General features: G+C 34.8%; 4 protein-coding genes and 1 long non-coding RNA gene across 27 annotated transcripts in view; 2 read left to right on the plus strand and 3 right to left on the minus strand.

Annotated features, from left to right (window-relative positions):
* Nucleotides 1–15,129: 15,129 nt before the first annotated feature.
* LOC136229881 (terpene synthase 10-like) lies at nucleotides 15,130–21,066 on the minus strand. Its single transcript, XM_066018753.1, has 11 exons — nucleotides 21,013–21,066; nucleotides 20,396–20,552; nucleotides 19,658–19,731; nucleotides 19,284–19,548; nucleotides 18,779–19,160; nucleotides 18,438–18,656; nucleotides 18,294–18,353; nucleotides 17,707–17,785; nucleotides 17,575–17,626; nucleotides 15,520–15,716; nucleotides 15,130–15,426 (listed from the first exon to the last, which is right to left on the minus strand). Exons 1-11 carry the CDS (start codon nucleotides 21,064–21,066, stop codon nucleotides 15,130–15,132), a joined length of 1,836 nt encoding a protein of 611 aa, XP_065874825.1.
* Nucleotides 21,067–22,138: 1,072 nt separating this feature from the next.
* On the minus strand, nucleotides 22,139–26,048 carry LOC136230257 (uncharacterized). 2 transcript variants are annotated; one of them, XR_010689328.1, is made up of 9 exons: nucleotides 25,751–26,048; nucleotides 25,507–25,665; nucleotides 25,276–25,403; nucleotides 24,616–24,662; nucleotides 24,462–24,529; nucleotides 24,208–24,379; nucleotides 23,969–24,034; nucleotides 23,194–23,312; nucleotides 22,139–22,517 (listed from the first exon to the last, which is right to left on the minus strand). It is a non-coding gene; the product is annotated as an uncharacterized lncRNA (long non-coding RNA). The 2 variants fall into 2 exon arrangements; XR_010689327.1 differs by having other exon boundaries at nucleotides 25,276–25,388; nucleotides 25,751–26,046.
* Nucleotides 26,049–26,055: 7 nt separating this feature from the next.
* LOC136230255 (uncharacterized) lies at nucleotides 26,056–33,868 on the plus strand. Of its 13 annotated transcripts, none has more exons than XM_066019272.1 (18): nucleotides 26,056–26,484; nucleotides 26,610–26,689; nucleotides 26,895–26,974; nucleotides 28,223–28,373; nucleotides 28,454–28,546; nucleotides 28,638–28,727; nucleotides 28,831–28,995; nucleotides 29,097–29,339; nucleotides 29,436–29,711; nucleotides 29,798–29,890; nucleotides 29,973–30,089; nucleotides 30,234–30,605; nucleotides 30,692–31,432; nucleotides 31,588–31,651; nucleotides 31,964–32,124; nucleotides 32,667–32,768; nucleotides 32,871–32,904; nucleotides 33,440–33,868. In XM_066019272.1, the coding sequence occupies exons 8-13, from the start codon at nucleotides 29,331–29,333 to the stop codon at nucleotides 30,698–30,700; spliced, it is 876 nt and encodes a 291-aa protein (XP_065875344.1). In that variant the 5' UTR covers nucleotides 26,056–26,484; nucleotides 26,610–26,689; nucleotides 26,895–26,974; nucleotides 28,223–28,373; nucleotides 28,454–28,546; nucleotides 28,638–28,727; nucleotides 28,831–28,995; nucleotides 29,097–29,330; the 3' UTR covers nucleotides 30,701–31,432; nucleotides 31,588–31,651; nucleotides 31,964–32,124; nucleotides 32,667–32,768; nucleotides 32,871–32,904; nucleotides 33,440–33,868. The 13 variants fall into 13 exon arrangements, with proteins under 13 accessions (XP_065875344.1, XP_065875345.1, XP_065875343.1 ...); XM_066019273.1 differs by having other exon boundaries at nucleotides 30,692–31,142; nucleotides 31,365–31,441; nucleotides 32,871–33,868; XM_066019271.1 differs by having other exon boundaries at nucleotides 30,692–31,142; nucleotides 31,365–31,432; nucleotides 32,871–33,868.
* Nucleotides 33,869–36,013: 2,145 nt separating this feature from the next.
* Nucleotides 36,014–49,003, plus strand: LOC136230654 (uncharacterized). 8 transcript variants are annotated; one of them, XM_066019795.1, is made up of 13 exons: nucleotides 36,014–36,210; nucleotides 37,228–39,799; nucleotides 39,888–39,975; nucleotides 40,063–40,823; nucleotides 40,904–41,397; nucleotides 42,637–42,852; nucleotides 42,958–43,145; nucleotides 43,476–43,669; nucleotides 43,747–43,938; nucleotides 44,040–44,088; nucleotides 44,561–44,671; nucleotides 44,759–44,881; nucleotides 47,924–49,003. In XM_066019795.1, exon 2 carries the CDS (start codon nucleotides 37,236–37,238, stop codon nucleotides 38,628–38,630), a length of 1,395 nt encoding a protein of 464 aa, XP_065875867.1. In that variant the 5' UTR covers nucleotides 36,014–36,210; nucleotides 37,228–37,235; the 3' UTR covers nucleotides 38,631–39,799; nucleotides 39,888–39,975; nucleotides 40,063–40,823; nucleotides 40,904–41,397; nucleotides 42,637–42,852; nucleotides 42,958–43,145; nucleotides 43,476–43,669; nucleotides 43,747–43,938; nucleotides 44,040–44,088; nucleotides 44,561–44,671; nucleotides 44,759–44,881; nucleotides 47,924–49,003. The 8 variants fall into 8 exon arrangements, 7 of the variants coding, with proteins under 7 accessions (XP_065875867.1, XP_065875864.1, XP_065875865.1 ...); XM_066019792.1 differs by having other exon boundaries at nucleotides 43,747–44,088; XM_066019793.1 differs by having other exon boundaries at nucleotides 44,040–44,671.
* An 11,575-nt stretch (nucleotides 49,004–60,578) lies between these two features.
* Nucleotides 60,579–72,089, minus strand: part of LOC136228955 (terpene synthase 10-like) — a 13,570-nt gene continuing 2,059 nt past the window's right edge. For 2 of the 3 annotated variants that reach the window (XM_066017461.1, XM_066017459.1), the window contains 4 exons: nucleotides 61,751–61,969; nucleotides 61,532–61,670; nucleotides 61,212–61,460; nucleotides 60,579–61,136 (listed from right to left, as the gene is read on the minus strand). In XM_066017461.1, the coding sequence (XP_065873533.1) occupies nucleotides 60,840–61,136; nucleotides 61,212–61,460; nucleotides 61,532–61,670; nucleotides 61,751–61,969 (904 nt within the window). In that variant the 3' untranslated portion in view covers nucleotides 60,579–60,839. The remainder of the gene's footprint in view (nucleotides 61,137–61,211; nucleotides 61,461–61,531; nucleotides 61,671–61,750; nucleotides 61,970–72,089) is intronic. The other variant, XM_066017460.1, reaches the window with a different exon arrangement.

Raw genomic sequence — 72,089 nt, forward strand, 5'->3', positions numbered from 1 at the left:
CTGAGTTCATTACGGGTTCCTTTGAGATTAGAGAATAAATCCATGAATAAATCCATCATTATATTGATATTACATACATCATTGATATCCGAGATTAAAGTTTGACAAAAAAAAAAAAGAAAAACAACAACAACAAACCAAAATTGTGATTTTAACAAAATCTAAAATATCCTGATCTGAAACAAATGCAGCTACATATTCCAATTATTTCTCATAAATTATAATTACTATAATGTAAGTGAACCTTTTTAATATTTAATAGGCTTAATACATACCCAGCCCCCTAAAGTTGTCCATTTTATTCATTTAACCCCTTCAACTTAAGGGACATCCTTTTAACCCCCTAAACTCCAAAAAAACGCTACTTTTAACCCCCTATTTTAGAATGCCGAGATATAATATTGTCCGTGTGTATCACGCGCGTGACACGTGTGTATCCTGAATTACCCAGCCCCCTAAAGTTGTCCATTTTGTTCATTTAACCCCCTCACCTCACGGGCCGCCCCTTTAACCCCCTAAACTCCAAAAAAATGCTACTTTTAACCCCATATTTTAGACTGCCGAAATATAATGTTGTCCGTGTGTATAATTTGCTCTTTTCTTTCCTACTTTCTTCTTTTGAAAGTCCTTAATATTGAAAAATTGCTATAAATATCATTTAGTTATCACTTCTCTTCCACTGTAGTCTATACTTCATATCAAATCAGATTTTAACTCTTTCTTTGTATTGCCTTCCACTGCATCTATATACACTGTGATCATAATTCATACAAAGTTAAAGCATTTTTTACAATTCCAACGTGGATTGAGACCAAAAAAAGCACCAATTAAAAATTAGAAAGACACCAATTAAATCTTCTTTATCTCCAATGCCCGTACTTGAGTTGAAACTAGGATTTTTTTGGAGTTTAGGGGGTTAAAGGGTTGTCCCGTGAGGTGAGGGGGTTAAATGAACAAAATGGACAACTTTAGGGGGCTGTATGCATTTTTTTTACCGTTGGAGGCAAGAACAAAATCCTCCCACGCGCCTCCTGTGTTTGAGACACAAACGTTGACTAGGTCAATGCCACGTCGGATGATAGGGGGTTAAAAGTAGCGTTTTTTTGGAGTTTAGGGGGTTAAAAGGATGTCCCTTAAGTTGAAGGGGTTAAATGAATAAAATGGACAACTTTAGGGGGCTGGGTATGTATTAAGCCTATTTAATAACATGAGGAATTTGTTTCGTGCAAAGACAATGATGAGACATTGGTAGGAGTACTGGTCCTAAAACTTGAAATAGGACAGCTAATAATATGCAATTACATGGATTAAACAGCATATCATCCCTACATTCACAACATTCTTACATTTACAAGAGAAAACAATGGCTTCTTTTCATCTTCTTTCCATTGTTCTCAAAACATCAGACCTGCATCAAATCTTCAACAAAAATATTATTTTCTTAATTTATCAACCATTAAAGGATCGAAACGGGATTTTTGCCTTTATATTTTATATCATATATTCTGAAACCACAAACACATTAAGTCAACAAGATTATCCGTCCTAAGTAAGTATATGGTTTTACCTTTATATTTTATATCATCATCTTACATTATTGTACTGATAAAAGTTGCATAAACGCCATCATCCTACATTATTGTACTGATAAAAGTTGCCTAAAACAATAATCTGTCTCCCAAATGTGCGGATGCATCATCCATTGGTGGATGCATATATTTTACTTATTCTCAAATATCAATTATTCCTACATTTAAAATGAGATTAACAGATATCTAATCTAATGTATTTCTCAATTTAATTATCCTAACAGAAGGATAGGATGCATGAACTAAATCTTATATTTAAAGAAAACCATTTTTCTCTGTGAGGTAGGAAGCATATATCAGTCTTGGACTCTAGTATATAGAATGTTCATCTCTATTTAAATTAATACAACAGTACATAGTACTTCAAAGTTTAGGCCTAAGAAACTAGGGACGGAGAAGTAAAAAAGTTGAGGGAAATGTGAAATATCCTTCTTCAGTGTTTGATATATTCAGATTCTAGTTCTGGAATTCTTGTCCTGTCTCTTCAATCTCCTAAGATACTTGATAATGATAATGGCTTGGTAAAGTTTCTTTAAACTGGATTTTGCATTTAGACTTCTTCTTCTAAGAGAAGATTATATGCCCTGCATGCTTTCTTTCCTCCGTGAGAGAAAATCTCTAATGGTGTTGCACATATCCAATACCCTTATTCATGCATTCAGTGCCTCTATATAGATTCATTATGCTTATTGCGGGAGAAAGTATGAAGTCAATCCTCAACACAATCATACAACTCTTTTAGGCCACCCAACTTGTGGCTAATTGGTGATGATTCTGATTTCTTCAACTTGTCAAAATGCTCCATGAGACTTACAGTTGGAGGGTGAAACTAAAGCTAATTAAGGAAGGTGTATTGATGGGGTAGAGATGCTCTAGAGTTGAAGTCTTCTAGAGTTGGTGGAGTTATATGCATCTCAACTATTAATTACAAAATGAATGGATGAGATTTGATTGAACAATAAATGACTAATTAAATATTAAAATTTATCAATTAAATCTCATCCATTAATGTTGCACTTAATGGTTGAGATTACAACTCCACCAACTCTAGAGGCTTTTCAACTTTAGAGGATCCCTACCTATATTGATGTTGGTGTACCCTAGTGTTTAGGGCATTGGTTCATAATATTGTATTATGCTTGTGATTATTTTTGCATAGATTCACTATTTGTGTTACATTAATAAAGGCATTAATCTTTTTTTTTTTATAACGAAAGGCATTAATCTAGTTCATTTACATCTTGTGCTATAATATGAATAGAGAATCCATTGATTGATAATCGTAAAACCACATCCCAAGTCTATTCTATCATGGGAATGATTAGGACCACAAACTTGTATATTCGACTACTATATGGTAGTAATTGACACTAGCCATAACACTTTGTTAACTTGAGGAAAAATCCTTGATCGGAGCACTTCCCTGTGAGGTGCCGTTGGGATCGGCCGGGGACACTCCGATGCCAAAGTCAGTAAGATTGATCAAGGAAACCAACGGAATTGACAAGAATGGTGAGAATGTGCGTGTACCTTGATAACCTAGGGGATCAGGCTATATATAGCTGGGAAGTTGTAACCTTCAGGTAACTAGAAAGTCTCCATTAATGCCTCATTAATGGCGGTTACGGGTTATTCTGAACCTGGCGGATTAGCTAATTAATAACTCTCTTTTATGGCCGAGTCGGCGGCCAGCCGTTATAGAGGCGAATGGAGAGATTCGCCTTATAGGTCCGCCAGCGGATCTCTCTGAGCTGATCTGGGGTGATCCGCCAACCAGCTTCCTTTTGGAGACCACTACGCGGCGTACTTTGAGGTGAATATCCCTTTTGGTCCTCAGGATAATATCTCAATGTTATCACACTTAATACTTGAGTTGTGAATATGGGTATACGTTGTATACATGTGACTGGATCGATCCGCACGAGAAAGCAACATGGTGGTTGTATACCAGATTTCATTGTAATATCAATGTGGGATTCGATTCACATTGGCATACGCCTAACAGGTCTGTAACAAGATGCCAAATATGGGTATGATTGGGTGAACAAGTGAACACATTTGTATTGATAGTGAAGTGATGGAATTACCACTCACATAACAATGAGATGATAGTCATCACGCCTCTAGTTTATAATATCGATATCAAATGGTAAAAGACATGAAGCGATAACTACAGGGTCTCTACATCTTTAGACTGCTGAAATTCTGTCTTGGTTAGGGGCTGTAATGGTTTACTATAACCCACTTAGCTGTGAGCCCACTGCTAGCTAAGAATAGTCCCATAGGATCGTGCACATTGAACATCTGAGTTATAACTTATAAAACAGTACATTGGAGAGATAAAATTAATTAATTGATTGACAGTAAAATGTCAAGGTAATTAATTGGTGGTTAATTAATTGATTAATTGATTAATTGATACTTTGTATCAATGTAATTGATTAATGGTCTTTTTTTTTATAGAAATTGGGACGAGACAGAACTTGAGCGGTGAGAGCACCCATATTGATTAATGGTCTTAAATATTGAGTATTTAATTGATTAATTAATTTGCGGGATGTAATTAATTAACTTGTAAATTAATGGAATTGCATTCAGTGAATAATTAATTAAATTAATACGTCAATTTATTAATTAGTGTTATTTATTTAATTGAGGTAATTAAATTTAATATAATCATAATTAATATAGAATAAATATTATTGGTATTTATTTATGTAATTAGATTAGGACTGGATTAGTTTTGTAATTAACCAATTAACCCTAAACCAATTAGGCTTAGGAATACACTATGTATATAATTTGAAACACTCTAGACCTAAGTTTTACCATTGATATTCGGCCACCAAAATACATACAACATACGTATTCGACGAACACAAAAAGAAACATAGTAGAATTATTGGCATATTACGCAATCTCTCCCGTTTTTCTTCCGTTCTTCGGCTAGCACCTCAATAGCTGTTCGTGCACCTGACTACGGAGATCTTACTACCTCGTGGATTCTTCAACCGTCTCTAGAGGAGACAGTCCGGGTACGTTTATATCCTTAAACGGATCCAAAAGGTTTTATTCAATCAATGGTTAATGGACAAAGATGAAACTAAAGGGATTATTAGAAATAAATTTTAAACTGCAATTCTGCTGCGCTACAGTTGATTAAATGGCAATAATCCCTAACGGTGGTATAAGAATCACGGTTTAGTCCGTTTTTGAAATTCTTAATTCCTCGTTTAGAAATTGATCTAGGAAGTTTTCGATTTTATTTTTTTTGTTTGGTTCTGAAATTATTTTTAATAATTTAAATTAAAAAAATTATAGCAGCAATTTTTAAATAAAAAAAATAGTTTCAGACACGAAACAACAGTCATGAGACTGTTGTCCGTGAACAGCAGCCCCACGGCTGCTGTTTGGCGGACATCAGCAACGCTGCTGTCCACGGACAACAGCCCCATCGATGTCCCGTGTCCGTCAAAAAATTCAGATTTAGTCTTAAATTTGGATTTTGGGACAGATTTAACCTTTTAATTTTTTTCTCGGCTAATTTTGATTAAATCTGGTCCCTAATACCGTTTAATTTATTAAACGTGTTTTTTAATAAAAACTAATTAGTATTAAAATGTTTTTGGTTGGCATGCATATTTAATTTTTAATCGAATTGATAATTTGTATAAAACTGAATATGGTTAATTTGTAAAATTGGCCCAATAGACCGTGACACCGGTTTAAATTAGGACGGCTAAATTTTAGATATGTGACGACCCTAAAAATTTAGTGGGAGTGAAATTATAATTTTGCATTTAAATGGATGTTAACCGTTTGGGCCTTTATGGGCGTTAGTCACATATGGACCGTAAGTAGCTCGGCTTAACTTTATTGGATGATTTTTGAATGTCATGATCATGCATTATATTTGTATGTCTTACCGTGCAACAACGTTTTATAGAATTCTATGGGCCCTAAATTAAAGTCGGTTAGTAATTTGATTATTTTTGGGAAATATGGCATGTGTGTCGTTCTTTTATTAATGTAGTTTTAGAATAGGTATTCATAAAAGCTTAATTGATCATGAAGAAGTCCAGATGTTCCAAGCCCATGGTGGGAGCCCAAAGAGACTTGAAGCAAGCCCGTGAAAATTAGATCGTTTATCTAGTTTCACTAGGATGTATTATAAGGCCCATAGAGTCTCTATGTTTATTTTGTTTTATAATTGCTTAGTATAACATGAAATATAAGTAGCAACGATCACCAGATAATCACCCGCGATAATTATGTGTTAAAGTCGTATCACTTAATTAATCTGGATAATGAAATATCGAGTCATTTAAAAGTGCTTTCTAGATTCACACCTCTTCCTCCCAAGTAGTGCTATAGTGTATGGCGTGCCCTAGCAAGTATGTTGTAGTAATTAGTGGGCTGTCGAGGGTTAGGATACTTCGGTATGGCTAAAATGTATGGTGGTTGGACTCAACGTGGGTAGCACTAGCTCAGAGCGGGCCCTAAGCACAGATGGGCTAAGTGTCACAAAGCCCCATCAAACCAAGAGTTCTCACGGAGGATTGGATAGTTTATCCTACCAAATCGTCAATGGTCGATGACGGAGCCCTAGCTCGGTCGATTGTTGATGGATTGTGGATCTTGGTAAAAACAGCCAAATAAATATCACCAATAATGAATTAAAATGAATTATTAATTTGATCTTTGGCTTAAGCCTTTTATTCTAACTATAATGTAATTTTTCCACGTAAATAAAAATCACCAAGTTACATAAAAATAATAATGACTGCAACAAGCAACAACTCACTCAGACCACTCCTGGAAAAGGAAAAACTTTCAGGGACTGATTTCCTTAATTGTCCTATCAACTTACAAAAGGTTTGTAGACACGAGTGGAATGAATCTGTACTGATTGTTATCTTACCAGCCAACAAATGGAACATGCCCAAGGGAAAGGCCAAGTCCAAGGCGAACGCCCAAAAGGCCAAGTCGAATACAAAGAAGGCGACAGCTCCCAAGGGTAGGTTGGCCTCTGCATATGATATCTGTCACGATCTAATGAGAAGGGACACTATCCAAAGCTAAGGGAGAAACTGTTGTCCTAAAAGTAGACTCTAGCAAGTGCACTAGGTACAAATAATATCTCAGTAAGTAGAGTATCGTTCTCCTTAGGGATTCATGAATAATTTTAGCGGAAAAACCTTATAGAACAGGGCGTTCGTAGTAACAGTAACTTCTTTCTTTTAGTTGGAAATGATTGTGTATGATTTGATTAGAATAATCTAAAAGTGACAGATCTTTAAAAGGTTCGTTCAGAAAATAATGATTTATCACAATAAAAGGGTGGAACAAACTAATCCTAGCATGAATAGGGAGCTCATAGTATAACTTTTGCCTATTTATTCATGAATGTAATATGGTGTGGTCAAGGTCTCTGCTTTAGGGTCACTCAAGCCAACTCTCGTGTGTTTTTGAGATTCTAAGATTTACTACACATTCAAGCGTCCCCAAAAGTGGTTCTTTCTTTCATCAAACACTAAACAACATTTCATTTTCAGAAAACCCTTGATATAAAACTATTATATCTCTATTTCAAGTTTTACATGTTCAATGATAGATACGTGAGTATGAAAGCAGTCTCCCATCATTCATAAACACTTAGATATCAGTTAATGAAACATACATGAAAAGCATCATTAAACACCCAAGGTATAAACCGCATTCATTAATAAATAAGCTAAGAAAACTTACAGCTCCATCCCTTAGCTGGCTTAGTTCATTCAATCGACTACTCACTCATGGTACAGAGTGAACAGCCACAAGGTATGCAATAACTCCTCATCAATGGAGTTAGGTTCAAAATATTAGAGAGACGAAGCTTGGCTCTCCAGAAAATTATCCAAAAAGGTATCCCCTTTCCTCCTCCTACATGTCCTCTATAAATAGGAGGAAAGGTACAAAATATAAAAAAGATTATTTCAAAAATAGATTGTTCAGAAAAAGTGAAATTGTCCTTCATAAATTGGTGTTGACTTTGGAAACTTTAACACTCAAGGTCCAGATATTTTCATCATGTTGCTTGGTCTATCCTTGCTACCGCCTCCCTGTTCTGCCGTCCTCAGCTTTTCTTTCATTTACCCGCCAGTCCGACGGGTCTCTTTCAGCTTTATTCCTGCAAAACAGGCTGCATAACAGATGTTTCATCTTGTCACTTAAGATCTGCACCAAAAGGCCTTTTAGTCCTCATTTTATACATTGAATCATCCAAATTAGCCCCATTTTAATCACACATGGTATGTTTATTAGGGTCAAGTATTAACCCATCAGAAACAGAAGGCTAAATCTTTTGGTTCTGGCATTTATGTTGTTGAGATAAATCTGGCTATTTCTACATCTTGGGTTTTAGACACTGGATATGGCACTCATATTTGTTCAAATGTGCAGGGATTGAGAAATATGAGGTTGTTAGGATCTGGTGAAGTAGATCTCCGAGTTGGTAATGATGCTCGTCTAGAGGCATTGGAGATCGGAGATTACATTTTAGAGATGCCTACTGGTTTAGTTTTAGAACTTAGAGATTGTTGTTTTATACCTGCAAATGCGCAGGAATACTATCTTAGTTTCTATGTTGGATATTTCCAATTTTAATTTTAATATTGGATGTGGTAGGGTTTCTATACATCGTGGCAATATAGTTTATGGAACCGCATTTCTAGAAAATGGTTTGTATATCCTTGATCTAAAACGTAGTGAAACAATCTATAACATAAACGCTAAAAGGATTAAGACTAATGAATTTAAATCCTACATATATCTGGCACTGTCGTCTTAGCCACATAAATGAGAAACGCATAACTAGACTTTATTCTAATGGAGCGCTATGGTCATTTGACATGCAGTCTTATGACACGTGTGAATCTTGTTTAAGAGGAAAGATGACGAAGGCGCCTTTCACCAAAACTGGTGTAAGGGCCACGAAGCTATTAGAGCTGATACACTCAGATGTATGCGGTCCAATGAGCACCAGTGCTAGATCTGGTTTTCTGTACTTTGTTACCTTCATATATGACTATAGCTGATACGTGTATGTATATCTGATGAAACATAAATCTGAAACTCTTCTGAGATTCAAAGATTTTAAAAATGAAGTAGAAAATCAACTTAGCAAGAAAGTAAAAGCACTCCGATCTGATAGAAATGGCGAATACTTGAGCCAAGAGTTTGTCTCATTCTTGAGAGTGTGTGGGATTGTATCCCAACTCATTCCTCCTAGTACACCCCAAATGGAATAGGACCCTGCTCGATATGGCCCGCTCAATGACGAGTCAAGCTTCTCTCCCTATCTCTTTTTGGGGATTTGCTTTGGAAACTGCTACTCATATAATTAACAATACACCGACCGAGGAAGTTGAAGGAACACCATATGAATTATGGAGGGTCGAAACCCCAATGTTTCCTTCATGAAGATTTGGGGTTGTGATGCACATGTCAAGAAATTGATAAGTGGCAAACTAGAGCCCAGATCTGTTAAATGCCAGTTCATGGGTTACCCTAAGGAAACTAAGGGTATTACTTCTACAACCCAACCGAGAATAAAACTAGGTTCACAATCTTTTTGGAATTCCTTTCCAAAGTAGACAGTGGGAGAAATATTGATCTCGCTGTGATTCAAGACTCACCGACTCCTACTGCAGATGCTGAGAATGCTCAGGTAACTGATTTAGGTCCTCAAGAAATTGAGGAGGCTGAACCAGTTACATAGGAACCTAGAGGGTCTGATATGACACGTCCTTCAACTCTTTTAGAAAAAAAATTGTTTATAGCCGCTTTTTGTGATTCTATGAAGTCTTGTGTTCGTTTTCTTTTTTTTTTTTCCGTTTTTCACTACCAAATAAATGCTTTCTAAGCAACATTATATATTAAAACGGTAATTTATATGACAACAAAGTTTATATAAAAAGTAAAGAACAATAGCATCTGAATCTTGAGATTGACTTAGATTATGGAAAAATAAATTCCATTTGAAATTCGAAAAACTTCAAATTTGATCTCTGGAATTTCAAATCCACAACTGCAAGACAACATGTGTGTGTGTGTGTGTGTATATATATATATATATATATAAAGAATTACAAAAAATGGATATGGACCATTTACAGAAAAATACTAAATTTAAAATCAATTTTTTTTCCAGTATTCAATTTATGTCAAACCAAGTCCAAAAATCACACCATAATACACGAACAAAGAATTTCAATTCAAGCTAGAATATAATCCAAAAAACCGGTTTGAAAAATGAAAATGATCGAAACAAAAATTACCTTTTCTAGAATCAATTAACGTCCGATGAAACTTGAAGAAGAATTATAAAGGGAGTAGCGTCTGGTCTAAGTAGGAGAATTTGATGCGTTTTTTCTTCTCTCAAACCCAAAATTGCTCTAATTATTGAAGAAAATTTGACGGCTTTCACCTTCACATAAAAAGAAGGATGAAGATGGATAATGAATTGAATGAGGATTTATATAACCTTTAATTGAAGAATGAAGATGAAGAGTTGAAAAAATATAACCGTTTATGGGAGAGATAAATTCGAAATTTATGGGATTTGGGAGAGATTGATTAAAGAAGATGACAAGTAATTAGAAAATTGAGATATAACGTGTTTGAAGTTCTTTTGGATTAATTGGTGAGTTATTATAATTTTTGCTAAATGTTATTTTTTTATGGACTGTAGATGTATTTTAGTTATTAAATGTATATTTTAGTTATTAAAAGTGTATATATTTAGGGATATATTAGTGATTTGTGAAAGCTGAAATTTAATTAATAGGATACACAACTATATAAAAAGGTAAAAAAAAATTTATCCTTAATTAATCGGATAGACAACTATATAAAAAGGAAACCTGACAAATGAGGCCTGACTTCTAATTATTGGGCCCAATTTTTCATATTTAAATAGCTTATTTTATTTTGGCTCAAATACATAAATATCATAACTAAATACAAAATTACAACTAAGTCATATCACTAAAGTTAATTCTTAATATGTCATTATCCTCGAGTAAATTACACTAATGGTACCTGAACTTTACCCTAATTCACACTTTGGTACCTAGATTACATTTTGTCTCAAAAATATACCTAAAGTAACGATGACCGGACAATTAAGTATATTTTACTGGTTAATGGTCGGTCAATGCGATTTTGACGAGTAAATTACACTGATGGTACCTGAACTTTACCAGAATTCATATTTTGGTACCTAGATTTCATTTTGTCCAAAAAATACACTTCAAGTAAAGATGATTCAATATTTTAGTATATTTGACCGATCAGTGATTGATCAATTTGAGTTTGACCATTTTAAATTAAAAATTAAGACGAATCATACACTCAATTAACATAAAATTATAATATTATCATTTAGAAATGACAATATTATAAAATGACAATATTATAATTTTATGTTAATTGAGTGTATGGTGAGTCCCAATATTTAGTTCATGTTACCCGGCCACTAACCGATCAAATGAACTAAACCTTTTAATCACCTTTACTTGTCTTTTTTTTTGGATAAAATAAAATCCAGATACCGAAGTGTGAATTATGGTAAAGTTCGGGTACTATTAATGTAATTAACTCGTGAAAATCGCGTTGACCTGTCATAATCGGTAAAAATATACTAAATTTTCTGGTCATCGTTACTTCAGGTATATTTTTGGGACAAAATGTAATCTAGGTACCAAAGTGTAAACTACGCAAAGTTCAGGTACCATTGGTGTAGTTTACCCCATTATCCTCTATATATTATGATTTTATAACATAATTTAAAAATTCTATACTCCAATTCAAAAATCAAAAACCCTAGAGAATATATTCTAGACTTCTAATTTATAAATTATAATATTTAAAATATATTAAAAGTACTGATTTTACTAATTTGACATAATCCAAAATTATGATTTGATATAGTTGTAAAAAATTTTAAAAAATGAATTTCTGTGTAATATTCCCTTTTATTTTTATATTGATATATGTAATAAAGTGCTAAGTAAAAGTATATTTTGAGGGCCTCATTTCCTTGGGCTCTAGGCAGGCGCTCCTCCTACCCAGACCCAGGGACATGGCTGACATTAAAAGATAACTACAGGGTCTCTGCATCCTTAGGCAGGTGAAATTCTGTTTTGGTTAGGGGCAGTAATGGTTTGCTAGAACCAACTTACTGTCTGTGGACCGTGAGTCCACTGCTAGCTAAAGACAGTCCCATAGGATCGTGCACATTGAACATGTGAGTTAGAAGTAATTAATTGATTGACAGTAAAATATCAAGGTAATTAATTGGTGGTTAATTAATTGATTAATTGATACTATGTATCAATGTAATTGATTAATGTTCTTAAGTGTTGAATATTTAATTGATTAATTAGTTTGCAAGATGTAGTTAATTAATTTGTAAATTAATTAAATTGCATTCGATGAATAATTAATTAAATTAATACGTCAATTTATTAATTAATCTTATTTATTTAATTGGGGTAATTAAATTTAATCTAATCATAGTTAATTGCATAGAATAAATATTATTGGTATTTATTTATGTAAGGATTGGATTAGTTTCGTAATTAACCAATTAACCCTAAACCAATTACGTTTAGGAATACACTATATATAATTTGAAACACTCTAAACCTAAGTTTTACCACTATTGATATTCGGCACACCAAAATACATACAACATATGTATTCGGCCAACATAAAAGGAACATAGTGGAATTATTGGCATATGACACAATCTTTCCCGTTGTTATTCTTCGGCTAGCACCGGTTTTAGCTCGATAGCTATTCGTGCACCTGACTACGGAGATCTTACTACCTTGTAGATTCTTCAGCCGTCTCTATAGGAAACAGTCCGGGTATGTTTATATCCTTAAACGGATCCAAAAAGTTTTATTCAATAAAAGGTTAACAGACAAATATCAAACTAAAGAGATTAGAAATACATTTTAAACCGTAATTCCGCTGCACTACAGTTCATTAACTGGAAATAATCTCTAACAGTGGTATCCGAGATATGGTTTAGTCCATTTTGATTGATTGAAAAATTAATATGATTTGGTTTTTATTATTTTTCCAAATCAAGTTTTTTGAAATTTCTAATTCCTCGTGTAGAAATTGATCTAGGAAGTTTTCTATTTTATTTCTTTCTGTATTTTTTTTGTTTGGTTCTGAAATTATTTTTAATTATTTAAGTTAAAAAAATTTGGCAGCAATTTTTAAATTAAAAAAATAGTTTCAGACACGGAACAACAGTCATGGGACTGCTGCTGTCCGCGGACAGAAGCCCCATCGCTGTCTCGGGTCCGTCAAAAAATTCATATTTAGTCTTAAATTTGGATTTTGGAACAGATTTAACCTTTTAATTTTTTTCTCGGGTAATTTTGATTAAATTTGGGCCCTAATAGGTTGAATAAGTACTGACAAAACACGATATTTGGTCTCATGGTCCTGAATATCATACTCATCTCCATATTGATATGTGCATTGTGCCATCCGAGCTAGATCCATTGCTATTCCTATAAATGCTTTGGAGAGTAACAAAGATTCTATACACTCTTGTTTGCTCATCTTCTTCCATATCTCTCGAATTAAACATCCAATATATTGGTGTGCTTCTTCTTCTGAAGCTCCACTTCCATTCATATGTAACATTGTATTAACTTTGGAACATCACTTATCGAGAATATGTATAGATTTTCTCTCATTAGTCCCTCTGGAGTTTTCTAGCCCTTAGACGATTTTTAGTAGTATGGACTCCTGCTAGGCCGCCTAAGCAACCAACAAAAACATTTGCTATTATGATTTTTTTTGGTTTTATTATATTCATTTTCGAGTTTTTGCAATGATATTTTTGTTAAAATATTGATGTTTACACAATTGTAAATATATATGTTACAAATATACATGTTTTTCTATATTAAATAATTTTATATTATTATTTTTATATAGTATAGTACATATTTTACTTGAATTTACAATGTGTTGCTTAACAAGTAAAAAAAATACAAAAATACAAATCCGATTAAACCCTGACTAATCCTAGATTAATCTCCAACTAATCCCCGGTTAATCCTTGAGGCCCTTTCAGTTTGAATAACGTCTAACGTTTTTTACAACCTTGTTATGCACTAACACAAAGTTTGGTCTTCTTCCCTCAGGTAGACTTGGGCCTCTCAGGAGTTGGTTTGGCGACACCAGATTCCTCCTTGGTGGAGGAGAAGGCGGTGGTGATGGTGGTCGTTGGGGTTGCGGAATCGAAATTTCCTCGTTTCTTCTATAGTGACCTCAAAAGGGTTGTTGAATGGTCTTTAAGTTTTCTATCTAAAACCTGTCCATTGATCCTCCCATTTTCTCTTCTGAATGTTCATTCTTAGTTTTGCACTTGGAACTGCTCCCTTATCCCGATTCTCAAATCATCTATCTTCTTGTCATTGACTTCCATTGTTTCTTATGGTACCCTCAGTTGAACCATCACTGAAGAAGTCTCATGTTAGGGAAAAAATTGACTCTAATATCAACTGATACTAATAGTGACAATTATGAAAGTTTTGATCATAAACCAATAAAGAAAAAACTTTTTACTAGGTTAACTAGAAGGAAATAATCGCATTAAGGTATATGAACCTCAGCTCTAATGGAGAAAATAAGTTTTGATTGATAAAAATTGTGTTTCCTTACAAACATTAGGCTTATATACGGCTTTAACCCTAGGTGAGAAAAGACATAATACCCCTTATATCTAATACTAAACATTATCCAAACAATAGGGTAAAAATGGGTGAAAATATGGCCAAGTGGGAAAATACTAAATATAAAATCGCAAAATAGTAATAACACTTTTGCAAGAATGTGATAGAATCCGTACGACTATGTGAGGAAGTTATGCCACATGTTGTGTAGTCTGGGTGACATGCGGTGTAGGCTGAAATTTCCTTTGAATTGGAATCGGCCAATAACAAGTCACACAGTATCTTGAAATAGGTACATGGTGTGTGAATTATTCCAAAAGAAGAAGAGACTTCCTTCACATAGTCGTACGGATTCTATCACACGTGGGATGGCCTTCCTTTCCTTGTTGTCAAGCTGGTTTGATTGTCCATGCATCGTGTTGCTGTCTCCACATGTCGTGTGTGTCTTGTTTCCAGCTTTCTATGGATCATTGGTATTGATGAACTCATCATAATGCATAGGAACTTATCATAAATCTTAACAGAGCGTAAATATTAACTCCAATTGGATAGGTGGCTCCCGCAACATTAAATAACGATAGCTCTTCCACTTTGGAAGACCTTAGAGAAGTATCCCTCCTATGAGAGGTCTCCTTACTCTAGGTAAGTATATTTTAATGTTGCTTTCCCTTTCTATTTATTTAGTGACTCTTTTTTATCCTCATGTGTCCTCCTCTAGCTTACAATGTGCTACGTTCTTCAATTTGTGCATCAATATTAATTGATGATATGTGAAATAAGTATAAATATCCTAACTAAATAGAAATAGGTTGAACAAGTGGTGACAAAACACGATCTTTGGTCTCTCCTTCCTGTATCCCATGCCCATCTCCATTTTGGTACATGCATTGTGCCATCCGAGCTAAGTCCATTGCTCCGGCAATAAACTCTTTGGAGAATAATGGAGAACCCTCACGTCCTTGTTTGTTCATCTCCTTCCATGTCTCACTAATTAAAGATTGAATATATTGGCGTGCTTCTTCTTCTGAAGCTCCACTTTCATTCATGTAGCATTGTATTGATTTTGGAACATCACCTCTCTTTAATTCATCCTGATCACTCAGTCGTACACAATAATTTTTCAATTCAGACAGGGAAAGTCAGTAGAATAGCAAAGGTAAGATTTATAGAAGATAGATTCTTACAGAAGATGTTCCAAGATCATCTGCTAGTCGAAGAATCATAGATGACAACCGTAATATCTTTGGATACTCCTTTAGGTATTTCAATCTGTCAATTCTGACTGTATCCTTTGTAAGAAAAAATGCATGGACTAGTGCAACTGGACCTGAAATAGAAATCCATGCATTTTCAATATATTCTTCCAGCGTTGGTGTATATTGTTGAGAAAATTAACTATTAATTTAAAACAATTAAATAAAAAAAAAATTGTTGTGAAGTCCTAATTAATGAGAGACTATTTTAGTAATTTGTATTATTAAAATAATAATAAAAAAGAAATGTGAATGTATTGACCACCGAAAATTGGGTGGTCAATGGCCAATTAATTGTGCCAGCAAATTGCTGGCACAATTAATGGGCATGGAAATCCTTGGCTTATAAAAGCCAAGGATGTGCAAAAAGTATCAAAAAAAATTGTGAGAATAGAATAAGAAGAGAAGGGGAGTTGGGTGGAAGAAAAATGTAGTGAGAGGAGGCACAATTGTGCCTTAAGAATTTTGATAGTTTATTTAGAGGGTAGTCTAATTATTTTGGGGAGAGATAAAAATAGTAAAGATAATTATTTTGGGTATTTTTGGAAAACACCCGAGTGCTACTATTTTTGTTATTGCTGGCACAATTAATCGAGGAGGTGAAGCCAAGGATGGATGCATGGTGGAAGCATATAGAATAAGGGAAAAAAAGGAAAAATGTGAGGGAGTTGAGAGCTTTGAGAGAGGGGCAAATATAATGTTTATATTTGCTTGTGAGTTTTGAGAGTTTATTTTAGAGGGTAGTCTAATTATTTTGGGGAGAGATAAAAATAGTAAAGATAATTATTTTGTGTATTTTTGGGAAACACCCGAGTGCTACTATTTTTGTTTTATCCCATTGTAACTCTAGAAAGTTTCTAGAGAACACCCTCTTGTAAACCTCATAAATTCAATAAAATTGTTTTATCGCTTCCGCTGAATTGTCGCGATCCATAAAAATTCCCACAAGTGGTATCAGAGCTATGGTTCAATGTAGCGTCACGTACCAAATCAACTGGGCGTGAGAAAATAGAGAAAATGAGCAAGCAATTGAGGGAAGGACTGCTGGCAAGGAGAAACCTCAAATGTTTCGTGTAAGAAGTTTGGACACGTGCAATGGAATTGGATGAACAAGAGAAAAGAAAGTGTCAATGTGGCAAATCATGTTGACGAAAAAGAATTTGCTTAATTTGGAGAGAAGAACTCCAATAGTTGAAGGTTGATGAGAAGTGCATCAATAAATCGATTTGGAGAGAAGTGCTCCAACAGTTGAAGGTTGGTGAGAAGTGCATCAACAAATGAATTCGGTAAGAAGTGCTCCGAGAAGTTGTTTGTGGAGAGAAGTGCTCCGCTTATAAGGTGATGATGGGAAAGTACATCATAAATATATTGAAAAAAAAAATAAAAGTTTTAAATTAATAGTTAAGAGGAAGATTGTTGAGAAAATTAACTATTAATTTAAAACAATTAAATAAAAAAAAAATTGTTGTGAAGTCCTAATTAATGAGGGACTATTTTTGTAATTTGTATTATTAAGGGATTGGTTTTGTAATTTGTAATTAAAAAAAATAAAAAATAAAAGGTTGACCACCAAATTCGGTGGTCAAGTGAATTAATAGTGCCAGCAAATTGCTGGCACAATTAATTGACGAGGTGAAGCCAATGATGGATGCATGGTGGAAGCATATAGAATAAGGGAAAAAAAGGAAAAATGTGAGGGAGTTGAGAGCTTTGAGAGAGGGGCAAATATAATGTTTATATTTGCTTGTGAGTTTTGAGAGTTTATTTTAGAGGGTAGTCTAATTATTTTTGAGAGTGATAAAAATAGTAAAGATAATTATTTTGTGTATTTTTTGGAAACACCCGAGTGCTACTATTTTTGTTTTATCCCATTGTAGCTCTAGAAAGTTTCTAGAGAACACCCTCTTATGAACCTCATAAATTCAATAAAATTGTTTTATTGCTTCCGCTGAATTGTCGCGATCCAGAAAAATTCTCACATATATCTACTATGGTACCATTTAGCCTCCACTAAGTAGGCTTCACATAGATCTACCCACTGAACAATATAATAATTGATGTTATTAATTAATGAATGCTATAATCAAGTTAAAAAACAATATTAATATTGAAACTTACAGTTTTCTTCAAAAAGGGAATTATATGAAATCCTTGTTCCTTAAGCACATCATACCCTATTTCGTTTATTGTATTATGGGTAAAGTTCAAATAAAACCCCTGTGGTTTCACTAATTTTCAGATAAAGGACTGTGGTTTACTTTTTGTCAAAACGATGACTGAGGTTTTCAACTTTAGCAAAATAAGGACTTTTTCGATTGATACTATTAAAATCACCTTTAACAACTTCAAAAATGACATATTTTAAGAACTACTAATATTCTAAGCAACTTTAATTCTTCAACTTTTTTATTTCGAGATTATTTAGATGATGTTTGGCAAAGAGAGAGAAAGTTAATGTTTAGAGAGAGAAAGTTCCAAAAAAGATGATTTTCTAAAATCGAAAATGTAGTTCCATAGAAAATATGACATTGAACAATTTTAATTCTTGAAAATTTTCATTTTCAGGTCGTTAAAGATAGTTTTAATAGCATTATTAAAAGTGTGAAACCTCAGTTCTCGTTTTGACAAAAAGTAAACCACAGTCCTTTATTTGAAAATTAGTGAAACCACGGGGGTTTTATTTGAACTTTCCCCTTGTATTATGAAGAGCTAGAAAACATATCTTCATATAGTCCGGAAGTTGTTCAATTTCATTCACATCCCATCTGAAATCATATATAGGAACTATGTTAATTTTTCAATATTTGTATATGTTGAGAATATATACAGATCATTAATGGCCAATTAACCTTTGAACAGCATCAGTAAACAATTCAAGTTCCTCCAAGGTACCATAAACGTCATAAATGTCATCAATGGTAGTTACCAATGCATTGATTTTGGTGGCCATTCTTCTGCAATATGAGAATCGTGGCTCATACATCACTCCAACTGTCCATAAGAAGTTCTCCACTATCCTGTCTCTTGAGAATCTTAGCTTTTCAGCAAGACATGTACTCTTCCACCAGCTTTAATTTGTGCATTTATAGAGACAAACAATTAATTAGTGAAATGAAAAACAATCTCAAACATGTCCTTTAATAAGAATAATTAGATGACATTTATTAGGAACCTTTATTTGATTACCGACCATGATGTGTATTGAAGATCAGCCTGGTATGTTGCTTGGACATTGTTGAAATCCAATTTAGCAAGCTCCAGGATATGAGAATCCATGCCTTGTTTAACCTCATACATATCTATGAACCACCTGCTTTCCAACCTTTGCATTCTCCAATGGAGTGGGAGCTCCAAAGCATGATTTATTAATTTTGCATAATATGGGTCAGTTTCTTGATTTTGCTGAATATGTTTTCTCAGATTATTGTATCCAAATTCTCTTGCTGCGTCTAAGACATCCTCACCTTCTTCTGAAAGGAATGAGGCCTCATACAATGATAGCATTCCCTTATAATCATCGTACAGATTTGTTTTCAAGTTCCCAACCTCGTCTTGAAAATCACTGAATGTCTCTGGACATTAATTAATTTTTGTAAGTAATTTTAATCAAAATTAAGTGTGATAATTGATATACCATGGACTTTTCTCAAGGGGAAAAAACAAATTAGATCTAATATATTTATATATGCAGCTACCTTGAGGTATGTTAAACCCATGTTGTCTCAAGAGTCTAAATTCAAGAGCTGTGGAGTGCAAATCATTCTTGATTGATTTATCGCTATGTTTTTTATTGAAAATACTCATCAAAATTCCATGTATTTGATCTTGGAAATGATATGCCAGTCCAAGTCTTTGTAATATGTCAATGAGCTCAAGTTGATCCAAAGGAGTTATGGGTTTGATGAGCATCGTCTTCACTTCTTCCTTGAGCTTTCTAATACGATTTGTATACTTTTCTTCCTGCATTATATATATGAAAAGATTAATAAGTGCATATTTTGCCTTAAATAATATTTTATAAACAATGTCAAAGAAGGAAGAAAGTGAGAGTTAATATAAATATATATACCTTATATTGACTCCTCAAGGAAAGCACAAAATCAGAATCCCAAATGGTAGGTTTGTAGTTTGCAGAGCGTCTGACTATACTTTGAGTGGAAATATTTGAATTAAGAGAGCATAGTATTTTTGATTTAGTAGTATCAATAGTTTTATGTTTAAGTTTGGGAAAAGAGAAATTAGAAATTGGAGAAGATAGAAGAAAGGCCATTTTAAAAAAAAGGTGGAAAAATGAAGGAAGCGCTGTATGCATAAAGCTATTGCGATGATTTGTTTATATATTTGCTGAGATATGACTATTGATAGGATAAAGGTTTAATTACTATACATTAACATTTCTAAAAAAAGAAATGATATAAAACTATAGGGGACTGGTATTTAAAAAATATGTTCACCAGTACATTCCAAACTAGTTAGTGATGACAGTAGGTTTGAGTTTCGCGGCTACTTAATAGTATCAAATATGGAAATGAACAATCGAGGATTCACTGAATTAGCGAGAAAGAATTACTGAGAATCAAGAGTTAGGGAAGAATGAAAAGCAATCTTTTCTCTTATCCTATATGTTAAACCCTAACCAAACCTTAACTAGTTGTTACACTTGAAACATTGCCTTTTGTGTGTGGCTTTTCCTTGATTTAGCAAAATACGAAACCTTAACTAGTTGCTACACTTGAAACATTGCTTTTTGTATGTGTCTTTTCCTTGATTTAGCAAAATACACCATTTTATCCGTATATTCTATTACCCCTCAAGCTCAGAGTGTAGATCCCGAAAACTCCAACATTGGATAAAACCGGTTCAAAAACATTACCAGCTAATGCCTTGGTAAAAAAATCTACAACTTGTTGAGTAGAAGTAACTAACAATGGACGAATCAAACCATCAAGTAACTTTTCTCTTCTCTGATAAAATAACAATAATGCTTCTAGCAATTATAATAAAACATTAGTTTTTACATTTTTTTCACAATTACAACAAAACCAATCCTTAACCCTTAATAAATCATTTTTTGTGGTATATATTACCGTGATAAACAACATGGTAAGAAGTAACCTTTTTTTTTTTAATGAAGGCGGGCGAATGTCAGTTTGGAGCGCATGACATCCCAACTAGGTCGGCACCCCTGCAGAACCGTACCAAGGCTGATATTATGTAAGAAGTAACCATTTTAATCCTATTGGACTTTATTTTTTTGACCAACAATATTAGCACCTTTTAAGGGCTCACTATGCATGCATGATCTTTTATACTTATAATATACAACATCTTTCCTCTGAATTAAAAATTAAAAAACAAAAACTCTATTACCTTCTTGGATTTTCAAAATATAGTTTTTTCAACTTGCTTAAAAGATTATGATACCTCTGAACTTGTTGTAGCCAATTGATTTTTCAGTTGCAAAGAAGTAAACTGCATGTTGAACGTCACGTTCGTCCTTGAGCATGGACAGGAGGGGCGTCTGTGTAACTACCACTACAAAAAAAAAAGAATTACAGGGGACAAGTGTTAGGCACAATTTAAAGTAGTTGTCCTTAATTGTATATTTGCAATTACTAATAGAGACTAATTTTAAAAATGTCTCCTTTGCTATTTTAATTTATAATAGGAGACGAAAAAATATATAAAAATATATCATATTAAATTTATAATTTTGATATTAATATTTTGGGGACAAATTAAATAGGAATTTCTACGCTTTCATTCTAACGGGTTTATTTAGTGATCTTTGGGGACAAATCCCTTAATTAATCGAATCTGCAGTAGCTTTTTTATTTCCCTCTTAGAACGTAAAGGAAGAAAGGAGGGTTAGGAGATGGCTTTGGAATCAATGACATCAAATCACTTCTTTTGGACTTTCTGGAGTCTGATTCATTGTGCAAAAAACCTCAACAATCGATAGCGAAGCTTTACCTCGTAGGCTATCTAGACTATCTTCTTTCTGTATCAAATGGTTTCCCTGAAGCAAAGATTTGATTTTTTCTTATTATTAGGTCTCGCCTCCATAGTTTCCTACATCGATTCTGCAGGTATGAGAATCTGAAATTTTTCATCTCAGTTGTCTTTGCACTACAAGAAATCAGTGAGTTAGCGACCGAAAATTTGGTTGTTAATTCGGTTGCTAAAGACGTTTAGCAACCGAAAAGTGTCATTTAGCAACCGAATTAGTTCGGTCGCTAAGTAGCGTGTTGGTAACTTTACCAACCTGGTTTTTCCTTAAGGGGCCGCAAGTATTGCAACTAATGTTTCGGTTGCAAAACTCAGTCGCAAACTTTAGCAACCGAGTTTTGCAACTACGTGTAGTTGCTAACTGCCGGACAAAAGCTATGAATTGGGGCTGTTTACCGACGAAATCAGACGAAAAAGTCATCGGTAATTTTTGTTATTTGGCATTATATATTAGCTCTTTAATGCAGCAGCCAAATTTTTATATATTTTTATAATTATAATACTTTACAATAAACTTAAACATTTAATTAATAATTCAAGAAACTAGAAATATACGTTTATAATTAATATTTGAAGGTTAAGTCAAAGTACATAAATATCATAATGTAATACATTAACCTAAATAAGTTAAAATCAAAATATATAAATATTGAAGCTATTAAGGAACAAGCCTCAAGTGTTGTTCTTATCTCAATAATTACAATACTAGCACCTAAATTAGATGCACCAACAAAACTTGAAGATGACAATGATCTTGAATTTTTAGGATATCAGTCATGATAATACTCGGAAGCAGTTGAAGCAGTCCAAAAATTTCTTCGTCCCTATTAAGCAATCTAGCCTGGTAGAATGCTCTTCATTGATCAATGGACTCGACAATTTACTCAATAGTGTGTTTAATTTCAACTTGGGTAAGTTTCCTAAAATAAACAGAACCAAAATCAAAATCAGAAGCATGTTGCATCTCAAATAAAACGTTGGTATCAAGCATTTAGTTTGAAAATTAAATAGCACAAATGCAAGAGGCAATGAGGCAGAAAATTTGTTAATTTATTGTTTGCTACAAAACAGAACAAGCAGTTGCACTTCCATTGCTAGAGTTGAATAATACAATCTATATGCATCCAATCACAGCAAAGATAATTGAATAGAACACGAGGGTTGTCAAGTTATGACACAACATGATTTACAAAAACAGCCCCTCTTGCAAATAGGGAGTTCAAATCTAAAGAAACATAATACGAACAACAAGCGCTAAATGCATAGCATAGTTAACAAGAGCTAGAGCAAGAAAGAAGCAATTGTATTGACAAGACAAAACAAAACATGAAAGTTAAAGAAAGCCGACCACCTTAAGGAAATAGCTAACATCAAATATAAGCCAACAACTATCAGCTAAGTTAATCAAAAGCAGAATAGAGAACCAATTCCTGATAACAGCAACAAAATGGATAAAGTTGGCATGCACTCAGAATAGAAAATAAAAGGCAAAGGAAAGACTAGTTTTGAAATTCACAGCGCTTTGAGGACAACATGGCGTAAAGTCAATTACAGTACATGCTTAAAGATAGTAAATTCGTAGAGGAAACCCTTTACCTTGAACACTGAACAGAATCAGGTCAACAAACTGAACAGAATCAGATCGAAACCGAAAACTGAACAGAATCAGGTCAACAAACTCCAACGACCCACTTACGAGTGAGTTCTCCCTGAATCTGCAGACAAGAAATTATATGAAAAAAGAACAAAAGAAGAAAACAAAAAATCAGAAATAAGAGGAGCAGTTATAACAGTCAGAACTCATAAGTGGATTAAACTAATTGAGCAGCAAAACTGACTGATAATAGTTAACCAATATAACTGATAAAAACTGAATTGTAAGAAAACAACACACTGAACCAATGACAGTTGAGCCAAAAATTGAAAAATAATAACTCGTAAGCAAGGTCAAAGGTTAATAGGCCAATTTAAAGCAAGTTCATGGAGTCCATATATAACTTTAAGCAAGGTCAAAGGTAATAGGCCAATTTAAGAAAGTTCAAGGAGACAATAGATCACTTTAACCAAGTTCATGGTAATGAGACATCCCGAGAATTATTTATTTATTTTAGAAAAGAAGCTAATTTGAAGGAATAATGAATCATATAAGAATTGAAATGAATCATATTAGAATAGAATTACGAGTAAAGTTGTAAATTGGATGATCTGATTGATGAACACGTGACCAAAGTTAGTGAATATAGACAATTTATTGAAGATATTCATATCTTTGCCTTATTCTTCTTCTTATTATTATTATGAATGATGGAACATATATATTATGATTAGTAATATGCATATAAAGAGTATGTAGAGGGAAGAAAGAACATACAACTTGTCTTGCTACTAAAAGCAACAAAAGAAAGCAACACCCCATTAGTATAGTTTTCCATGACCACTGCATAGAAAAAAAGAATATTGTCATATTATAATGTTAATTAATTAATTATTACTTATGAAGAAATTGAAGATTGTATATATAGTCATTTCAGCAACCTCTCCGATTGGTTAGTGGACACTATAAATTGGAAGTAATTATGAAATGGTAATGATGGAAAAATGAATAGATACCTCATGGATGGTATGAAAAACAGAGGTCAAAACAGGAACCAAACCCATTTGTTGAGTAAAATGAGTGATCCCAAGAAGGCTTTTCAGCTGTTGTAGAGATACAATTATAGCTGCTCCACCCATGAATCCAATCAGAGTTGCCTTTGGTAGAAAATCTATAATAAATCCAAGCCTGAAACATCCATTCATTCATTTAGTAATTAATTAATTACCAATTGGCCACTAAAAAGTGAAAAGAAAGTAAAAAGATAGACCTGAAGAATCCCAAGGAAGCTTGAAATAAACCAGCAAGTTTTTTAAAACCTTGTATGTTCCTCCATGTCTGAAGTAATTAAGTAGGTACATAATAATGTCATATTAATTGAAATAAAGTGAAAAAAAACAGAAATAATGTGAAAAAGGACATACTTGAGAGAAGCTATACGGGCAATGAGTTCAGAAGGTACAATTTCATGCTGTTAGAAAAGGAGAGACTTATTAGACATTACAAGACTATTTATAAAGGAAATACTAATAATATATATTTTGAGAATATAGGTACAGACATTCCTCATGCCAAAAATTGAAAAATGGTAACTCATAACACTTTAAGCAAAAACAATTATGGCCATTTAACTAATGTGACTAATTTAAGCAACAATTGATCTGGCAACTCCAACTTTACTGCAGGCCCAATAGAAGCCATTTTTACATTAATGCCTTTGATGAGATGATCAAGTCAAGAACAGAAGAAACTCTGTCTTTCAAATAAAGTGGAACCATATTGATGTTAATTATGCAATTTGCCTACATGATGTCAATTGCCTGAATCCTTTATATGTTGATGCCATTTCTCTTCAACTTATTCATCTTCTCGTCTTGTATACTATCATATTAATTGATGTATTTTTCTATAGCAAACCAAAGTTCAAATTGCTACCCTTGATTCATAATCCCATAAGTATTTTACATGCACATAATGAACTTAATAACACATTTCATAAAACAAACATCTTGACCATTCCTAAAGAACCAATTAATCAAATAAATTCCTAAGGATCACTTATTTTCAATCAGTGAGTGTCATACCTTGATAGCTGCAACCATTGAGGCCAGCAAGTGCAGATTTGGTCTGAAAACTCCAAGCTATGCAAATGGGTGAGGACAAAGACCGATTAACCCAATTATACACCCTAAAACACCTAAACAAGTCACAACTACAGAGTTTAATAGGTAACATTGATCAAAATTCAGAACATATAAAAAAAATGATAGGATATTAAAAGGAAAAAAATAAAAATCAAAGGATAGAAGAGTTACCACTGGAGAAATTTTAATTGAATGTTTAGCCTCTAAACCAGAAAATCGAACAATACAGTGACACCGACCAAAAGCTTCTTCCAAGGTGCTTCCTAACACCGACCAGCCAGTTGCTTCTTCCTCGACTTTGATTTTCTTCTTCCTGGACTCCTAAAGCTTCTAAAAAACGTTGAAGAGACCAACCATGAGTAGTAGCCGGATTAAAGGGAACGACCATGGAAAGAAAAGAAATCAAAGGCATTACCGCATTGAAATAAACTTTTTCTCCTCTTTGGTAACTCAGAAGAGCTTGAACCCTCTTTTGTATCCTGCTGCTATAAGGAGATATAAAATTGAGCGGAAGAATAATTTGAGTTCCACGCTCTAACCTCTAGTGCTAAGAAATTGAGTTAGCCAAGAGGAATTGAAGAGAAATAGAGGAATTAGGGATAATAGTTCTGGAATTAGAGATTGAAGAGAAATAGGAACCGCGGCTTGAAGACGAAGAGAAGAATTAGGGCTTAAAGTGAAACAGAGGAACTGCGGCTCGAAGAGAGAGAATAATTAGGGCTTGAAGAGAGAGAGGCGAGCAAAACCTTCTCTTCTTTCTTTTTATATTTTTTATTTTTTATATTTTACTTTTTATTTTATTTTATTTTGCAACCTCGTGACCGGTTGCTGAACAAAAATTCTAGTTGGTAAAACAGGGGTCAATTAGGCCGACACTTTTTGCAACAGGGTGAAATAATTAGCGACTGATTCGGTTGCTATTTAGCGACCGAATATAATCCGGTCGCTAAATTCGGTTGCTAACTCACGTTTTTCTTGTAGTGTTGTAATCTTAGGGTTTGTGACAATGAAGGAATGCTTTTGGAAAAATAATGGAAGGTCTTGTGGAATTAGGACATGACGTTGTGAGGTTGAGTAGTAATTGAAGAGATAAACCAAGTTGGTGGTACAGGGACGTGATTTTCTAACTGCAAGAACGTGGCAACAAAGGTGATTTTACTAAATTATTTTGCTATTAAAAACCTTTATTTTTTTGGAGGAAATAATAATTTGGAGGGAAATTTATCTATTACTGTTATTTCTACCGCCAAAACTTCTATGTCCATCCTTAAAAGGCTCTCTGAAATACAAGTTCATTTTTTTGAGGAGGCTGAGTGCGCAACGGTTTATCAAACATATCTGCCAATTCATTGAGGTTAGTGCACCAATATAATTTTGGTTATCTGGGTTATTGAATTTGCATCATTAATTATGGTTATATGGTTTCAGATATTAATGCACAATTGTCTAACGATTTATTTTGTTTGGCTTTTTTTTTTCTCTGTTTAACAGAGTATTCTGTATTGAATATTATAAATTTGTTTTGTTTTCATAATCAAGAATGATGGTAACACCTACAGGATTCACATTAAACCAAATCCAAAGCCAAAGCCTTAGTAGTAAAAGCCAAATGGGTAATACTTGCTCTCATCAGATACAGGTAACAATTAAGCCCCCATTATAATGAAATCAGCAGCAATGGAGTTATTAGATTGTTTTTATATGGTGTATTAGATCAATGATAATGTTTGTCCCTTATGGTTTAAACTATATTATCATGAATCAATATAACATGGAGTGCATATCTACACAAGGTAAATTAGCTGAAACATTCATCAATGTCTCTTCAGCATTCTAATTATCCATTTTGTCTATGATGCATACCTTAGTGAAAGCCTTTGTCTCTAGTCTTTGTAAAAGAACATTAAGAGGGCCTGAGATAAGGCCTGCAAAGTAGCACAAACGTTTCTAAGTTCCCTCACAAAATCTAAAAAAATTAGAGTATTAAGCCACAAGAAAATGATCCTACAACTTGATTTTGAAGCTTCGTAGAGCTTAAACTACTATCTTTCTTAGTAATGTATCCATGTTTTCAATCAATTATTTCAATTTATCACTTCAAAATCTACTAAAAGTTGCAAAAATTAGAAGTTGGGATTGAAGAATCTCCTAGTTGCAAACTAAAAAGTCACTTCCTGGAAAATTGATTTTGTAGTTACTCAAACTAGATAAGAAAAAACAAAACCAGCAATTTTGAATTCATACAAAATGAACATCATTAAGAAGCAACAAAAATTAAAGATGAGTCTGAAACTAGCAGATAGCTAACACTCTTATTGAATCCAAAACTCTTCCAACGAAGAAGCAAGGGAGAAGAAGGGAGAGCAGTTAAGAGAGGGTTGATTAATTATATAAAAATAGTACAGGGACTCCATTGCTGATTTGAGTAGAATGAGGGCTTAATTGATTTTTAGTTCATAGTTTGGGGGTTCAAATGGGATTTATGCCTAAGTAATTCAAGAGTAATACTTAATAATGATTGTAAGCCTACTGTTTCTGAAGTTAACTCTCAATAACAGCTTGAGTTGCTGTTTTGTTTCACTAACTGTTCACAACTCCGACTGTGAATTGTATTGCTCACAACTTTGAGTTAGGAGTCTTATGTTTCTTGTGTCAGTCATTTTAAATCTACTGGTTCCCTGCCCAGTTAACGAGTCAACATGGTAAAGGTGATTATAGTCTTGGAATATAGTTGAGTGATTTCATTTTGTTCCTGGAAAATAGGGTCCAAAAAATCATAAGGTGCATTGATTAATTAAGTGATGATTATATTAAAATGTAATGGTTTCTTTTCATTGAATTGTTGAATACTCGGTTATTTATTTCAATTGGAAACTTGATTTGACAGATAATGGCAGGCGTTTATACACGCGCAAAGAACAAGAAGAGATTACCTCCAATGTTTAGAGGTCGCCCACCTATCCTTAATGACTATTCTGAGGATGAAACACTTCCACCATTAGAATCTCAAGATTTGAATAATATGGATGCACCTCAAGGTATTACTATTGAATTACAAAACTATTTACATATTGTTCCTTTTAATATCTATTATATACACTTAAACAATGTTTAACAGTGGGATGGAGATGTATTTCAAGGGAGAACAATCTTAATGATGAAACTAGAGCTAAAAATACTCTCACACCTACTTCTAGACCATTGCCAGCTGGTATTTTTATATAAAATATTTATTTATCTTGTATACTTTATCGGTTACAATATACATCATATTAAATGGATTAACTTTTTTAATATTTCAGATTTAAGAAATAAAAGAATTAGAGCAAGCATCCTACAAGAACCTGTTCCTAATGCTTCTTTACACCATTGTTCTCATCCATCTGCTTTTGGTATCATTTAGTTATTTAATTTAATAATTATTTTATTTAATGTTATGTATACAAATGTGTAAATTGGTGGTATTTAAATCTTATATTAATTGTGTTAAATTAGATGACATGACGCAAAATTTGAGGAAATCCAATATGTTTGAGACGATTGATGACACTGGTACTTGGTAGTTACAAAAGTCTCGTTCTCTACCATCTACTCTTAATGAGAACAATCAATTTGATGATCCTAGCCAATTAGACATTGAGGCAAATCATTTTAATTCAGGTGATGTTCAATGTTAGTACAACATTTAATTGTTTTCTAGAGTATGTTGGACCCTTTCTTTTTCTTTACAATTGTTAGTTGTGTTTTGGTATATTTTTTAGGCAGTTCTATTCCGACAAGGGGGTTGTACAAGGGAGCGAATCTCGACAAACTCACAAATAATCATAAGGATAAGTTAATTGTGTTTATCCCTCCTGGGAAATCTTTTAGACCAATTGGACAACATGAGAGAAAGTTAATTAGCATCATGGTTGGGGTATTGTGCTCGATCTATTGGACGTCCTAGTGAGTCGTGGGATCAAAATTTAACCAAGCATAGGCCTCGTTTGTGGAACATGATTAAGGTAATCCCATACGTTCGTTTAGGTTAGTTCAAAAAATTTAATGGTTGAATTATTTGATTGTTAACAATATATGTAATGCCTTTAATTTTTGTTTAGGACTATTTTGATGTTAGTCCTGAGAGTCCTAACAAGTGGAAGAGGCTTGAGGAGTTAGTAAAGGTGGAGCAGGATACACCTGAAATGAAAAGATCAAAATTTGAATCTTATTGTTTCTCTGTGATGCGAGTCTTATTTCGCAAGTGGAAACACGAGTTACATAATAAATATAAACAACATTCTAGTGATGAGGAACGATTGAAACATGTTCCTAGAGGCTTGTCTCCAAATGATTGGAAGGACCTGGTGACGTTGTTTGGGAGTAAAGATTTTAAGGTTCAAGTTTATCTATTATGTGATATTTATTTTCAAGTTCTTTTTTCATAACGCAATAAGGTTCTTTAACAATATTTACTTTTCAGGCATGGAGTTCAATTAATTCTGACAATCGTAAATGTCAAAAAGTTGTTGCTTCATCTGGTCCCACCCCTTTTGCACAAGTGGAGTATGATTTGGTAAAAATACATCAATACTGTTAAATATTTTTTAAAGTTGTTGGATAGGTAATGTTCTATAGTTCTTTGATTAATGTTGCAGATCGATGAGGAGACAGGGGAATTGCCAGATGCTTCTGATGTGTGGATGGCCACTCATTCAATATTGGACGAAGAAGGTCAAAATCACTTTCGCGATTCGGAATCAAGAAGGCTATATGTAAGTACATAATTTAAACAATATAGAGTTACTATATAATATTTTAAAGAAATTAGAATTGCATTTTCTATTTTACTAATTGTATGGTTTTAATTATTATCTTTTTATGCCTCATAATTAATAGTAATTTTCCACATCTTTTAGGAAGAAATGAAAAGGATTGAGAATGAACCAAGAAATGAAAATGAGTCAGATCCTACACCAGATGATGTTCTACAACAGGTATTTGGAGTTAGGTCTGGATATGTTCGTGGCAAGGGATTGGGATATAAAGCAAGTACCAAGGGAATGGTGTGTAGCGCTAGAAAGGATGATGTAGAAGAGCTGAAAAATGAGGTGGCAATATTAACGCAGAAATTAAAGGCACAAGAAGAGCGTGAAAAAGCACAAAAGGAGCGGGAACAGGCTGTAGAAGACCGAATTCAATCGTATTTTAAAGTGATGGAAGCCATAGCAGCACAGAATAGTTTAGGTACACAAAATCAGAATTTAGAAAGGAGTTCACAAAATGGCTCAGTAATAATTCTAAACTACAAATAATCAATACTTACATTTAAATATATCATATTGTTGATTGATTAGTTTTGATTTCTATTTTATAGGAGGAATAAGATCAATAATGGAACCGTAACGACTGCGGGTTGAAGTGGATGATGAACAAGGATAAATTAAGCTTTACAAAACTAAAACCGATCAAGGAGAGATTTGCTTTATTCCAAGTATCATTTTATTATTATTTATATGCGTTTAGGATATTGAATAGTTGCATTATCTTCTTTTTCTACTTCAGGACTTTTTTAGGATATCCAATGAACTCATGTTTTTTAAATCAAGGATATGGAACGATATTTACTTCTTAAAAAGGTTCACATATTGTTTGTTTTGCTCAAGGGACATTTATTTTGTGTATTTGCTCTGAACAATGCACATGATCATGATTATATTAGGTGTTGGGTCTATTGTATTGTTGGTCTATTTGTTGGTATCATTTATGCAGTTTGGTGGTCGCTGTGTTTTTCACGATTATTCAAAGCTAGGTGGCCTTATACAAAGGTATGATTGTTTCCAATAAGATTTGAATTTCTAGGATTGACAAAATTTTGAAACCAAATTGATTGTTGCAAAGCTAGCCAGATGCCTATATTTCTCTTTGAAAACATTAGTGTTCTTATTCCCTTTTGTTTAGATTTCCATTACAAGCAGTTAAGTTGGTCGGTGAATAGAAAGTGATTTCATGTTGATTGAATTTTGTTTGATAATGTGCATCTTGTGTAGTGTATAGTCATGTTCCTGCTACGTTTATCAGTCGAGCTTACTAAGTGGATAATTTTCAAAACAGACAGGTAAAATCGGTATGTCATTCAACTATTATATTAACTTGGAAACAACTCTTATTTTCCAGCTTTTATTTTTTTGGTTACTTTCAGTAATATGAATATTTGAATACTATTTTTGAAACCAAATAATAATTTTTATTAGAAGTTTTATTTCTTTGCAGCACATTGTATTCAATGGTGAAGCAGGAGGAAATGGTTTTGCTGCATCAGCAGTAGATGCAGCAGGTGGGAATGGGGTGACTACTAGTTTTGTGTAGATCCTAACTTAGATCCCGAGCTGGCTCTTACTCCTAGCGTCTTTACATTCTTCCTCTAAACCTTGGAAGTTACAAGGCTAGAAGTTACCATAGATAGAGAACACCATTTGACTCTTTTCGGTGCTGTTACGGAACAAGTAATTTCATACTTGTGTTGTAATTTGTTTCTACATGATGTTGAATCATACTGAACTATTTCTGTTGAGTCTGATTCTGATGTGAGAACTTGCTTCATGATTCATTTATGCTCACCAGTGGATGTTTGATACTTCATATGTAGGCATTGAATCATTTTCAAAGCTTGGAGATTCCATATATTTTGAGGAGGAATGTGATGCCCCTGGTATTTATGTTATATATAGTATATTTCAAGCTCTCAAGATTGGAAATTGGGACAAATTGCTATTGATTCGAGTGACATTGACCTTTTCTCCAACCAAGGTAAAATACATTATTTTATAGGTATGAGAGTTACAGAAAAGTGACACATGTGGTTTTGCACTTCATACTTTGAGGAGTGTGGATGTTTTTTGGACAAAAAGATACCTCTATTTTGATGTTAGAAAAAAATGCCCTCTGATTTCAACATATATATATATGTTAATTGCCATATTGCATATGCTAATAGGAGAATGTGTAAATATATGGTCAGGTAATTTCTGGAATATTAGTATATCTATATCTATATATATATATATATATATATAGATATAGATTTTGTTGATGCAATCAATGGATAAGAGGTCAGTAAATCAGAATAACATGCGCAAGAGAAGTTTGTATTCTTTGTCGGTTTACGACTAAAACCGTTCACATTGAATTTATCGGCATCACTGAATAAATGAAATGGAGGTAATTTCCCCTATTAATGGATAATGTTATGTATGCCATTATGTTCTTAATACAGAGGACATAAATTTTCTTCTGAAAAATAAACTTTGAAAGTCCATAATCATTCTAAAAGACTTTACTGTTGTTATTAGCTATCGAGCAAAGTTGTCCAAAATGTTCATCTTTCTGGTGGAAGATTGTTGGGAGTTTCACGTGGGGCACCAAGTGTTAGTGATATGGTGGACAGTATGGAGGTGCTCACTTTATTCCTTTCAAATTTTTTATGAAGTTGCAAGAGTCGTACTTCTAGAAAGTGGGCATTAATGTTCTGATGTCCTTTTGCGTAATAATACCAGGAAAGAGGAATCAACATGCTGTTTGTCCTAGGTGGTAATGGCACACATGCTGGAGCTAATGCAATTCACAATGACTTCAACAAATATATATGTTATTTTCTTATTTTCCTTTAGCTTAATCGAATTATTGAGCTTTGAGAGTCTATGGTTGGAGTTTATTTTCTTATTTTATTGTTTCATGGGTTGCCATTTGATTCTGATTGCAAATGGCGAAGGGGAATAGTTGTTGCCATTTCATGGATTGTCTAGTTCCTTCTGTTAACAAGATAACAGACTTGGTTTAAGTTTTCACTGCATGAAGTATGCTCTGTCTGCTTTATTATTTCTGTCTAACTAAACTTGCTATAGTTGTTTGAGCCTATATGTATTGTGTTAGATATTTAGGCACCAGAAGGTCCATAATCTTATAATATGAACTGCTGCTTGAGTGCTGTTACTTATATGTTGCGGTCACTGAGATAAACTCCATTGAGGATGTGAGGAGTTATTGATATCATTATTATTCAACTAAATTTTGTCCACCAATCTGAAAATGCACACCAGATGTTTGATATTTGTCTATGTTGCAGATTGGAGCAACTTCATTTTAAGCACAAAGACAGTATAGCAAAGACAATTGGGACTCTTACTTCCTTCATCGGAGCTTCGGTCATCACGCTGCATAAAGGACCACCTATTTACTCACAGGAGCCAGAGTTATTGATACCATTAGGAGAGGCAAAGGCAAGGAATTGGACGTTGGGTTGTATTTGCTGGTCAAGTTGGATAGTTTTACAATAAATTTTCTTGAAGAAACACCCTGCTCCTTTCATTGTTTGTTCATTTACTTGTGTTTTTGGTATTCTGCCGTTTTTGGGAATTGCAGGCTTGAATTGGAGAATAATTAAAGCCTTAGAATAATCTTATGATATGTAAACCCTTCAACTCTTCTAAACTGTACAATTTAATTAAATTTCCTTATTTAAACTACTTAGATAAATCAATCCGTCTTTAAACCATGCAAATTTAATTGCATTTCATTACTTAAAGGACTTAACGATGTCAGCTCGTCTATAAATTATGAATTTAATTGAATTTCATTACTTAAATAATTTAAATAGGTCTATCAAGAATTTAACTAAATTTCATTACTTAAACAACTTAACCTGGTCAACTCGTCTGTAAATTACGAATTCAATTGAATTTCTTTACTTAAACGATTTAACCGGATCAACTCGTCTAAACCATACGGAATTAATTGAATTTCAATACTTAAACAACTTAACCAGGTCAACCCATCTGTAAATTATGAATTCAATTGAATTTCATTACTTAAACGACTTAACTAGATCAACTCGTCTAAACCGTACGAAATTAATTGAATTTCAATACTTAAACAACTTAACCAGGTTAACCTGTCCATAAATCAAGAATTTAACTACATTTCATTACTTAAACAACTAAACCAAGTCAACTAGTCTATAAATTACAAATTGAATTGAATTTCATGACTTAGACAACTTAATCAGGTCAACTTGTATATAAATCACGAACTTCATTGAGTTTCACTACTTAAACGACTTAACCATATCAACTTGTCTAAACTGCATGAGTTTAATTGAATTCCAGTACTTAAACGACTTAACTAGGTCAAGTCGTCTAAACCGTACGGATTTAATTGAGACTTAAACGACTTAACTAGGCCAACATGTCTATAAATAAAAAATTTTAACTAAATTTCATACTTAAGCGACTTAACCAGGTCAACCATCTATAAATCACGAATTTAATTGAATTTCATTACTTAAACCACTTAACCATGAATTTAATTGAATTTCATTACTTAAACCATTTAACCATGTCAAGACGTCTATAAATCACAAATTTAATGAATTTCATTAGTTACATTATTTAATCAGGTCAACTCATCTAAACCGTACGAATTTAATTCAGTATCATTACTTAAACGACTTAATCAGGTCAACTCGTCTAAACCGTACGAAATTAATTGAATTTGATTGCTTAGCCTTTGTTTGGGAGTTTGGAGGTTAATGGAGGTGAGAGTTAAAGGAGGTAATGGAAATGGAAGGAAAGTGATGGAAAGGAAAGTTAACAAATAACCTTGTTTGGGAGTTTATAGGATGTAAATGAGGTTAAATGTTTAACCTCGTTTGGGAGTTTAAATCTGGAGGGGAAGGAAGGTTAAATTTACTCTGCAGAGACAAGAAATTTTAAAAAAAATTACGTTACTCCCATTAACCCCCAATTTGGAGGTTGGAGGGAGTAAAGATTTAACCTCATTAACCTCCATTTACTCTCAAAAAATAACTCCCAAACAATGTTAACTTAATACTTAACCTTCCATTACTTCTATTTACTCCCATTAACCTCCTCCCAAACAAGGGCTTAAACAAATTAACCAGGACAACTTGTCTATGAATCAAGAATTTAACTAAATTTCATACTTAAACGACTTAACCAGATCAACTCGTCTAAACCATATGAATTAAATTGAATTTCACTACTTAAAAAACTAAACCAGGTCAACCCGTCTATAAATTACGAATTAAATTGAATTTCATTACTTAAACGACTTAACCAGGTCAACTTGTCTGTAAATCACGAATTTAATTGAGTTTCACTACTTAAACAACTTAACTAGGCCAACTCGTATAAACCGTACGAATTTAATTGAGTTTCAATTCTTAAACAACTTAACCAAGTCAACTCGTTTATAAATCACAAATTTAATTAAGTTTCATTACTCAAACGACTTAACCAGATCAACTCGTCTAAACCGTACGAATTAATTTCATTATTTAAACAACTTAACCAGGTCAACTCGTCTATAAATCATGAATTTAATTAAGTTTCATTAATTACATTATTTAACCAAGTCAACTCATCTAAACCGTACGAATTTGATTGAGTTTCTTTACTTACACGATTTAATCAGATCAACCCATCTATAAATTGCGAACCCACTAATATTTATGAAATATATTTATTATAATAATATTATTTCATTGGCTTAATATTTTATTAATTAAATGTGCACAGTAACTTTCATTAAAAAATGCACAGTAACAATTTTGTTCAATTTTAACCCCTATTTTGTATTTGCACGGATGGCCCTTCTTTTCCAATTCAGTGTTGCGCCCACATCTCAAACTCAAGCTAATTAGGTTTTATTTTCCATTCCCAAAACTCTGTTCTTCCTTCAATACCGTTTCAAAATATACCAACAGCAACAGAAATTTAATTCAAACTGCTGAATACTTATTGGGGATCGACAATATGTGGAGAGGTTAAGTATATTTCAGCCATATTTGACAATCTTCCAGCTATTCTTGAAATTCAGGTTAGTTAATTTTATTTTCTATAAATTAAATTGTAAATTTGGGGATTACCTATTCAGAATTTAATAGAGGTTGTCTGATTATATTTGTTTTTCCTTCATTATTGTGCGAATCGATCTCAACATCAGGGGAAATTCAATTCCAAATGCACAAAACTTCCTCTCAGTTACAATAATTAATTTTGGTGTTTTAGTTTGATATTTTTTTTTTTTGACAAATTAACTCAAATATATATTTTTTTAGCAGGGATGTATTATGTAGCTAAAATTGTTAATCTATTTTTTTTAGTTTTTCAATTTTTGAATATACCAAAACGTCTCATAGGCTAGTCAGTAAAAATTGGAACAAAAATTGAAATTGGTATGTGGTTATCCACCTGTATTTGTATATAATTCATTAGATATAAGACTTGACTACAAGTTATGTATATAATTCATTACATATAAGACTCAGCCATAATTAAAACGATTAAATTAGAACATGACAAAAGATGAAACATATATATGATAATTAAAGAGATTCTTTCGGTACCAGGGAAGCAATAAAAATGACATGTAGGAAATCACAAGTGAAATCTATAAACTTCAATAACATAGTTGTTCTCATGAAGACTTGACTATAGAATGATAAGAGAATTGGCCTAAAAACTTAAAATAAACTAAGATAGTAGTTGCAGTTGTCTCTGTTGTGGGTATGTGTTGTCTGCGTATCTTTTCAATTAATGTTTATAGATTCTACACTGTATAAATTGCTGCAATTATCAATATGGTTATTAGTTTTCAAAATTTGTTATGTACTACAACATGTTTTTGTATAATCATGGAGTCTAATCGTTATTCTACTAGAGTTATTACCATTTTATAATTATATATATGCAATTGTTATAAATTATAAACCTTGTGTTGAAGTTCAATTTTTTGTAATTTCACAACATTAGTTGGTATGCTTTTCAATCATATATATGTTTTAGTTATTTTTACTTTTCGTAGTTTTCATTGATTGTGTTTGTTAGTGAACAGACCAAGTTATGGCTATTGAAAAGGATTGGATGAGAATTGATAATAGAAGAGATCCAAAATATATTAAAGGGGTTGAAAATTTCTTGAACTATGCCTTTAGGAATGACTCAGTACAAGATATGATTCGTTGTCCTTGCATGAAGTGTAGAAATGTTGATAACCAAGACGAATCAAATGTTAAATATCACTTATTAAGGCATGGTATTATGAAATCTTATACTGTTTGGTATTTGCACGGAGAGTCTTTAGACGGAGAAATTAGCATAAATGATGATCTATCAGACACTGATGATTTATTAGATGATGATATGGTCAGACTTGTTAATGATATCTATGGTGGTGATACTGAGTCTAGTGCTAATGATCAGTTTGAAAATGATCCGACACCAGAGGAACCTAAAGGGGAGGCTTCTACGTTTTACCGCTTATTAAACGAAGCCAATGAAAAGTTACATGCCAACTGTGACCTATCGAAATTGGCTACCATTGTTAAATTACTTCACATGAAGAGTTTTCATAGATGGACTAATAGATCATTTGATGATTTGCTAAGTTTATTACGGGATGTTATCCCAAATGGGAAACAGAATTTGCCAGAGACATATAGTGGTGCAAAGAAATATATTGGTGCTTTGGGTCTTCATTATGAAAAATATGATGTTTGTGAGAATCTTTGCACATTATATTGGGGGCCATTTTCAGACGCAATATCATGTCCAGTTTGTGGAGCATCTAGGTGGAAGTTTGTTGACAGACCAGATAATAATAATAAGATTCCACACAAAGTGTTACGGTATTTCCCTTTAAAACCAAGGTTACAAAGGTTGTTCATGTCCAGCGAGATGGCATTAAACATGCGGTGGCATAAGGAGAAGAGGGTTGATGATGGAATTATGAGACACCCTGCTGATAGTATTGCATGGAAGTCATTTGATCAACAACATGAATCATTTGCAACTGATGCTCGTAATGTTAGAATGGGTCTGGCAACTGACGGATTTCAACCATTTGGAAGCATGAGCTCTCAACACAGTATTTGGCCGGTAATTCTTATACCTTATAATTTGCCTCCTTGGTTGTGCATGAAACAATCCAACTTGATAATGTCGATGATTATACCTGGTGAGCATAGTCCAGGAATGGGTATAGATGTTTTTTTGCAGCCACTAATAGCAGAACTAAAAGAGTTATGGGATGTTGGCGTGGAGACATACGATGCACATAGTAAACAAAATTTTGTATTGCATGCATCAATCATTTGGACTATCAATGATTTCCCTGCATATGCAGACTTATCGGGTTGGTCTACGAAAGGCTACAAGGCTTGCCCTGTTTGCCATAAGCACACTAGTTCTCAATACCTTGCTAGTTCAAGGAAAATATGTTACATGGATCATAGGTGATTTTTGCCTCCTAATCATAAATGGCGGAAGGACACTAGGTGTTTTAATGGTTTAACAGAGACCAGACCAAAGCCAACACCTTTATCAGGCGACAATGTATTGACGGAACTTGAAACTTTTACTCAGTTACCTTTTAATAGAAGCATTAAAAAGAAATATGATGCTTCAAATAGTTTCCAAAATTGGAGAAACAAGAGTATATTTTTTGAGTTGCCTTATTGGAAGACTTTACTTATTCGCCATAATTTGGATGTGATGCATATCGAAAAGAATGTGTGTGATAATGTGTTGGGAACTTTGATGAACATTGAAGGGAAAACCAAAGATACTTTAAAGAGCCGATATGATTTGGTTAATATGGGTATAAGACATGAACTTCACCCGGTTGTGATGGGAAATAAAGTACGTGTCCCGCTGGCTCGATATGTCCTTTCTGACAAGGATAAGGAAGCTTTATGTAAAATGTTGGTTGATTTAAAGACACCAGATGGTTATTTATCAAAGATAACTAGGTGTGTTAATGTGAAGGATCGTAAGATATCTGGAATGAAAAGTCATGACTGTCATGTTTTCTTGCAGCATCTCCTACCTATTGCCATTCGAGGGTTCCTACCTAAAGATGTTGTTGAGCCCCTTATTGAACTGAGTGCATTCTTTCGTGATATATGCAATAAGTGTTTGGATAATACTGAATTAGATCGCCTTGAGAAACAAATCCCTTTGATTTTATGTAAGTTGGAGACAATATTTCCACCTGCTTTTTTTGATGTGATGGCCCATCTAGTTGTTCACTTAGCATATGAGGCAAAGATAGCGGGACCTGTGCAGTTTAGGTGGACGTATATTGTTGAGAGAGATTTGCATACAAAGAAACTGAATGTTCGGAATAAGGCAAAACCAGAGGGATCAATTGCTGAAGCATATATTGCCTATGAGTGTTTGACATTTTGCTCAAGATATTTGGTAGGAACTGAAACAATATTCAATCAGCGTCCTAGAAATGACGATGAGATGTATGAAAATAATTCAGATGCAGCAGAGTTGGCAATATTTAGGAAAGCTGGATGACCATTAGGTAAAGGTGTTGTACAATTGCTTACAGATGATCTTTGGCATAAGGTGCACCTTTATATCCTAAACAATTGTGAAGAAGTTTGGCCGTACACCGAGTAAGTCCACTCTTTGTTCTTTGAATACATGACTATCATAATAGGTTTTATTGTCAACCTATTTATTTACAAGTGTTGATTTTATTAGGAAATATAAGAGTTCATTGTCATATGCAAATCTCAGAGAGCTAAGGAATCGTTATAATTCAGAATTTCCAAATTGGTTCTATGAACATGTACGTGAGTATAAATATAATTACATTTAGTTGTATAATACATGTTTAAATTAATATTTGTATTAAATTACATATAATGATATGCAGGTGTCTGAATTAAATGGACGTGGTGTTGTTTCTAAGGATCTATTTCACTTAGCTTGTGGTCCATACACACGATATAGGCATTACAATGGTCACATTGTGAATGGATTTCGCTTTCATACTCTAAATCGTCAAATGAATCGAAAGAGTCAAAATTCTGGTATCTTATCAAGGGGTGACGATAATTCTACTGATAAAGAATATTATGGGCTTCTGAGTGATGTTTGGGAGATCCAGTACTCTGGGAGTAACTACATATACTTATTTAAATGCGAATGGTTTGATGTGCGCAATAAAGGGAATGTGTATACAGTTGATAATTACTTGATCACTAGTGTCAAAGCCAACGGTCGATTAAAGACAGATGAACCATTTATTTTAGCCAGTCAAGCCGAACAAGTCTTTTATGTTCAGGATCCAAAAAAACCAAACTGTCTTACTGTGATGAGGTATCATCCGCGAGATATTTATAAATTGCCTATACAAGAGGATATTCTTGAAATTGATGGAGATGATGAGGTTTTCCAAGATGATGAGATAGTTGTTGATGGTTATGCAACAAGACCATTAGATGATGATGATGATGCCATGTCGGATGTGAATGTTCTTGGATTTGAAGAAGTGGCTATAGAAATAGCTAATGATTTACAAGAAACAAGTATACCTAATGTTGAGGATGACGATGATGATGATGTACACAACCTTAGTGATGATGGCAGTATTAGCGAAACAAATGTGTATGAAGATGATTACGAAAACTAAAGGTAATATGAATTTGGTACTATTTGAAGTTAAGAAAAATAGATTGATCAGATATATTAATGCAATGTTGTTTATTTTGTAGGTCATATATAAAGATGAATCAATTTGTACTTGTAAATGATTACAAGACATTCTATAATATGGAGGACCAATTTTATCTTTCTCTTTTTTAAATTCGGTTAATTCATTTTGGGATATTATACAACTTAGCAATGTATGTTTATATTTTGGGATATGTTCCGAGTCTCTGTTTTCAATATCATGCACACAGAATTGCAGATAGTTGTGCTAAGTTGATTATCTTTGAGTTCCTTGGTCTGCATAGTACTCTGTTTTCCCTTGGTCTGCATAGTACTCTGAGTTCCTTGCAATTCTATTCTTTTTACCAGGGCTTTGTAAGACTACACTCCATTCTCTACCATGTTCTAAAATTTCTTTTCATTGTGTCTCTGGCTGATTATCTGAAAAAGGGGTTATTTTTTTTCTGTTTAATTTCTTATTTTGTAGAGATCAGTCAGGTGTGGGTTTCAAAAGGGTTGATGATCATGCACACCAGCTGAAGGGTAACAGTGCTAGGTATTCCCTTCTCTTTGCCTTTCTAAGCCTAGATTTTTTCTTCTTCTTTCATTTTTCAACTGTTTTCTTATGTAATTGATGCTTGTTTGATTGTAATTGTAATAACATATTGGTTTGGACTACGCAAAAAAAAGCTCAAAGATCAGATTTTGAACACATAATAGATCTGACAGAGACTGATAATGGAGATGAAGGTTAAGAAAAAAGGATATTTGTGGTTTCGTGAATTTGTAAACTTGGTTATAGTTTTTCTCCATTTACAAAATAGATTTTTCACTAAAATCCTTAGCAACAAGGACTTTGAGTCATTTGATTACTTTTTTGTGCGTTAAGATGTTCTTATATGTTAGGAGGGGTACAATGAGATTGATATATCGATTGAATTTTTTTTTTTTTTTTTAACTGTTGGAGAACAATAATATTATATACATAAACCAGTTAGACTGTAATTATTTATAAATTTCATCTAATACAAGTATATACAGTATTATCTAATCAATAAGGATTTAGATTCCTCTAGCTGAGAATAGAATGACGTCTGTTTTAAGTAGTTGTGGTTATTTTCCTGGTTATATTGGATACTTGAGTACGGTAATGATTCAATTCTTAGTGTATTGTCTCTGAGTATCAATAAATTCACAAATGCACCTTAACTCCCAATTGCAACATATCTGATCTAATTTCTACTTTCTATTACTAATAATATCTGAATCTTGGTTGATTTTGCTCTTGCAGTTATTTTTGTTGTTTCATTGTATATTTGGCACCTGTTAGTATACAAGATGGCAATCTATTACTTTTACTGTTAATTATTAGTCATCTATATTATTATATTATAGCTGATATGAAATTTTAATTGAATTGAAAGCTTATGGATTAAATTTCTATTTAGCTGATAACAAAGTTTTTAATTTAATTGAAAGCTTATATGGATTACATTTATGTTTCGCTGATAATGAAATTGAAAGCTTATGGATTTCGTTTATGTTTAGCTGTTAATGAAGCTTTTAATTGAATTTATACTATCATTTTTGTTTAGCTGATAAATGAAGCTTTTAGTTGGATTCATTAGTATGTATTCACCAGTTACCTCTGGGCTGCTGCATTATTGACTCTTTCTTGGTGGCATCAGGTTACAATGATGAAGAATTGCTTACTTAGAATAGAATGCGTTGCTCAAGCTCTTGTGCTTTGTGATGATGTGAATGCTAAATAGTTTGTATTTTGCACAATTTGCAGCAAAATTGATCGTCGTTTCAAGATGGAAACTCGAAGGAAGGATCCGGGCAGAATGGGAAAACTAGTAAGGTTAATGCTGATGCTGAGAAATGCATGAATAGATTGTGTGATGAGTTTGATACTAATATGTCAGATGATTTGAGCACTTCATATATATTAACTGGTGCTTTTCAAGAAGCGTTGAAGTTCATAAATGGTTCTCTGACCACATTTAAAGTATGGTTCTACATTCTTTCTCAGATCCTTGACTATGTTTTTCTGTTCAGATTCCTTGTAACAATTCTCTAAGATTGAGTTTCCTTTATAATGCTCTTTTAAAAGATGCAACTGATAGATGTGAGCAACATGATGTTGAGGTCGCTGCTATAAGGGTTGCAGCTGAGCAAGATGCGGCACAAAATAGCTTGGATATTAATTGGCTTGAGAATTGAATATGTCTAATTTAAGTAGCTCCTTTCAAATCCAGATTGATGTCGATAAGGAGACTATTGACATGCTTGCAGCTTTAGGTATGGGTGATATTCCTAGCCTTGTTCAGGTCCACCTTAATATAGAATGTGGCATTAAATTATGGAAACTAAGAAGTATGAATGAGGCAGGATATGCTTAGTGAAGTCAAATATCATCGGCTTAAGGAACTTTGTCTATTAACATCTGTAAAGGTGTCTATAAGTGTTGGTGTTCTCATTAACTATGTTGAGCATGTTTAATCCGATTCCGAAAGTGTTTGAGTTAATTATCATAGCCGTAAAGCTTAAATTTCTTAGATTTTAAGCTATTTGGGTAACCTAATGTTCATAAAAGAACTGAAAATTGTCAACAATTCATTTGTTTTGCAGGCTATTCAACTTGGTAAATTTGATTATAGACTCTCAAATAAGCTGGACATGGATTTACAAACATTAAGATGCCGAAGATAGGCATCTTAAACGTCAAAGACCAGACTGGAAATCCTTACCAACACTTGGAATTTTCAATCCTAAGGGAAATAGCTACATTGGTGGCCATATAGGAGCCTTGGAGACCTTATAGGGTAAAATCTCTTTTCTCTTTCTTTTTTGTTTTCTTCTGCTTACTTGACATTTTCTGGCTCCCTACATGCTTCCTTAGAACCGTGAAGTCCAAGGGAATGCAGAACTTGGAGCGGCTATTATTTGAGTAAGTAGAACCATTCTGTTTTGGTTCTTCTACATATTCTTCCCGGGTGGAAGGATTGTTATGAAAGGGAGAAAGAGAGCTTGGAGAAAGACCTTATGTGCTCCTATTCCGCTGGTCAAGTTGACTCCGCCGACTGAGATAAAGGTGCATGTCTGGCCTTTGATCTTTAGAAAAGAGTCTTATTTTTTCCAACTACCATGCTTTGCAATTTACCAATCTGATTCTTCAAACGGGTAAAATGCTAGTTGGAAGAATGAAAATGAAAGGCAAGCATTTCATTACTCTGAACTTGAGGTAAGGTCTTTTATATCAATATTTTCTATGGTCATTTAATTGTCAAGTGAGTGATCAAATCATCATGTCCTTGTCATATTGTTGTGGAAGTAGTATGGTTCTCTGTTCTTTCACTAAGATTGAAATTAGCTCCTGCATCTGTTAATGCACATGAAGAAGTAAGGTGGTTGATTGTGTTGGAGGTAGAGGAACTAAATGTGTTTGTTATACAGGATAAGGTTAGGATATTCCTCTCCCTTCCCTCCTAAAACCATTTCCATCACTTTGAATTGAGAGGGAGAATAAAAGTTTTGAGCTAAGGAGATAAAAGAACTAAATGTGCTTAAGCCTCTCAACTGATCCGTATATAAATTAAAAGTAATAAGAGCTCAGCTTTCCAAATGCACTAATGGCCTACAAATTTCACAGCTTTACTTTAATATTGATATTCTTATGTTGTTCTTGGTTTAACCATCAAATGCACTTGTTATAGGGACTAGACTAATGGGAAAACATTGCAGAATCTTCAAAGAATATAGCTTCAAATTTTTTATCTCCAACCTTTCGAACTCTAGAAGCAGCACTTAAAGGTGCTCAACTCATGGTATGTTGTTAATTTTGTGTTTTATCCACTAGAAATAGCTTTGAATAAGTTAATTTCTGAATCGCATGAATTTCATCTTCCAAGCAGTGGTGGGTCTGCTCAACTATGGAATGAATAGAGAAAACAAATAATGCAAGATGTGTTTGTGAATTTTCTTCTTACGTTTGAGAAAGAAACTCGGGACTTGTTGGCTGCTAGAGGAAAGAACTGGTATGGTGTTACTTTTTATGTTTATGATTTTTTTCATGCTAAAGTTTGCCTCATTAATTTTCAAGTTAATTTTATTTATGTTTATGTTTATGTTTTTTGTGATCTTACTTTTTTCTTTAATGTGTTGTCCCTTTATTTTGGGACAGTTAAATGGGACAACAATCATCCCCTTTACATAGGGACGACAATTGTCCCGCTCCTTAGGGGATGAAAAATCGTCCTTTTATTTGGAGACACAAATCGTTCCCTAAGAATAGGGACGAAAGTCATCTCTTATGCATAGGGACGACAATCGCCCTTTTATTTGGAGACAAAAATAAAACGTCCCTTAAGAGCAGGGACATAAGTCGTCTCCTTTGCATAGGGACGACAATCGTCCTTTTATTTGGAGACAGAAAATCGTCCCCTAAGAATAGAGACATAAGTCGTCTCCTTTGCATAGGGACGACAACTGTCCCTTTTTTCGGAGACAAAAATACGTCCTTTAAGAATAGGGACATAAGTCGTCTCGTTTGCATAAGGACGACTACTGTCCCTTTTTTCGGAGACAAAAATACGTCCCTTAAGAATAGGGACATAAGTCGTCTCCTTTTCATAGGGACGACAATTGTCCTTCGAAACGGGGACGACATTGGTCCTTCTTGTTTGGGACGACAATTGTCCCACAAAATGGGGACGACATCAACCTTTTAGTCCCCTATAGCATCGGGTACGCTCGCATAGGGGACAAAACAAAGGGACAAAAAAATTTGTCTCCAAAAGTATAGGAGACAATTTTTCTGATTTTTGGGGACAATTTTAACCGTCCCCAAAAGTCATTTTTTTGTAGTGTACCCAGTCCGGAGTGGTTGGCGCCGGGGTAGAAGGGCTGAGCAAGGAGCGGTTTTAAGGGATGGCGATGGGGGCAGGAATGAACTAATCCCACATCGGAAATGGAGAGGGAGTGATTGAGGCTTATTAGTAAGATGTGAATCCAATACATGCAGACGCGTTTTAAAGCCGTAAGGCCCAATATGTTGGAATTGGGTCAAAGCGGACAATATCTACATGGTATTGGATCAGGGTGTTACAGCCTGCCAATGTTACACGAATGAAAGGGGTCCAATTATAGTAATGTATAGTAGTATTATAGGTTTTTAAACTATACTTGATTAAATTCAAAACGAAAATATAGTTTGATTAAAAACATTGTCATAAGATTCTTTCCAAATTAAAAATCTTAGCATTAAATTAAATTCAAAAAGAAATTAGACTTTATTAAAAACATGGATGAATAGGGTCCATGTTCAACGGTTTTGGACTTTGATAAGAAAACATAACTTTAAGCCTTGCCAGGTTGACTCACTAAAGCCGGTTTATTTCGAGGAAGGATTTAGAATTTACAAAAAAAAAACATATTAGAGGCTGATTCCGAGTCTGATCTATAAATATAAATTATTATATTTGTATATATGTATTTATTTTTAAGTATATAAGTTTTGTTATTAAAAATTATATTATGTACAAGATGCATACGAAAATGAACTAAGGAAGAGAGACTCTTAGGGGGCGTTTGGTTTGCATAGGGGTAACGGAATGGAATCAAGAAATGGAAACAAGGAGAAAGGAATGGAATGACCCTTAATTCACTTCTCTGTTTGTTTCAGTTCCACAAAGGGAATGATATGCCTATAATTCCCTTTGTGGCTGTTTGGTTCAAATATATACTATATATAATAGCGGAATCAGAGAGAAATGAGAATAAGTGTTTTAGAGACATTTTTTTATGAATTGTCAATGTAGTAAAAAATCAAAAATTAAAAAAATTAATTAATTAAAAATAACTAATTTATATTTATAATATATTAAACAATTACTAGCACATTAATTACAATAATAAAAGAAAGTAAGAGTTACAGAAAGATGAAAAAACACAAAGAAAAAATTAAAAAAATTAATTAATTAAAAATAACTAATTTATATTTATAATATATTTATAATTAAAAAACACTTGCCTCGGCCACTTGGCTTATGTGGAACTTACGGAATAAAGCAATCGTCGACAATGAACTCCCTTCAATCCAAATGTCTATCTCCACGCTTCACGACATGCTTAAAGAATCAAACCAATTGCTGGATCGAAATTTGACGAGGCCACCACCAGCGCCTAATTACATGCTTAAAGAATCAAACCAATTGGGTTTCGGATTCCTAGTTGGATTAGGATCATGGGTTCCTAGTTGGATTGGGATCATGGGTTCCTAGTTGGATTGGGATTGGGATCATGATCCTAGTGGGATTAAGTTAGATTGGGTATTATAAATACCCCATTATGTAACCTAATCATTGTAATCTGATTTTCGCCTCCTAATAATACTATTCTCCTTCTGCCCGTGGACTAGCCAACACAACGTTGGTGAATCACGTAAATCTGTGTTTTTCGATTGCTTGTTTATTTATCTTTTATTAATTCCGCACAACAAACTCCGATCGGGGTTTTATTTTCTGGAGAGAAAGATGTCTGCGATGAATGTGAAGATCGAAAATTCTGGGAATAGAGATTATTAGTTGCCCTGTGGGGGGCGACTCTGAGGCAGAGGGAGAAGTCTGTTCATCTGGCACTGTCATGGGTGCATCTGTTATGTTTTCAGGAGGATTCAAGTCAAGATGGAGATTTGTCGTAATGCCTTGAATCAGTATATCTTGTTTCCTATTCGGAGTAGTATTGGGTTTCGGATTCCTAGTTGGATTAGGATCATGGGTTCCTAGTTGGATTGGGATCATGGGTTCCTAGTTGGATTGGGATTGGAATCATGATCCTAGTGGGATTAGGATCATGGGTTCCTAGTGGCATTAAGTTAGATTGGGTATTATAAATACCCCATTATGTAACCTAATCATTGTAATCTGATTTTCGCCTCCTAATAATACTATTCTCCTTCTGCCCGTGGACTAGCCAACACAATGTTGGTGAACCACGTAAATCTGTGTTTTTCGATTGCTTGTTTATTTATCTTTCATTAATTCCTCACAACATCCTATGCTCATATCGCTGAACTCCAGGCTTTGTTGTTCGTGGTTGACCTGGCTTGGGAAAAAGAATGGCGGAACCTCTGGATAGAAGTTGACTCAATGTTCATGGTAAACCTTCACCGTCATCGCTCAAAGGTTGTGCCTTGGTCGGTCAGACAGAAATGGCTAAAATGTCTAGAACAGTGTGCAAGCATGAATGTTGTTATCACCCACATCTTTCGTGAAGGGAATCAAACGGCGGACTCCTTAGCTCGGTACAGAACCTCCTCAGCTGGACTGACATGGTGGCCCCGTCACCTCCATTCTGTAAATCATTTGTTTTTTTATGACATTTATAATCTCTCACACATTTGTTTGCTCTGAACTTTCTTTGTACCCCTCTTCATTTTTTTTAATATATAAGGGTTTGGGTTTTGTTGGCATTTGGGGTGCCGACCTAGTCGGGATGTCAGACCTAATTTAACCCTCGTCCCAATTTTATCCAAAAAAAATTACTAGCCCATTAATTAAAATAATAAAAGAAAGTAAGAGTTACAGGAAGATGAAAAACACAAAGTAAAGGAAATCCAAAAGTCACAAATAAACTTCTATATAAAACATGATAGATAATATTTCACCATTATATTCATTGGACATGATAGATAATATTATATTTCCGAAGGTAATTATTCATTTTTTTTCATATGTTGTAGTTATTTTGTTCTCAATTGTGTTGTTGTTTTATTTTTATTAAACAATAGTTGTTATAGTTTCACCTTTCAGATCCATTTCCGCTGTCTATGCCTCTCGCTACCTTATCCGTATTTTTTGTTTTATTTGTCTTTTTTTTTCAAACTGATATGTCCAATTAAAGAAATCTGATAGAAATAGAAGATGTATGGACAACTAGAATCGAGAAACACAAAAGTGTCAAAAATTACAAGAAATCCTTATGTTTCTCAAGGTACTTATTCGATTTTTTTCGTATATTGTAGTTATTTATGTTCTCACTTGTGTTGTTGTTTTATTTTTATTAAACAATAATTGTTATAGTTTCATCTTTCAGAGATGAAATTCCATTTTTGTCGTTACCCGGATTCCATACCTCTCGCTACCTTATCTATGTTTTCTTTTTTATTTGTCTTTTTTTTTCAAAATGACTAAAATAAAGATTTTGTATATTTGCATTCTTTTTTAGTATATATTGCTAGATGTTATCGTTTCAATTGTTAACTCTAACTAAAATTTAGATTTTCGGCTTTATATGAACTCAATTTTTAGCTTTAATTGAAGTAGATAATTTTTTTTAATTCGGAGCCAGTTCAAAAGCCACTCATTTTTTTATTTTGAGTTTATCTAACTGATATGGATTATATTTTTTTATCTTTCTGCATTTTGGTACAAATAGATATAAAGTTTCACACAATAGTTGTTCATTGAAGTTTGAGACATATTGAATAAAATATTAAAGAGGTGTTGAAATATTATACTTACAATGAAGTTTATTTCAATTATAAATTATGTTATATTAATATTATTATTATTATAATTATCAAGAAGTTATTTTTTCCCAGTTCTCTAGACAAAGAGATTGTAAGCGTCTAATACACTTGATGAGTTGTTTATTCTTGAAGAATTCAGATTATGCTAGATATGAATTCCAAATGAAGGTAAATAAAAATAAATTTTGATGCTCAAAATCCTAAAAATGTACATTAATTATGGGATATTGAGATAATTATTTTTGCAATATTGGCTTATATAGTTTTTAACTATTATATTGTGGTTTGTACAGAATTGTTAGTATTTCAAGAGTTTTTAACAAATGAAAATGAAACATGATCATAGAACAAGTTGTTGGAAAATATTAATTAAAAAATATTATTATATGAATCTCTTCAAATTCTCAAATGTTGAGCATAATGATTCTAATTAATAGAATTAATTTCACATATTAATTTATAAAACGTTTTTTTTTTGTACTGAGTGATTACAATTGCGATTTAATTCTTTTTAACTAAAATTAATTTATGGACTTAATACTTCATTAAGAAACAATAAAAAATTTAATTAATGGGCAAAAAATATTTCCACTCTCTTCTTTATATACTTATATCTTGACATTCTCTCTTATTTTCGAAAAAAACGAGAGGAAGATAGTTCTCTCCTAATTATCTTTTTTGTCCCTTTATTTTTATTTTCTATTCTTTTGTTTCTTTTTCTTGCTTATGAAATTCAAGAATATATAATAATTAGAAAATATTAATGAAGTCAAATAAGTGATATTTGCGAGCGTGACTGATATTCTATACAGTGAAAGAATGAAAAACAAATTGATTGAATTTCTTGATTAGATATTACGGGATAAAAAATAGCAGAAATCATCACCTTAAGTTGATTCAATTGGATAGTTGTTGTAGCATAATGAATAATTGATTTCCAATACTTGTGATCATGAAATTTCATCAAGCAAAATGATTATCATCAAGATGAATTTGTAACTAATTCTTAAGAATTTTATTTTTTTATATGTAACATACTGAATTGATAAAGTTTCTTTCATGTGCAACATTAGAAAAATATTGATTGTAATAGTTTATAGCATAATATCTTGATATTGCTTCTATTTTAACATAGATTGTAATTCTTTAGTATCGTAAATATAATATTTAATTTTAATTATAGTTTAATTCAATTTTTGGTTTTTCATTATATTTTAATATATTTCTTGATTAATCTCCTATTTTATTATTATTGTTTCACAAAATTCTAGTTATAAAAAAATATGAAAATGTATTAAAATTACTAAAAAGTACAAATAATTGAATTTTATAAAAATAAATAAATCATTCACCTCTAATCAAAATTCTATAAGAAAAAATTAATTATTTATTTTAAAAATTAATTTAATTTAATTTCAATTATCAATAAAAAATATATATTAATTTCAAATATCCATAATATAGAAAACTTTCATAGCATGATATAAAAGTACTTAAAAGTAAATATATCAATTTATTTATTTATTTAAATTATATAAAAGTTTCATATCCCGTGCATCGCACGGGTTTTCGACTAGTGAGGTGATAAACTAGAGTTGTGTTTTTAACAATAATTTCTATACATACATGTATCTATATTAATAAATTAATCACATGTAGAATGAAAATCAATTTATTTAACCATTAAAATCAAAATACGATGAAACTGAAGAAACTGAAATAAAATAAATCAAAGAAAATGCATAAATATTCTATTTTAAAAAGAATTTTTTTGAATAAAAAAAGAAATTAATTATTTTAAAATAATTAAAAATAAATACAAAAACCGAATAATATGATAAAAGAAAAATATTTGTCAAAATTATTTTTAAGGATAAAAAAGTAAAAATAAATAAGTATAAGGATCAAAAGTGAGATTAGTCTAGGGATAAAAAATATAAATAAATAAATATAAGGATCAAAATAAAAATCAAAAAGTAAAAATTAGTCAAAAATATTTTTTGAGAATAAATAAATAAATAATATATAAGGATAAGGATCAAAAGTAAAATTAATCCAAGGATTAAAAAAATAAGAATAAATAATTATATGGACCAAAATAAAATTAAAAACAAAATAGAGAGTAAAATGAAATTTTATAAGGAGAGTAATGTTTAAATTAGTGAGAAAGAGGGGAAAAGGAATGGAAAAACTTAGGGGGGGGTTAGGGGGAATGAGATTAGAGGAGTTAGGGGTAAACCCAGAACTAAAAGAGGGTAAAGAGAATGATTGAATTGATAAAACAAACACAAACAAAAAGAATAAAACCTATTTATTTTCTTACCCTTTCCTGAAACCCCCAAAACAAACGATCCCTTAATGATCTAATAGATACTAAAAGACTTTTAAAACCGATTTTTAATTTTTTTCCCAAATTTTAACTTAAAAACCACTCATAGAAATTGTTTGAGATACGCTTACAGAAGATGTTACTATCATTTGCTAGTCAAACAACCACAAATGACAACCAATTGTACTATCTTCCAAGGCCGCATAAACCGTCCTAAATGTTATCTTATCAATGCATTGATTTTGGTGCACATTCTTCTCAAATATCGAAATCGTGGCTAATAATAAAAGTTCTCCATGTTAAAATATAATTATTAAACATTTTTTTTAGTTCTCTGTAGAAGAAATAAAAATTAAGAGACCACATGGAAGAATTTGATTTTGTGGCTAGAATTGAGAAGACAAGTTGACATGTGAATATTCTTTTTCTATAGAAACATATATCATGTGATTAAAAAACCTAAGATGAGTAAAATTTTATATAAACTGAAATTTACTATAAATTCAGGTCTGTTATGGGTCCAGCCTATTTTTAGGCCCATTTATTTGTGTGGTTTAATCCTAGGTATTTAAGGGTTATTTTTAGAGTCTTTGAGTAAGAAAAAAAGAGAGAGTAGCCACCACAAAAGTGAAGTCTGAAATCTGTATTTCTTCTTCTTCAGCAGTCTCATAAATTCGGCGATATCTTGAGATCCGGCCGTCACAATTGCGTGATTTTTGGACACAACCTTCTTAACAGCTTTCTCCTCACTTTGACCGTTGGAGATTGGATTTGGAGGTCTGTAAGGGCTGTTTGTGTAGGGATCTGTTTGCTGGTAGATTCTTTGTTCTTTTGTGGTATTTTCTACTTCTTGAAATCTCTTATTGTTTCATGATTCTTTGTGGGTTATAAACCTTTTGTAAGAACTTTGTTGGGTTTGTTTTGTCGTCAACTTTATCATAATAAGAGAAGTAGGGTGGACTCCTCAAAAGTCTCGTGGTTTTTACTCTTCACACCGAAGAGGTTTTCCACATATAAATCTCGTGTTGTTGATTGTGGTTTAGATTTCCATTCTTGTGGTTATATTTGTTGTTTTATTTTGGAACTTGGGTTGTGCTTTTGGTTAATTTTTTGTGAGATAGATCCTTGTGGTGTTGTTATTGGTATTCCGCGTGTTATTGGTAACCCATCTTTTGGGTCCTTCAAGGTCCTATGCTAGTTAAACTAAAATCTATCTTACCTTCAATCCATCTTTGTTCATCCGCACCAGCTCATAACAAAAAATTAGACCGGGCCAACACAACCGAATTGGTTAAGAAAAAGGAAACCCCAACGACCAAGCACTCTCGCCCCCAAAAGTAGAGGCCGAATCAGGTAGTTAAGGACATGTCTGAAGAGGAGGCGGGCGCCCTCTAAGTTTACCACCCTACCCATTAATAGACTATGGGGGGGACAAGCAGTGGCGGAACTAGGATCCCTGATGATCCGGGGCTCAAACATATAAGTAAAATAAATTTTAAAACGTAAAAAAAAATATTGAAATTAACTGTGCGGTTGACGGTAAATTTTCAAAGTCCAACCCGTTAGGGCTGGGCAAAATATTTTTAGCCTCCAACGTATTAGAACTGTAAAAATATTATAATTTTTTTTAGAAACTAGCATTGAACAATAGGACCTCTCATATAGAAGTAAGCATCCTTAACCATCTCATCTACCTTTAAACATTGAAATAATAGTACATAGAGTCAATATATTTCTCTCCAAAATATTACCGGACACCGTTACTAAAAAAATTCTTAATTCTACGGCAGCTTGCCGGGGCTGGAGCCCCCCAACCCCCTGGTTTCGCCCCAATATGGATCTCATTCAAATAATGCAAATAAAGCAGGAAACAACACTGGGAGATACATATTCCAATTATTTCTCATAAACATTATAATATAAGTACTATAACATGAATATTGAAACTTCATATATCAACATTATGTCTGTAAGTGAACCTTTCTAATATTTAATAACAACAGGAATTTGTTTCGTGCAAAGACAATGATGAGACATTGGTAAGAGTACTGGTCCTAAAACTTGAAATAGGACAGCTAATAATATGCAATTACATGGATTAAACAGCATATCATCCCTAAATTCACAACATTCTTACATTCACAAGTGAAAACAAAATGGCTTCTTTTCATCTTGTTTCCATTAAAGGGCGGAGACAGGGGGGCCCGGGCCCATCCGGCCGCCCGAATTTTCATGGTTACGAGTAGTTTCGACCCCCTAATATTAATACTAGTTGTTGAAAATAGAGAGGAGATTTTATAATAGAAAGAAACTCAAATTGATAATTATCAAAACATTACAACAACTCAAAAAAGGTTTTTCGTACCCTCACTCACTCATATACTTTTTATTGAAAAATTACTCAAAGCCTACATACAATTTATTCTAATTTATAACCATCATCGCCAACTACCTATTACAAATTGTCAAAGCATTAATAGTCTTTCTTGTCTTCTTGTCTTCTTATCTTCTTATCTTTGACTATTTTGTTGCTTTCTCATAGTAATTATTAATTTGATTTTCCATTCATGGAAGGACATCTCTCCATCACGTGAAGATAGATTTTTTTTTAATTATTAAATGTAATTAAGTTTATTAATTTTAACATGCCCCCATAAACTTAATTTCATGTAATTCCCAACCAGGCTCTCAACTGACTGAACATGTCATGCTTTAGCGGCTTCGTGAAAATATCTGCAATTTGATCTTGAGTTTTCACGTATTTCGGCTTCACCTCCTTTTGTTCGATACACTCCCGGATAAAATGATACCTCGTATCAATGTGCTTACTTCGATCATGAAACACTGGATTTTTCGCTAATGCCAATGCAGATTTATTATCGATAAAAATCTCCGTTGGATCATTTTGACTTATCTGAAATTCTTTTAGCAATTTCCGGAGCCAAATTGCATGATAGACGCATGAGGTTGCAGCAACATATTCAGCTTCACAGGTGGATAACGTCACAATCGCCTGTTTCTTCGAACTCCACATAAATGCAGTTGCACCCAGAAAAAATACAAAACCAATTGTACTTTTTCGATCATCCTTGTCACCGGTCCAATCACTATCATAAAATCCAACTAATTTGAAATCGTCAGTTTTTGAATAAAATAATCTCAAATTAGTTGTACCTTTCACGTAACGGAGAATTCTTCTTGCTGCATTCTAATGTGACACCGTTGGGGCTTCCATGTATCGACTTACTAAGCCGACTGCATAAAAAATATCTAGTCTCGTACACGTCAAATATCTGAGACTTCCGACCAAGCTTCGGAATAATATCGGGTTGACTCTGTCTCCACCTTCATCTTTTGTCAACTTGATTCCACATTCGACTGGCGTGCTGACGGAATTACAATTTTCCATCTTGAACTTCTTTAGGATCTCCTTTGCAAAACCACTTTGAGAAATAAAAATTTCGTCGTCATTCTGCTTCACTTTAATGCCAAGATAATATGACATTAGACCAATGTCAGTCATCTCGAACTCACGAGTCATTGTCTTCTTGAACTCTTCAAACATCTTAGGGTTGTTCCCTGTAAAAATAAGATCATCCACATACAAACAAACAAGTAACATATCTCCATTTTTCACCTTTGCATACAGGGCATATTCATGTGGGCACTTGACAAAACCATTTTCTTGAAAATATTTGTCAATGCGACTGTTCCATGCTCGTGGTGCTTGCTTGAGACCGTAAAGTGCCTTTTTTAATTTTAACACTTTATTTTCTTGATCTTTCACAACATATCCAGGTGGTTGCTGGATATAAATTTCCTCTTCTAGATATCCATTTAGAAATGCGGATTTCACGTCCATTTGATGGATTCTCCACCCGCATTGAGCAGCCACAGAAATTACCAGTCTGATAGTCTCCATTCTAGCAACAGGAGCAAAAACTTCATTGTAGTCAATTCCGGGTCGTTGACTGAACCCTTTCGCCACCAATCTTGCTTAATGTCGGACAATTTCACCGTTTGCATCTTTCTTTGCTTTGAACACCCATTTAACTCCAATGGGTTTTTGACCGGCTGGAAGTGATGTCAGCTCCCATGTTTTATTTTTCTCGATCGAATGAATCTCCTCTTCCATGGCTTGTCTCCATTTTTCATCCTTCATTGCTTCTTCTGGTTCTGTTGATTCATCATTAACAAAATGACAATAAAGAGTTAATTCATCATCGAGATTTCTTGTTACATCATAGAGATCTTTAATAGGTATGAATTTTTTTGGCTTTCCGGGCAGATGTTCATCTGAACTGTCTTCATCACTCGAGGACGAACTCGAACTGGATGAGCTTGCTGATGTCGAACTGGTTGCTAGTGTTGTGGCTGCGACTGTGGTTGGTTCTTCCTGATCATTGCCTTCATCCATGAAAGGATAAAAACTGTAGTTCTTTTCTTTTTCACCGGTCCAGTCCCAAACCGCTTCTTCATTAATGGTGACATCTCTACTGATGATGATTTTCTGAGTCTGAGGATCGAACATTTTGTACCCTTTGGAATGTTATGAATAGCCCACAAACAAATATTTCTTGCTTTTATCATCTAGCTTCTTGCGTTCTTCATCCGGTATATGGACATGAGCAACACTGCCAAAAACACACAAATGAGAAATACTGGGTTTTATTCCTCTCCATGCTTCTTGTGGAGTTTGATCCCAAACACCGACAGTTGGCGATCTGTTCAACAGATAGACAGCACAGTCCACTGCTTCGGCCCATAACTCCTTCGGTAAATTTTTGCTTTTTAACATGCTCCTCACCATGTTGAGCATCGTTCTGTTCTTTCTTTCGACTACACCATTTTGCTAAGGTGATCTGGGGACTGAAAGAAAATGACGGATTCCATGATCTTCACAAAATTGCTTGAAAGAGATGGACATGTATTCACCGCCTCTGTCTGATCTGAGTGCCTTAATAAAATGACCACTTTCTTTCTCCACTTGGGCTTTGAATTTTTTAAATATCTCAAAAACTTCTGCTTTTTCCTTCAAAAAATACACCCAAGTTTTTCTACTATAATCATCAATGAAAAGTAGAAAATACTTATTTTTACCCAGAGACTGTGGAGTGATCGGTCCACACACGTCTGTGTGAACTAGCTCAAGTGGCGCCTTTGCTCTTGACATGGACTCCTTTGGAAAATTGGTTCTGAATTGTTTTCCAACAAGACATCCTTGACACAGTTGATGAGGCTGGTCAATGTGAGGCAATCCGTTTACCATTTGCTTCTGTCCCAACTGCTTCAGTCCTCCAAAATTGAGATGTCCGTACCGTAAATGTCAAAGTCAGGGGGGACTTTGCACACAAGCTTTCAAACATTTGGCCACGTCCGTTTGAATGTTAATTGTGAACATTCTCTTTCTCGCCATGGGTACTCGTGCAATCAGCTCCTTTTTCTCATTCAACAGGAGTAGTTTCCGATCCACCATATGAACTTCATAATTTTTCTCTAGTAATTGCCCCAAACTCAAAATATTGCTTTTCATGCTAGGAACATAATAAACATTATCAATAAACTGGTGAGCGCCATTTTTGAGCCGAATAAGAATTGTTACTTTGCCTGTAATAGGAACCTTGGAGGAATCTCCAAATACAACATTACCGCGAACGGATTCATAAAGCTCCACGAACATCTTTTTGTCACCACACATATGGTTACTTGCCGCATTGTCAAGATACCATATATTATTTTCGCGATTTTCTTCACCTTCGTAGGTAAGTAACACTGTGCCAGTTACTTTCTCATCTTGAATATTATTGGCATTCTCCTCTACCTCTTTAGGCGGACTCCAACATTCTACCACATAGTGACCATACTTGGAGCAATTATAACACTGAATATTGGACTTGTCGCGTCCTTCATTCGACCTCCAGTTTCCTCTTCCTTGACTGCGTCCTCGGCCTCTTCCTCTGCCTCTAGTTGAGTGCTTCTGTCATTGTTGTTGTTGCCGTTTTCATTTCTGCCTTGACTTCTGCCACGTCCTCATCCTCTACCATTTCCTCCTCGACCTCTTCCGCGTCCTCTGCGGGACTGACTACTTTCGCCATTTTTAAACACAGCCTTTGTTGCTAAGACTTGTTCTGCGGAATCTTCTCTTCGTTTCTCAAACCGCTCCTCTCGTGCTTGTAGTGACCCTACAACTTCATCAACGGACATTTCACTGATGTCTCTGGACTCCTCCATAGCCACCACTACGTAATCAAATTTTGGTAGTAGTGATCGCATACTTTTTTCAACAATTCTGGGCTCTTCAATTTTTTCTCCATACTGTCGCATCTGATTTACGACAGATTTTACTCGGGATGAGTAATCACTAATGGCCTCCATCTCTTTCATCCTCATCATCTCAAATTCTCCTCTCAGCATCTGCAAACTAACTTTTTTAACTTTCTCGTCCCCTTGAAGAGAAACTCGTAGGATTTCCCACGCTTGTTTGGCGGTGGTAGCTTCGGCTACTTTCTCGAACATTAATTCATCCAAACCTTGATGGATGAGAGTAAGCGCCTTTTGATCGCTTTTGCGATTTTTCTGCAGAGTATCTTTTTCTGCCTGTGTCAACGCTGCCTCATTGCCTGGGACTACGTAGCCTTTTTCAACAATATCTCAGACATCTTGACATCCGAGTAACGCCTTCATTCGAATACACCAACTTGAATAATTGGTTTTGGTGAGCTAAGGGTATTGATAAGGAAGTTTGAGACCATCTGACATTTTTATAGGGTTTGTTTTGCAGAAGACTGACTCTCGTAACGTGGCTCTGATACCACTTTGTTGAAAATAGAGAGGAGATTTTATAATAGAAAGGAACTCAAATTGATAATTATCAAAACATTACAACAACTCAAAAAAAGGTTTTTCGGATTACAGACCCTCACTCACTCATATACTTTTTATTGAAAAATTACTCAAAGCCAACATACAATTTATTCTAATTTATAACCATCATCACCAACTACCTATTACAAATTGTCAAAGCATTAATAGTCTTTCTTGTCTTCTTGTCTTATTATCTTCTTATCTTTGACTATTTTGTTGCTTTCTCACAATAATTATTAATTTGATTTTCCATTTATGGAGGGACATCTCTCCATCACATGAAGATAGATTTTTTTTTATTATTATTAAATGTAATTAAGTTTATTAATTTTAACACTAGTCTATATAGACTCTATGTATAGTAATATTTTATTGTTTAAAGGTAGATGAGAGTGTTAAAACACTTACTTTTTTTTTAAATATCATAGGTTCAATTCCCCTCAATCTTAATTTATTTTAGCAAGTGATATTTATTTAAATTTTATGTTTCAATAATTATAAGACTATGTTACCATTATTAACTAATTAATTTAATGGAGAAAGCGGGCCTTGAACTATTTGGAGAAAGCGGACCCGAAACTGAGATTTTGAAGATAAAACGGGGTCGTTGGAATTTAGCGATTTCGGACCCTATTTTTATTGGATTCAGCCCATTGAATAAAACCCATCGGTCTATAGACCTATGGCAGACGTGTTTTTTAGCCATCCGAGCTCGTTTAGGGCCTCAAAACGGCGTTTTGTGTTTTTATCGCACTTTCGTTATTTTCCTGTTTTATTGCTTTTCCTTTTAGGTTTCGGATTAGGTTTTATTGGCCAGCCTATATAAAGGCTCGACCCCCACCTTATGTAAGGCAGTAATTGATTAATAAAATTTCAGAGTTTATTCTCTCTCTTTCCAATTTTCGTTAGTCGTGCGCGATTCTACGATAGTTGAGGGTTTTAAACATTGTTCGTGCGCGAACAACCGTTTAGGACGAAAGTCTGTTTAATTCCGCTGCATCAAGTCATCATCTTAGATTATTGTACTGATAAAAGTTGCGTAAAACAATAATCTGTCTGCCAAATGTGTGGATGCATATATTTTACTTATTCTCAAATATGAACTATTCCTACATTTAAAATGAGATTAACAGATATCTAATTTAATGTATTACTCAATTTGATTATCCTAACAGAAGGATAGGATGCATGAACTAAATCTTATATTTAAAGAAAACAATTTTTCTCTGTGAGGTAGGAAGCATATATCAGTCTTGGACTCTAGTATATAAAATGTTCATCTCTATTTAAATTAATACAACAGTATATAGTACTTCAAAGTTTAGGCCTAAGAAACTAGGAACTGAGAAGTAAAAAATTTGAGGGAAATGTTTCAAATATCCTTCTTCTGTGTTTAATATATTCAGATTCTAGTTCTGCAATTCTTGTCCTGTCTCTTCAATTTCCTCAGATATTTGATAATGATAATGGCTTGATTAAGTTTCTTTAAACTGGATTTTGCATTTGAGATACGATTCTATGCCCTGCAAGCTTTCTTTCCTCGGTGAGAGAAAATCTCTAATGGTGTTGCACAAAGCCAATACCGTCACTCATGCATTCAGTGCCTTCTCTATCATACAACTCTTTTAGGCCACCCAACTTGTGGCTAATTGGTGATGATTCTGATTTCTTCAACTTGTCAAGATGCTCCTGAGACTTACAGTTAGAGGGTGAAACTAAAGCTAATGAAGGTGGATGTGAATGTAGAAATGAAATTGGTGTTTAATGAAGGTGTATTGAATAGTTGGTTATATACAAGGAAGAGAGGTTTTAGCTGCCATATGAATTCATAGTTTGAGTCACAGATCCCTCAATATCTCATCAGTCTTCTATATATTTATAGTCTTGCAGAATATTGATCATCAAATTGCAGAATATTGAGTTTGAATGTGTGAAAAATTATCATTCTTATATTATAATGTTCTTGTCTGTTTTGTTTGCATGATTTGATTGACTTGTAGGAAATGAATAATATATATGATCAATGGATTACTATATATATATAACATACAAAATGAGATGGATTTGACACAACCATGTTTATTAAGTCTACACATTTTTGTATCGTAGGATTTATTTCATATATCTTTTCTCCTGTATCACTTGAACAAGCCTTTCTAAATGGACAGCGGCTTAAGCCTTTCTATTTGTTCACTTACTCCTTTTCTCACTTTCTCTAACTTACAATGCAGCATTCTACATTCTTCAATTTCTGCATGGTCAATACTGGAGTCTAAATTGGAATAGGTTGAACAAGTATTGACAGAACATGATCTTTGGTCTCACCATCTGGAATACCATACCCATCTCCATGTTGATATGCGCATTGTGCCATACGAGCTAGGTCCATTGCTATGCCTATAAATGCTTTGGAGAGTAACGGAGATTCTATACACCCTTGTTTGGTCATCTTCTTCCATGTCTCGCTGATTAAACATTGAATATATTGTCGTGCTTCATCTTCTGAAGCTCCACTTTCATTCATGTAACATTGTATTAACTTTGGAATATCACCTCTCTTCAGTTCATCCTGATCAGTAACTCATAAACAATTATTTTTTGTATGTGGATATATAAAGATAAGATGTAGAAGATGCATGCTTACAGAAGATGTTCCTAGATCATTTGCTAGTCGAAGAACCAGAGATGACAACCGCACAATCTCCGGATACTCCTTTAAATATTTCAAGCTGTCAAATGTGATTTTATCCTGGGTAAGAAAAAATACATGGACTAATATAACTGGGCCAGAAATAGAAATCCATGCATTTTCAGTGTACTCTTCCACTGTTGGTGTATATCTGCTATGGTACCATTTAGCCTCCAATAAGTATGCTTCACATAGATCTACCCACTGAATAATATAATCATTAATTAATGAATCCAATAATTAAGTTCAGGAACAATATTTATATTGAAACTTACAGCTTTCTTCAAGTAGGGAATAATATGAAATCCCTTTTCCTTAAGCACATCATAACCTATCTCATTGATTGTATTATGGAGACATACAAAACATATCTTCATATAGTCCGGAAGATGTTCAATTTCAGTTACTTCCCATCTGCAATCATAGGAACGATGTAAATTTTTCAATATTTGTATATGTTGAGAATATATACAGATCATTAATGGCCAATTAACCTTTGAACAGCATCAGTAAACAATTCAAGTTCCTCCAAAGTCCCATAAACGTCATAAATGTCATCAATAGTAGTTATCAATGAATAGACTTTGCTGCACATTCTTCTGCAATATCCAAATCGTGGCTCATAGATCTGTCCTACTGCCCATAAGAAGTTCTCCACTAACCTGTCCCTTATGAAGCTTAGCTTTTCAGCAAGACATGTACTCTTCCACCAACTTTAATTTGTGGATAATACAGAGGAAAAAAGAATTAATTAGTAATACCATGAGATCATTAATGATACAGATCAGGTAACGGGCGATAGTTTTCAATCGTAAACTACCAAAGATATTCTCAAGCTAAACTTGAAGGAGCCGTGAAACCCCCGGATTCACAAGCTAAACTTGTATGAATTAGAAATCCCCATTGTTAAGAGGGATGAACCCTAAAAACACTCTCAAAGAGAAGTTATAATTTGATTGATAAAAAGTTGCATATCCTTACAAAGATGGGGTTTAAATACCTCCCCTAAAGAAAACTAAAGACATAATTACCCCTACTAGGGTTACAACTAAAGAAGGAAAATAAAGGGTAAAATAGGTAAGTGTATACTCTTCCTTGTGAAGGAAAGAAAACTTAAATAGACAGAATGTATATCCTTCCTTGTTTAAGGAAGGAAAGCTTGCAACTATCCTTCCTTAAACAAGGAAAGAAAGTTCACTCCTTGTAAAGGAAGTAATCTCTAGGACCCGCCTCGGTTATTCATCCGGTATACGCCATTAGGTGCACATGTTGTTCGTATTACCCACATCTGAATATGATCTGCCAGGATTCAATGTAGAGTGAGATCCGCCAATCGGGGTCGAAGTAGATACAATAGGTAGATCCGTCGAAGTAGATATACATTGACAGAAATACAATGAATAGATATGCCAAGGTAGATCCACTCAGATAGGTACTGGAAGTAGATACGTCGATGAGTAGATACGCCAATGTAGATATGTCGAAGTAGGTCCGCTCAACTAGATACCTGAAGGAGATACCTCAACGTAGACACATCGAAGTAGATCCGCCAAAGTAGATACCTGAAGGAGATACATCAATGTAGACACTTCGAAGTAGATCAGCCCAGGTAGATGCTTAAAGGAGATACGTCGAAATAGATACGTTGAGTAGATCCATCGAAGAGATCCGTGGAGTAGATCCGTCGAAGAGGTCCATCGAAGAGATCCTTCAAAGGAGATCCGCCGAAGAGATCCATCGAAGAGATCCTTCAAGGAGATCCGCCGAAGAGATCCATCAAAGGAGATCCGTCGAAGGAGATCCGTCAAAGGAGATCCATCGAAGGAGATCCGTCAAAGGAGATCCATCGGAGAGATCCATCGAAGAGCTCCTTCAAAGGAGATCCGCCGAAGAGATCCATCAAAGGAGATCCGTCGAAGGAGATCCGTCAAAGGAGATCCATCAGAGAGATCCGTCAACGTAGATCCATCGGAGAGACCCATCGAAGAGCTCCTTCAAAGGAGATCCGTCTAAGAGATCCGCCTAGGTAGATACACTTAAAAGAAAAAGATATACTAGAACTTTAAGTGTGTCTTCCTCCTCTTCTGAATCACTTTCCCCACATACCTGACGAAATTTGTTACCTTGCTACTTCCCTAACCTGGTCTTGGAATTTGTTGAAAAGATGTCCGCATCATACTCTCTTTTTTAAAAAAAAAGAAATAGGATCACACTCGCCTTTAAACACCAGCAGACCATGTGCCCTTTATCACTCGAACTGCCCTTCCTATTCGTCAAGTGTTCCATGAAGCTCTTGGTCGTCGTCATCGTAGGTGTACTCATTTTGGTTCCATCCAACGTCCTCCAACTCATCATCACAGTAGAACCTATTTTCATTATCTTCATAATTAGGAGTCCCACTTTGGTTCCACTCAATGTTCCTTGACTCATCTTCATAAGACCTACTTTCATCAACCTCATAAGTATATTCATTTTGGCACCACTCACCATCCTCCAACTCATTATCACAATGAAATCTGTTCTCATCATCTTCATAAGTAGCCTCACTTGGGACCCACTCAGTGATCTGATGCTCATCTTCATCATAATAGGTTTCGTCATCCTCATTATCTTCAAGTCCATCCTCATGATGATGAAACCTACCGTCATCATATAACTCACCATCAAAATCACTCTCTTCCCCTTCAATCCCATTACTGGACCCATTATCATCATACTCAAGTTCATTGTTGCTATCCAGCTCATTTTCATAATGGCCCTCCTCTCTATCAATCTTCCACTCGAGCTCACCTCCTTCATGATTATTTTCAAATTCGTACAACTCCTCTTCCTCCACCCAATCTTTCCCAAGACCTCTCGCTTCCATCCGCTCTTTCTTATAGTTCAAGCCGACCACTCCATTTACCGAGTTGTCTGACTTAAACGACGTTATACATCTGAGCATCGTTGATCCACCAACATCTCTCCCATCACCATAGCCATCAACCCCCACACATAAAATAAATTCCCCATCCGCCTTAAAGAGATTCGCCAGCCCAAAATCATCATCCACTTCTTCAGGATTAGGGTTATCACCCTCATTAAGCATACAAGTGAAGTTTTGCCTATGGGGCATTTCATCAAACACATAGTATGCACCATTTTCTATTTGAACTTCTTCAAAGTTCCTACATGCTATCCCCTCTTCCTCCTCATTCACAGATACATTTAAGTTCTCATCCACAAATTCATTATCAAAAACTCCACAATGAGAACTTAAATCACCAACAACATCACAAATAACCAAATCCTCACTAATAGTAGGCATACCCTTCACTTCCACATCAAGAACTGAGAGTTTCGGATTTACCTCTTCCTGGCGCAACAGTGGACAGATTTGGCCTGAATCTTTAGGAGGTGAGATAGTGGCTTCTCCATTTTCAGGGACTTCTTCCCTCCTCCGATTTAGATCCCCGGCGGTGGGTCTGAGTAGGGCGAGAGCGGCCAGTCGGGAGTTTGCCCAAGAGGTGGATAACTCCTGGAACCGTTGGTTAGCTTGCCTCTCCCTCTCAATACTGGCTTGGATCTGTTCCGCGAGGCGCTCCCTCCGCTTTTCATATTTCCGGTCACTGGCCTCCATAGAACCTTGTGATTGTCGAGGCTGAACCATTGCCAAAGAAGTTTCGGGTCAGGAAACGATCGGCTCTGATACCAACTGATACAGATCAGGTAACGGGCGATAGTTTTCAATCGTAAACTACCAAAGATATTCTCAAGCTAAACTTGAAGGAGCCGTGAAACCCCCGGATTCACAAGCTAAACTTGTAGGAATTAGAAATCCCCATTGTTAAGAGGGATGAACCCTAAAAACACTCTCAAAGAGAAGTTATAATTTGATTGATAAAAAGTTGCATATCCTTACAAAGATGGGGTTTAAATACCTCCCCTAAAGAAAACTAAAGACATAATTACCCCTACTAGGGTTACAACTAAAGAAGGAAATTAAAGGGTAAAATAGGTAAGTGTATACTCTTCCTTGTGAAGGAAAGAAAACTTAAATAGGCAGAATGTATATCCTTCCTTGTTTAAGGAAGGAAAGCTTGCAACTATCCTTCCTTAAACAAGGAAAGAAAGTTCACTCCTTGTAAAGGAAGTAATCTCTAGGACCCGCCTCGGTTATTCATCCGGTATACGCCATTAGGTGCACATGTTGTTCGTATTACCCACATCTGAATATGATCTGCCAGGATTCAATGTAGAGTGAGATCCGCCAATCTGGGTCGAAGTAGATACAATAGGTAGATCCGTCGAAGTAGATATACATTGACAGAAATACAATGAATAGATATGCCAAGGTAGATCCACTCAGATAGGTACTGGAAGTAGATACGTCGATGAGTAGATACGCCAATGTAGATATGTCGAAGTAGGTCCGCTCAACTAGATACCTGAAGGAGATACCTCAACGTAGACACATCGAAGTAGATCCGCCAAAGTAGATACCTGAAGGAGATACATCAATGTAGACACTTCGAAGTAGATCAGCCCAGGTAGATGCTTAAAGGAGATACGTCGAAATAGATACACTGAAGTAGATACGTTGAGTAGATCCATCGAAGAGATCCGTGGAGTAGATCCGTCGAAGAGGTCCATCGAAGAGATCCTTCAAAGGAGATCCGCCGAAGAGATCCATCGAAGAGATCCTTCAAGGAGATCCGCCGAAGAGATCCATCAAAGGAGATCCGTCGAAGGAGATCCGTCAAAGGAGATCCGTCGAAGGAGATCCGTCAAAGGAGATCCATCGGAGAGATCCATCGAAGAGCTCCTTCAAAGGAGATCCGTCGAAGGAGATCCATCAAAGGAGATCCATCAGAGAGATCCGTCAACGTAGATCCATCGGAGAGACCCATCGAAGAGCTCCTTCAAAGGAGATCCGTCTAAGAGATCCGCCTAGGTAGATACACTTGAAAGAAAAAGATATACTAGAACTTTAAGTGTGTCTTCCTCCTCTTCTGAATCACTTTCCCCACATACCTGACGAAATTTGTTACCTTGCTACTTCCCTAACCTGGTCTTGGAATTTGTTGAAAAGATGTCTGCATCATACGCTCTTTTTAAAAAAAAAAAGAAATAGGATCACACTCGCCTTTAAACACCAGCAGACCATGTGCCCTTTATCACTCGAACTGCCCTTCCCATTCGTCAAGTGTTCCATGAAGCTCTTGGTCGTCGTCATCGTAGGTGTACTCATTTTGGTTCCATCCAACATCCTCCAACTCATCATCACAGTAGAACCTATTTTCATTATCGTCATAATTAGGAGTCCCGCTTTGGTTCCACTCAATGTTCCTTGACTCATCTTCATAAGACCTACTTTCATCAACCTCATAAGTATATTCATTTTGGCACCACTCACCATCCTCCAACTCATCATCACAATGAAATCTGTTCTCATCATCTTCATAAGTAGCCTCACTTGGGACCCACTCAGTGATCTGATGCTCATCTTCATCATAATAGGTTTCGTCATCCTCATTATCTTCAAGTCCATCCTCATGATGATGAAACCTACCGTCATCATATAACTCACCATCAAAATCACTCTCTTCCCCTTCAATCCCATTACTGGACCCATTATCATCATACTCAAGTTCATTGTTGCTATCCATCTCATTTTCATAATGGTCCTCCTCTCTATCAATCTTCCACTCGAGCTCACCTCCTTCATGATTATTTTCAAATTCGTACAACTCCTCTTCCTCCACCCAATCTTTCCCAAGACCTCTCGCTTCCATCCGCTCTTTCTTATAGTTCAAGCCGACCACTCCATTTACCGAGTTGTCTGACTTAAACGACGTTATACATCTGAGCATCGTTGATCTACCAACATCTCTCCCATCACCATAGCCATCAACCCCCACACATAAAATAAATTCCCCATCCGCCTTAAAGAGATTCGCCAGCCCAAAATCATCATCCACTTCTTCAGGATTAGGGTTATCACCCTCATTAAGCATACAAGTGAAGTTTTGCCTATGGGGCATTTCATCAAACACATAGTATGCACCATTTTCTATTTGAACTTCTTCAAAGTTCCTACATGCTATCCCCTCTTCCTTCTCATTCACAGATACATTTAAGTTCTCATCCACAAATTCATTATCAAAAACTCCACAATGAGAACTTAAATCACCAACAACATCACAAATAACCAAATCCTCACTAATAGTAGGCATACCCTTCACTTCCACATCAAGAACTGAGAGTTTCGGATTTACCTCTTCCTGGCGCAACAGTGGACAGATTTGGCCTGAATCTTTAGGAGGTGAGATAGTGGCTTCTCCATTTTCAGGGACTTCTTCCCTCCTCCGATTTAGATCCCCGGCGGTGGGTCTGAGTAGGGCGAGAGCGGCCAGTCGGGAGTTTGCCCAAGAGGTGGATAACTCCTGGAACCGTTGGTTAGCTTGCCTCTCCCTCTCAATACTGGCTTGGATCTGTTCCGCGAGGCGCTCCCTCCGCTTTTCATATTTTCGGTCACTAGCCTCCATAGAACCTTGTGATTGTCGAGGCTGAACCATTGCCAAAGAAGTTTCGGGTCAGGAAACGATCGGCTCTGATACCAACTGATACAGATCGGGTAACGGGCGATAGTTTTCAATCGTAAACTACCAAAGATATTCTCAAGCTAAACTTGAAGGAGCCGTGAAACCCCCGGATTCACAAGCTAAACTTGTAGGAATTAGAAATCCCCATTGTTAAGAGGGATGAACCCTAAAAACACTCTCAAAGAGAAGTTATAATTTGATTGATAAAAAGTTGCATATCCTTACAAAGATGGGGTTTAAATACCTCCCCTAAAGAAAACTAAAGACATAATTACCCCTACTAGGGTTACAACTAAAGAAGGAAAATAAAGGGTAAAATAGGTAAGTGTATACTCTTCCTTGTGAAGGAAAGAAAACTTAAATAGGCAGAATGTATATCCTTCCTTGTTTAAGGAAGGAAAGCTTGCAACTATCCTTCCTTAAACAAGGAAAGAAAGTTCACTCCTTGTAAAGGAAGTAATCTCTAGGACCCGCCTCGGTTATTCATCCGGTATACGCCATTAGGTGCACATGTTGTTCGTATTACCCACATCTGAATATGATCTGCCAGGATTCAATGTAGAGTGAGATCCGCCAATCTGGGTCGAAGTAGATACAATAGGTAGATCCGTCGAAGTAGATATACATTGACAGAAATACAATGAATAGATATGCCAAGGTAGATCCACTCAGATAGGTACTGGAAGTAGATACGTCGATGAGTAGATACGCCAATGTAGATATGTCGAAGTAGGTCCGCTCAACTAGATACCTGAAGGAGATACCTCAACGTAGACACATCGAAGTAGATCCGCCAAAGTAGATACCTGAAGGAGATACATCAATGTAGACACTTCGAAGTAGATCAGCCCAGGTAGATGCTTAAAGGAGATACGTCGAAATAGATACACTGAAGTAGATACGTTGAGTAGATGCATCGAAGAGATCCGTGGAGTAGATCCGTTGAAGAGGTCCATCGAAGAGATCCTTCAAAGGAGATCCGCCGAAGAGATCCATCGAAGAGATCCTTCAAGGAGATCCGCCGAAGAGATCCATCAAAGGAGATCCGTCGAAGGAGATCCGTCAAAGGAGATCCGTCGAAGGAGATCCGTCAAAGGAGATCCATCGAAGAGCTCCTTCAAAGGAGATCCGTCGAAGGAGATCCATCAAAGGAGATCCATCAGAGAGATCCGTCAACGTAGATCCATCGGAGAGACCCATCGAAGAGCTCCTTCAAAGGAGATCCGTCTAAGAGATCCGCCTAGGTAGATACACTTAAAAGAAAAAGATATACTAGAACTTTAAGTGTGTCTTCCTCCTCTTCTGAATCACTTTCCCCACATACCTGACGAAATTTGTTACCTTGCTACTTCCCTAACCTGGTCTTGGAATTTGTTGAAAAGATGTCTGCATCATACTCTCTTTTTAAAAAAAAAAGAAATAGGATCACACTCGCCTTTAAACACCAGCAGACCATGTGCCCTTTATCACTCGAACTGCCCTTCCCATTCGTCAAGTGTTCCATGAAGCTCTTGGTCGTCGTCATCGTAGGTGTACTCATTTTGGTTCCATCCAACATCCTCCAACTCATCATCACAGTAGAACCTATTTTCATTATCATCATAATTAGGAGTCCCGCTTTAGTTCCACTCAATGTTCCTTGACTCATCTTCATAAGACCTACTTTCATCAACCTCATAAGTATATTCATTTTGGCACCACTCACCATCCTCCAACTCATCATCACAATGAAATCTGTTCTCATCATCTTCATAAGTAGCCTCACTTGGGACCCACTCAGTGATCTGATGCTCATCTTCATCATAATAGGTTTCGTCATCCTCATTATCTTCAAGTCCATCCTCATGATGATGAAACCTACCATCATCATATAACTCACCATCAAAATCACTCTCTTCCCCTTCAATCCCATTACTGGACCCATTATCATCATACTCAAGTTCATTGTTGCTATCCAGCTCATTTTCATAATGGTCCTCCTCTCTATCAATCTTCCACTCGAGCTCACCTCCTTCATGATTATTTTCAAATTCGTACAACTCCTCTTCCTCCACCCAATCTTTCCCAAGACCTCTCGCTTCCATCCGCTCTTTCTTATAGTTCAAGCCGACCACTCCATTTACCGAGTTGTCTGACTTAAACGACGTTATACATCTGAGCATCGTTGATCTACCAACATCTCTCCCATCACCATAGCCATCAACCCCCACACATAAAATAAATTCCCCATCCGCCTTAAAGAGATTCGCCAGCCCAAAATCATCATCCACTTCTTCAGGATTAGGGTTATCACCCTCATTAAGCATACAAGTGAAGTTTTGCCTATGGGGCATTTCATCAAACACATAGTATGCACCATTTTCTATTTGAACTTCTTCAAAGTTCCTACATGCTATCCCCTCTTCCTTCTCATTCACAGATACATTTAAGTTCTCATCCACAAATTCATTATCAAAAACTCCACAATGAGAACTTAAATCACCAACAACATCACAAATAACCAAATCCTCACTAATAGTAGGCATACCCTTCACTTCCACATCAAGAACTGAGAGTTTCGGATTTACCTCTTCCTGGCGCAACAGTGGACAGATTTGGCCTGAATCTTTAGGAGGTGAGATAGTGGCTTCTCCATTTTCAGGGACTTCTTCCCTCCTCCGATTTAGATCCCCGGCGGTGGGTCTGAGTAGGGCGAGAGCGGCCAGTCGGGAGTTTGCCCAAGAGGTGGATAACTCCTGGAACCGTTGGTTAGCTTGCCTCTCCCTCTCAATACTGGCTTGGATCTGTTCCGCGAGGCGCTCCCTCCGCTTTTCATATTTCCGGTCACTGGCCTCCATAGAACCTTGTGATTGTCGAGGCTGAACCATTGCCAAAGAAGTTTCGGGTCAGGAAACGATCGGCTCTGATACCAACTGATACAGATCGGGTAACGGGCGATAGTTTTCAATCGTAAACTACCAAAGATATTCTCAAGCTAAACTTGAAGGAGCCGTGAAACCCCCGGATTCACAAGCTAAACTTGTAGGAATTAGAAATCCCCATTGTTAAGAGGGATGAACCCTAAAAACACCTAAAGAAAACTAAAGACATAATTACCCCTAAAGATGGGGCTTAAATACCTCCCCTAAAGAAAACTAAAGACATAATTACCCCTACTAGGGTTACAACTAAAGAAGGAAAATAAAGGGTAAAATAGGTAAGTGTATACTCTTCCTTGTGAAGGAAAGAAAACTTAAATAGGCAGAATGTATATCCTTCCTTGTTTAAGGAAGGAAAGCTTGCAACTATCCTTCCTTAAACAAGGAAAGAAAGTTCACTCCTTGTAAAGGAAGTAATCTCTAGGACCCGCCTCGGTTATTCATCCGGTATACGCCATTAGGTGCACATGTTGTTCGTATTACCCACATCTGAATATGATCTGCCAGGATTCAATGTAGAGTGAGATCCGCCAATCTGGGTCGAAGTAGATACAATAGGTAGATCCGTCGAAGTAGATATACATTGACAGAAATACAATGAATAGATATGCCAAGGTAGATCCACTCAGATAGGTACTGGAAGTAGATACGTCGATGAGTAGATACGCCAATGTAGATATGTCGAAGTAGGTCCGCTCAACTAGATACCTGAAGGAGATACCTCAACGTAGACACATCGAAGTAGATCCGCCAAAGTAGATACCTGAAGGAGATACATCAATGTAGACACTTCGAAGTAGATCAGCCCATGTAGATGCTTAAAGGAGATACGTCGAAGTAGATACACTGAAGTAGATACATTGAGTATGTTGAAACACCTTTCCACATAATTTTGATTTGACTCAGCGGAGAGATTAGGATTGAGTAGAAGTATAGAGGAAGGTACTCTTGTCATACTCAATTGCTGATATTGTAAAAGGTTTGAGGCTCTACCTTTAAAGAGCTCAGTAGAGGATTTGAAATCTCGGAAGTGTTCCGGGGACAGGACGTAGGCTTAGAAGAAGCCGAACCTGGATAAATCTGCTGAGTGAAGTTTTCTTAAACCTTAACTCCTTATTTATATTGCTTGCTTAAAACAAACTAAAACTGACCAAGTAAAAGAGGTCAAGCTGAGTTGTGCGCTACCAACGAGCAGGTTCAGGAATAGACTCTAAGTGCTATTTCCTGACCTAAGCAACGAAGCTGTCCTAGTCACTAGTTGACTAAGCTAGTGTCTTGCTGAGTGTTAAGTGCCGCTGTTTTATAAACTTTTCTTAAAGAAAAGAAATTTG

This window comes from Euphorbia lathyris, chromosome 5, assembly GCF_963576675.1.
Source record: "Euphorbia lathyris chromosome 5, ddEupLath1.1, whole genome shotgun sequence".
NCBI lineage: Eukaryota > Viridiplantae > Streptophyta > Magnoliopsida > Malpighiales > Euphorbiaceae > Euphorbia > Euphorbia lathyris.

Bases quoted from the DNA above. Each gene is read 5' to 3' on its own strand.
- LOC136229881 (XM_066018753.1), bottom strand. From the start codon at position 21,066: ATGCAGTTTACTTCTTTGCAACTGAAAAATCAATTGGCTACAACAAGT. The intron at 20,553-21,012 runs GTATCATAATCT...TTATTTTATCAG, and splicing joins TGGCTACAACAAGTTCAGAG to AGAAGAGAAAAGTTACTTGA. The intron at 15,717-17,574 runs GATATATGTGAG...AATTTTCTCAAC, and splicing joins GGCTAAATGGTACCATAGTA to AATATACACCAACGCTGGAA.
- LOC136230255 (XM_066019270.1), top strand. The intron at 29,712-29,797 runs GTTCAAGTTTAT...TTTACTTTTCAG, and splicing joins TTGGGAGTAAAGATTTTAAG to GCATGGAGTTCAATTAATTC. The intron at 29,891-29,972 runs GTAAAAATACAT...TTAATGTTGCAG, and splicing joins CACAAGTGGAGTATGATTTG to ATCGATGAGGAGACAGGGGA.
- LOC136230654 (XM_066019791.1), top strand. From the start codon at position 37,236: ATGGCTATTGAAAAGGATTGGATGAGAATTGATAATAGAAGAGATCCA.